Raw genomic sequence first — 68,246 nt, forward strand, 5'->3', positions numbered from 1 at the left:
TGACCTGCAAAACGGAGGGGATGGAGGTGGAGGCCACCGTCGCGCACCTCCGCGGAGGGGATGGAGGCGGAGGTCGTGCCAAGTGGTGGGTGGCGGCCGGCGGCTCGGAGGCGCGGGGCCATGCGTGGGCACCCGGCGGGTGGCGCCACGGCTCCCCGTGGCCCTCGCCGCGCCGCCGAGACCCGGCCGACGGTGCCCGCGGAGCTCGCGCCCATGGCGGTTTGCCCGCAGCTGTTGCCGAGCTCCAGTTTCTCTAGGATGGTGCAAGAGAGAGCGTGGAGAGGATAGCGTTCGTCTCGGAAGCCTCTGGGTTTGGAGGTGCCATGTAGCAAACGGAGGGGTTGGGGTTGTGATAGAGGTGTGCGGTGCGGGACTTTGGCAAGTAAATTTGCAGTTCAGGTCCAGTTAAAGGTGTGCGTTGCAGATAGCCTTAGGTTGATTGGTTGCCTGCGCTAGCCATTGAGCCTGTCCCCGCGAGATGCAAAAGGACTCCTCGAGTTTGGCTCCCGAGATGAGCCAGGCTCGCACGGTGCAGCGGTGAGTCCTCGGAAGGTGCATATAGATACAAGAAAGGTAGTTGGGCACTGGTTAACCAAGCAACCAATCAAGTTCTTTAGCTAGCCTGGCTCAATAGAGACTTCAACCAATCAGATACCAGTTGCATGGGGAGAGCCTGGCTGCCGGGATCCTGCATCCTGCTTGATATGAGCCAAGCTCCGCCGATATCCTGAAACCAATCAGACCCTTGCAAGCTGAGGGAGTGGGACCGTGGGAGGAAGTTGACACTGCGAACTTTTGAGAGGGTGTTTGGGTGGAGCGTGCTAAACTTTAACCCTGTCACATCGGATATTCAGATACTAATTAGGAGGACTAAACATAAGCTAATTACAAAACTAAATTGCAGAACCCCTAGGCTAAATCACGAGACGAATCTATTAAGCCTAATTAATCCATCATTAGTGAATGGTTACTGTAGCACATATTGTCAAATCATGGACTAATTAATAGATTCATCTTTCAATTTAGCCTAGAGATTGTGTAATTAGTTTTGTAATTAGTCTAGGTTTAATACTTCTAATTAGTATCCAAACATTCGATGTGACGAGGGCTAAATCTCCCAAACACCGCCTCGGAGTTTTGGGAGGTGATTGGTTGGCTGCAGCAGCCTCGGGCCAGGCTCTTGAGATGCAGCCTGCCGCTGATTGGTTGTCTGAGGGTCACCTGAGCCTAGGTCGGCGCATGCAAAAAGCAACCACGAGCCTGGCTCTCGGGAAATGCAAATGAAGTCCTGTTTTCCGCGGGCTAGGCTTGCCGGATGCAGGTGCGCGCTAGCTAATGACGGTATTAAGTAGGTGATTGGCGTGTATTAAGTGATATTAGCGTTTTCTAAAGATGATTAGTATATTTATGCAACATAAACATCACAAGGGTACTCAATTATAATATTTTATCTCATGAGATGTATCCTTATACAAGCAACCAAACAACTTCTATTCATAATTTGACTGGATAAATACACGCCACCGATCAAACTGGGCCCTTGTTTACTTCCCTCCAAACTCCCAACTTTGACACTATGCAAAAAGAAGATTCCCCATCACATCAAACTTGCGGTACATGCATGGAGTACTAAATGTAGACGAAATTAAAAACTAATTGTACAGTTTTGTTGTACTTTGCGAGACGCATCTTTTGAGCCTAATTAGTCAATATTTGGACAATAATTCACAAATACAAACGAAACGCTACAGTGTCGCATTTATGACAAAATACCAATTTGGCACCTCCCAACTTGGGAAGTAAAAAGGGTTGGTATTGCATCCGCTGAGCTTGGCCTCTGCGAGAGCTAGATTCCCAGATACGAGCCTGGCTAGGCTCGTCGGGAAACCAATCACCCCTTTGGTGGTTGGGCACACGTTGCACGAACGGCATTGCCAAAGAGCTACTGTACTTGCGCTGGCCCGTTGATGACTGCCCGCCTGCCCATGCGTCCAGCTGCTCTCTTCAACTACTCCCACGATTCCAGCGGAGCACACAACTCAGGGCAGCAAAAACACGATGGGCGGCAGGCAAACACCACGAGATACTGAAGAAGATCCGGCAAATCCATCCCCCTCAAAAAGAAAGAAGAAGAAGATCCGGCAGAGAAGCCCTCACTAACCCAACAAGTAGCCAGCCCATCGGGCCCAAACCACTGAGCACTCGTCGTCCTTCTGGCTTCATAGGCCCACTTCAAACGCTAGCACACAACGACGATTAGCCCAGGACCGCAAGGTCCCCATCGAACTCCCGAAAAAACAGGGCGCCCCGAAAAAACAGGTCAGGTCAGCTCCGGATGGATAGACGCTACCAGAGATCAGTCCACCCATCAGTTGGAATCCCGTTGGCGAGGGGAGCGGATACCGGAACGGAACGGCACTCGTGGTTGGCCGCCCTAGCACCAGCGCCCACGCGAGGCCGTATGATTGGCGAGCCGGACGCCAATAATACCCCCCCTCCCTCCCTCCTATCTCGCCTCGCCTCATCGCCGCAGCTGGCTCGCTCGCTCGCTCCCTCGCTCGCGGTCGCGGCGTCCTCCCCTCCCCGTCAGGCCGTCACCCCGCCCCATCCACGCCGCGTCGCCCTCCGCCTCCAAATAAAGTAAACGCGGGGGGTGACAGGGAGGCCACCACCGAATCCTCCTCCTCCGCCGCGCCCGCTCGCTCTTAACCCGTCGCCGCCCCCCGCTCGATCCCCTCCGCCTTCTTCGCCGCCACCGGGCCTGCCTCCCTCCCTCCTCTCTTGTTCGCGGGGGGTCAGGGAGAGGAGAAGGGGAGCCGGGCGCCATGGGGTTCTGGGAGGCCTTCCTCAACTGGCTCCGCAGGTATATAATACGCTCTTGGGCTGCTCCGTCGTGCCTCGTGTCTCGCGGGTTTGATCTGCTGCGCATTGCGGCTGCCGGGGTGCGGGGATCGGTGTCTAGGAGATCTGGGAGTTCTTCTGGTTTGGTCATGATTGGTTGGGATAGTTACGGAGGCTACGATACGAAGTTGTAGGTTGCTGGTGGAGAGCTTCTGATATGTAGCGAATGTGATTGGTGCAGCGTGATCCTATTAGGGAAGGAATTGGGTTCTTATGGTTGGTTTCTGCTTCAGATTTTGGAGCTTTGCGGGTAACTGCCGTATGACCATCAAGCTAGCATACCAATCAAGTTTAATTAAGCTATCCTCTCAACAGAATATGTTTTAATTGAACATGCTTGCCAATCAACCATTATCGGTGGGATTGCAAGACATAAAACTTGTGAAGATCACTCTTTCCAAAACGAAAACGGGAGGATTTATTCAGTGTTGATTGTCGTGTTCCGCAATGTCTTGTTATTCTGCAATTCGCGTTTTTTTTTTGTTATAGTTCGCTATCATGGATTCTATTACACAGAAGTATCAATATCAGTTACGCTAGTAAAAGTTCTTTGGATGTCACTCCATACTTGAACTGAAGCTGGTAGTTATTTGCTGTACTTCAATCATTGGCATATAGTATAGCTGCCAGTAGACTATAATTTATTTCTTCTCTACCTACCAGACAGGTAGGCTTTGAACTGGATACATAAAAATACAAAAGAGCTTCAATTCTAAGAATGTCTTGCACATGCACTTGTTGGGTGGTGGAGCATTACTTTGACATATTTGATTATATGATCCAGTTTCCAAGTAAAAGGATGAACTGATGTAATCTGCCATTCGTTTTGCTCGATGGGCTTGGCTGCTTGAATAACGGTTTTCTGCTTTCTTACATCTGCAGCCTCTTCTTCAAGCAAGAGATGGAGCTTTCCTTGATAGGGCTTCAAAATGCCGGAAAAACATCACTTGTCAATGTTATTGCTGTAAGTATCAGTCACACTTTTGGTACCACTCATATACTGGATGCCTGATGAAATATATTTATCATGGGTAAACTTTTTTTTTTTCAGACCGGAGGCTTTAGTGAGGATATGATTCCTACTGTAGGATTCAATATGAGAAAGGTAACCAAAGGAAATGTCACAATAAAATTGTGGGATCTTGGAGGCCAGCCAAGATTCCGGAGCATGTGGGAGAGATACTGCCGTGCAGTTTCTGCAATTGTGTATGTCTTTCATGTCTAATCTGACACTTACAGTAAGAATAGCACTAATGCTCACTAGCTGTCATGATTTAGTTGTGGCTTGTTGCGCATGTCTATTATTTTGGAAGACCGTGTTCATATCATTTTGATAGTTTGGTTTATGTACAAAGTCTTTCTCAACTATCCTACTGTTCTTTTGGCTTATATTTTATTTTCCTTTTTGTGATCAGGACAAGTGTTAGCTTGCTTATACCAGTTTATGTCTTAGTTGTCCTGGTGATGCCTTGCTTATATGTTTGTATTTATGTTATTTTGATTTTTTAATAATGATGATATTCTTTATCCTGTTACCTGTTTTCCCCCAAATTTGCTTTGTTGTGTATGATGGTGGTGGGTGCATTGTTTATTTCTATCTTTTTGCTCGTTTTCTTGATATTGATGAAGCACTTTTTTTTTTCTGACTTTCTGTTATCTTTGCTTAAATAATGAGCTGGAACTTGCACCAGCTGTATGGTTTTTTATTCTGATTTACTTCCACAGGTTTTATATTTAATAACTAGCTGCATTGAAACTGGTGCATGATTTTTTTTCTGGATGTCATAGTTGAATCAATAGGGAATGAGCTTCTAGTGTTGGATGTTTATATTGTTTTGGTTGTGCAGTTATGTTGTTGACGCAGCAGATAGAGAAAACATGGCCATTGCAAAAGGTGAGCTCCATGACCTCCTGAGCAAGCCATCTTTGACTGGAATCCCATTACTAGTCATTGGCAATAAAATTGACAAGCCTGAAGCTTTCCCTAAGCAAAGCTTCACAGAAGTCATGTAAGTGCATGCTAAGCTACTGCGGTCCGTTACAATTCCCCACCATAATATCTGTTTGATACATTTTACTCATCTGCTGTGTTACTAATGGTATTGCAGGGGCCTAAAGACAATCACTGACCGAGAAGTGGCATGCTTCATGATATCGTGCAAGAACTCGACCAACATTGATTCTGTCATCGACTGGCTGGTGAAGCACTCGAAAAAGAAGAATTGATCTAAATCTGTAACTCTTGAAGCGTGCTCCAGTTTCTCTCTTTTTGCATGTCGCGTAGCATTGGGGCTGTAAATTATGCAAGAGGTATTAATTAGGGATGCTGTGTTCATAATTTTGTTAACCTGGTTTGGCAATATGTTGGTAGGCCGCGTCTGGTATTGTGCACGCGCGTGCTCTGTTACAACTTACAGGAGGCTGCTCTCTGTGTTCCATACTTGCTTGGTCAATTTGAGCTGTGTGATTTGTTTCACTTTGTTTGATCAAACAAAAATGAAATAAGTGTCACTGCGTGCAAATGAACGTTGCTGGAAAAACAAATGCGGTTAAGTAAATAAATGATCCACCAGACGAATCTGTGCAAGGGATCTGCTAGTTGTTTTGAAATGTGAAATACATATATCACGAGATATGGGATGGGAAATTGATTAGGTAGCTTTTGAAATAGAGAAAAAGGTACTTTTTAGAGGTTCCAAATCTTAGGGGGTGTTTGGATCTTTAGTCCGGACTAAAATTTATGTCACGTCAAATATTCGGAGGCTAATTAGAAGGACTAAACATGAGTTAATTATAAAACTAATTACACAGATGGAGGCTAATTCCCAAGACGAATCTATTAAGCCTAATCCATCATTTGCACATATTTACTGTAGCACCACATTGTCAAATCATGGACTAATTAGGTTTAATAGATTCGTCTCGCAAATTAGCCTCCATCTGTGCAATTGGTTTTGTAATTAGTCTATGTTTAATACTTCTAATTAGTATCTAAACATTCGATGCGATAGAAATTTTAGGAGTGGCTAAAGAAACAAACGGGTCAAAGGCTTCGTGGCACTCTCTTCAGAGTTATCTCCTTGAAGTTTTTATTTTTTGTTATCTCCTTGAAGTTTTTATTTTATTTTATTTTTGTTTTTCCGAGCGCTCTATGTAAAGTTGTAAACAGCCAATATGCAACATTCTGTTCCAGCCTTTTGTAGCTCTCTCTTTTGTGCTTGGATTCACAAACTTATAATAAGTAAAATCATATGCTACCCTTTGTTTGATCGAGTTCAAACTACTTTTGTCAATCCAAATCTTGGTTTGGAATTAAGGCCCAAACAAACATATGGCACATATACGAACAAATGAAAAAGATCGTAATAATGTTCATCAACAGTAAACATTTACATTTTCGAATTCCAACCCAAGAAAATGCAAACTTGCCCAGTTGGCCTATGCGCTGATGCTGCCCTCTCTGAGTCGACCTGTCCTGAAGTCCAAACTCCAAACCCCTGACCCTCTCTGACCTCGGAGATGGCGGCGTCGCTCTCCAAGCACCTCCTCTTCCGCCTGCGCGGAGGCGGCGGCGAGCAACGCCTCCTCCTCTCTCGCGCCTCCACTTCACACGCCTCATCACCCGCGCCTCCTCCGCCCCCTCCTCCTCCAGGCGCGGCCGCGCCGCCGCCCCCAGGTATCCATCTATCCTAACCGTCATCATCTTGCGAAATGCCTTGCGAATCATCCGCAAATCTGTTCGTGTTCCACGCGCAGGGGCAGGGAAGGAGGCCAGCGCGTGGTCCAAGCTCTTCCTCTTCGCTCCCGGCGCCATCACCTTCGGCCTCGGCACATGGCAGCTCTTCCGGAGGCAGGAGAAGGTCACACTCGCACACGCGCTCGTTACTCTATGCTTGGTTTTGTTGGCCGACGAGACCTCACCGTTTGGTGTTTCCTGCTCGACCTCAGATAGAGATGCTGGATTACAGGACGCGGAGGCTGGAGATGGAACCCGTGGCGTGGAACGAGGTGGCCTCGACCGGCGCCCTGCGTGATCCAGACGCGCTGGAGTTCCGGAAGATCGTATGCGAGGGCGATTTCGACGAGGAGAAGTCGGTGTTCGTCGGACCTCGCTCCCGGAGCATCTCTGGTGTGACGGAGAATGGGTATTATGTGATCACTCCGTTGATTCCTAGGTCGACTGAGCCTGGCAGGTAAGTTACTTCGAAATGCTGAATCGCAATTCCTATTTTCCAGATTACCTTGAGAACCATCCTTGCAGTCTTGCAAGGAAATTATCACTACAATTGAGCTTGATACCCTTTATTTTAGCTGGGAAGTTCTTGTGGAAAGCTACTACAATGAAAATGGCTGATATTTGTAATTGTAAACTATGAAAGCCTGTCTGTGCTCAAATTGGAAAATGATGATTTAGTCTAGTAAGAATTAAGTTAAGAATTTTTTTCAAAAGGCCAAAAGGGACGAAGGAAAAGATGATCCAATGTCAGATCAGATGTGAAACAGCTAGGAATACACGTCTTATGTTAGGGCAAAACCAAAACAATTAAGTTAGTGGAAGATGCTTAAGCTGGCAGTGATTTCAATTCCTTTCATTTTAAACTGGCTTGTGTATATGCCCCTTCATTGCCTTTCCATGGAAACTGAAATCTTCAGCTGGATATGAATGAATTGAAAAGTAATGTAATTATCTTCATTGAAAATTTGAAAAGCTTGCCTGCATTCGAGTACTCCTGTGTTATCTTTTCATGTATTGGTAACTGAACTAAAATTTGAGAGATATAGCGGATTGTAAAACGTGTTTGGCATCGATCCTGCAGATTTGCAGTTTTGTTGCAACGATAGGTGATGTATGTGTGCTATGGGGGTGGGGTGCACTCTTCAGATTTAATTTGTATTTGTCCACAGAGAAGATCCCTACCCAAGTAATAATCTCAAAAGACATAATTTGTTAAATTATGCATGAAGCCCATAATTGAGTGATCATACCTCGTGCTGTCTGATAGCTCATCGTTCTTGGCCAGCACAAATTTATGGGTGACCAGGATGCAAGTTGTTGCTATGCCTGTTTTGACTTTATCTCCCACATATTCCTGTGCTAGAAAGCTGATGGCTCCACGTCTCCACCTGTCAACTAGAAATTTAAAACCAACCATAGTATTTTACAGGTTCTCTTTATCTAGTCATTTATCTTTCTAAGAAATGGTTTGTCAGTTTGCAGTCACCTATCCTTGTGAATAGAGGATGGGTTCCTCGTGGATGGCGCTATAAAAATGTTAAGGATCACCAAATCCTGCATGAAGCTTCAGAACCAAAAGCTGTTAAACAGCCAGATGGAAAAAGTTCGTGGTGGAAGTTCTGGTCTAATGAGCCTAAATCGTCTCCTGAGGTGACGTTTGTTCCCAGTCTTTTGCTTAGCTTCCAATCTGTTGCCTAAAATTCTAAATGCATGAGATCGTGAATTTGCTCATCGAATTAGATTAGCATGTCTTTTGTGAGTGTTTCTATAATGTTATATTTTGTGTGCCATGATATGTCAACTCCTTGTACTGTTGTACATGCTAATGCTGTGGCAGCAATTTACCAAATAAGTTATATTCTAGTTATTGTTTTTACTAGATCTGCTTTAGATCATTTGTGGCTTCTAGAGTGATAAATGGTATGGAATGTAGGCTGGTTGTTGGGGGTCTGTGGCAATTGAATCAAGATCATGTTGCCATAAGTACTATACCTGCTTTAGATCAAAGTATCCATATCCCTTGAGTTGTATTTGTATTGCTTCAGTTAGGCACAAAATTTATGCAAAGTACCTTTTGCAGATTGAAAAACCTAGAGAACCTCCTGTAAGAGTTATTGGAGTAATCCGAGGAAGTGAGAAGCCAAGCATATTTGTTCCAGCAAATGAGCCCAGTAGTGGCCAGTGGTTTTATGTGGATGTTCCCATGATTGCTCGTGCTTGTGGGCTTCCTGAAAATACTGTTTATATAGAAGATATAAACGAAGACGTCTTGCCAACAAACCCTTATCCTGTTCCAAAAGATGTCAACACCTTGATTCGTCACTCAGTGATGCCAGAAGACCATCTTAAATACACTTTTACATGGTAAGCACTTAACCCTTTGCAGTTGGATTATTTCATTCTGTGTTAGTTTTATTTTTTGACTGTTGGTACCAGTAGTTTCACTCATCATGATAGAAACTAGTCTATTGCTGCTATTATCTGGATGTTTTGGACAGTAATATCTGACTTTATCTGATATCTGCTACAAATCCACACTATCATGGTTTGACAGTTCATCACTGACGAACCATGATAGTTGGCATCTTCTCAGTCAGAAATATTTGTGCTGAACATAGAAAAATCCTTTTTGTTGTATATTATGCGGAGCTCAAATACTGGGATGATTAACATAACATAGAAAAACCCTTTTCTGCTGCACGTTATGTGCAGATCAAATACTGGAATGATTAATGTATTCAAAAAACAGCTTTACTTAGGTGGGCTTACTTTGTATGATTGGACAATAGCCTTTTTCCCATTGAAACATTGCTTGTTGTACATCACTCTGCATTTATAGTAGTATAATTTTTTCTGGATTACACTTTACACATTCTGTTATGTTTGTGCATCACATAATTGAAGCAATGGGATCTAGGATAAGCCCATGAAATGCAACTGTGGGTATCATAAATTGAGGTGTGAAAATCTGTGAATAAGGAAGGGAATAAGGATCTGGGGAGACACTGCATCTGCATGCTCACATGCGATGAGCTTGGAGGTAGCATATGTTGGTGCATGGTGTTAATTGAATTCAGAATTAGATGACATCAAAATGTGATGCTAACTCTGTAAATGTGATAATCTCTTCCTTGTGGACACCTTATTGCCACTTTATATGTTTTGTTTGTTGTTTTAGGTACACTCTTTCTGCTGCTGTGACTTACATGGCTTCCAAGCGGATAAAGGCTAAGAAGGTTAGGTTGTAACAGGATTGGAGTCCACCATATACTTCGCACATTGAAACCTATCGCAGATGCCCAAGCTTATGCCTCTTTCATCTCAAGCAATAAGTATAACATTGCCCTCTTTTGTTTTAGTATGTTGTACATTGACTAGCAGTTTCTCCTGGTGGAGCTCAGAGGATACAGGAATTTTGTTAGCTTGATTCCTGCCTCCTTGTAAAATTTTTGTCAGGGAGCTTTCATACAGGGTAGCCTTATCTTCTTTTAGCATTTTTGTATGATGATTGCTTCACCCGAGAAATTGTTGAACTGGGTTGTCTGACATTGCATTTTCCTTAGCTAGACTGGGCCGTTGCCGCCTTGCTGGCTTGCGTCGAGGTCACTAGCACCAAAAGGCTTTGTGCCCCTATACTAGGAACATCTGCTGATGGGCTTCATGGTGCTTTCACTAGCAGCTGATTCTAATGGCCACAATCATATGGAGACCTAAAACGAGTTCGTATCATGTATTTTCTTTTTCGATTCAGTTTATGTGTTCGTGCCTTAGCATGTTTTCCCACCATCTTAGTACTCCATCATTTGAAATTGTCAGGCAAGCAATGCACTTGTCCGGCAACAATTTTTTGTTACGGCACGTTTGTAGAGGCTTGTGATTTGTGAAAGCCAGTGTATTGGAAAATACATTGGAGACAAATTTATATGCTCAGTCAGTTTACTTTGTATTATTTCGTACTAGAGAGTAACTGTGTTTATCCTTTTAGACAAAATGCCAGAGGGAATAACTGTAGGCATGCGATGCTCGTGAGCTGTGAATCTGTGATGCTGTTTCCACTTCCACTTGTCCTCTTCTGACATCGGTTTCTCCTCAGCCTGCTCTGGCTTGTTTTCACACAAGCAAGGCCGCCAGGGCAGTAGACTCCTCTCCAGTAGACATACAGTGAGTTCCCCTTGTTTACTTCACTCCCAACTCCCAACTTTGGCACTATGCAAAAAGAAGATTCCTCATCACATCAAACTTGCGGTACATGTATGGAGTACTAAATGTAGATGAAATTAAAAACTAATTGCACAGTTTTGTTGTACTTTGTGAGACGAATCTTTTGAGCCTAATTAGTCAATGTTTGGACAATAATTCACAAATACAAACGAAATGCTACAGTGTTGCTACAGTAATTTGTCACCTCCCAATTTGGCCAAGTAAACAAGGGTATGTCTCGGTAGGACTGATCCATCCACGTTCCAACGAGTCAGGCGCGAGTAAATTCCCCTCAAGAGAAAGGCGTGAGTGTGAATGGGGGAAAAGGGTTTGGATTGCTCGTACAGTACCCTAACAGTGCGGCCTCTGACGAGAGCACGTCAGCAATGCGTCGCATGTGACGGTACCTTCCCCGGTTTGATTGCCGGCCTTACACGGGCTCAGTACACGCCGTGCGGCTTAAATACCACTCATGGAGCCTGCTCGTACCGCCGTGCATCGAACTGAACCGACGCCTTTGTTGCAGCGACACTGATGGTGATACGCTGTGCCTAGCGTTCTACCCACTTCGTTTTAGTTTTTTTATTCATAGATATTATTATATATAATGTATGTCATGTCATGTCACTGCTGCCAAAACGGACAAATGGACACACCGGGAGTTATATTCAGCCGCTAATCATGATTAACCTAACCTTAACCACTCGCAGCCGGCATCAAACCCCAGACCCCAAACAGCATGCGCACATGTCATGGACCTGGAGTCGCCAATCGCCGCACATTGGATTCTTCTCTTCTTTTGGATCATACCCCCAACACGCTTCGGGAGGTGCGATGTGTCCATGCCATGAGGCATGAGCAGTAGCTTTCAGGGGGGAAGAAAGAACAAGAGGTCGCCCGCAGGCTCGCTCGCAGGAAAGCGATTTACGTACCCCCAAGGCCCCAAGAACATGCCAAGATTGCAGCTGCAGCTCGGTGCTCGGTGATTGGGAAATCACTGCGCCCCCGTCGTCTGGCAGCGTGAGCCACCGTACCCACCCACCAGATCGCTCGGTTTGGTTGTCCTACCGGCGGGAATGCGATGCGATGAGCAGGGATAGGATGGCAGTCGGACCCATGGGTGCGGGTGCCCACGGCTTTGAGGGTGCGGGTGTAAAATTTCACCCATGGGTTCGGATCTGACCCAACCCGCCAGTGTATTGAGATGGGTCACATGTGGGTGCAAGATTTTACCCATGTGTGCTTAATGGGTGATCATATTTTAGTTCAATTGTCGATATATCATGGGCTATGATGTGAAATTTTAGACTGCTGCTTTACTATAGTTGAATTGTTGATGTATCATGTAATGTTTGATAAAAGTTTGGCTTCCTGCCATTGCTAGACTAACTTTTTTTTGTTGAGATCAAACATGAATGTTTCCCTAATTCGGTGTGTTGCTCAAATTGTATTTTGTGTGCCAAGTTCATATTATATCGCTTGATATCGTATGCTCCTGCGTATATTTTGTAAATTTCTACTTCTTTGAACAGACCCAGTGGGTACCCATCACCCAGCAGGTGCCCAGCGGGTGCAGGTGTGGGTGCAAAAATTCACCTATTAAGTATTATGTGTGTGGGTGTAGATAGATACGACGGGTTATGGGTGGGTTTTACCCCACCGGACCCATTGCCATCCCTAAGCAGGGATGACCGGATGACAGGAGCAGGGGACAGCCGGCCTGCAGGGGTTCCGAAATGTCAAAGGCTAGCCGTGGCCAGCTACCCTCCTTTTTTCCTTTGCCCACAAAGCTGGCCACCGCTTCAATGGTCTTTCGCTCCTTCGTGGCGAGAGGGGGGGGGGTTGAGTGAATGCGCTTTGTCCTGTCGAGATAGTGAGTTTTGTAGAGTGGTTAAAGGCCGCCGACTTTGGTGTATTTGTATCTGACTCTGAAACATCTCCAAATTCAGAGCAGGACGTTTGTTGAGAAAAAGAAAAATTGGCTCGCATCGCTCCCCCCGCGGGCGACACAGGAGCTGCCCTAGCCGCCATCACCAACACCTCCCGCCTCTCGTGCCCGCCTCGTTGTTGCCACAGGGGGTCTCCGGAAGCCCGTGGACAACGGTGGCGGGTAAAATCGGCCGGTGTGGGTCTCGTGCGCCGGGCCAAGATGGTGCAAGGAGGCCATGGCCAGGCGGCGCGCCGAAGCGGCGACGGCCTAGATCCAGCCGTGCCGTGGGTGGATCCGGCTTTCCTACCCTCGGATCCGCCGCCCCCGACCCATTTCGGCGCGCGACAAGCGGCACGGAGAGAGGATGCGCGACGGTGGCGGCGGTCCGGGTGGAGGACGGCGGGCGCGATGGCGGCGAGGCCACGCGGCGGGGCCCCGCGTGGGGCGACGAGGCTGCACGTGCGGAGGGCCAGCGCATCGTGGAGCCGGCTGCGTGGGCGCGCGGCGGTGGTTGCAGGCCGCGCGCGACGGCCCTGCAACCTGGGAGGCAGCATGCTGCAAGCCGTGCGGCTGCAAGCTGACGCGCGGCGTCGGCAGGGAGAAATGCCGCGGGTGCAGGCGGCGGAGGAGAAGACCTGCATCCGGCTCGAGATGTGTCAGGCTGCGGCGGGCGGTGACGACCGTGCGCGGTAGCAGCCGCGTGCGCATCGACGATGCGGTGAGGCGTCGTGGTGGCGCAGCCGAGGGGGTCTACGCATTGTGCGAGGAGGCATGGCGCCGCCGCCGCCCCGGGAGGGCTTCCAAGGCAGTGGTCTTAGGAATGCCGAGCTGGGGACGTGCAATGGTGGGGATAGGATGTTCCGGGTGAAAGCCTTTGCCAGCGATCTTGCTGGTGGCGATGGCGACACGTCCTAGGGCGTCATTCTCCCCGTTGGGGGCATCATCTTGGAACTTCATCCCAGCTATACGGGGTTCTCTGGGTGAAAACCCTGTCCAGATTCTGGACGAGCAACGGCGGCGCCACCGGCATCAACCCCTCCTTGGAGGCGTCATCTCTAGAGATCCAACTCGGCTTGTGGCATTGCTAGTGACGACGATCAAGGGAGGTTGCAGTCGGTGGTGGCGCAAGGCGGCATGGTGCAGGATGGCGAGCTTGATGGGGATTGCTGAGTTCACGTGGAGGCGATCACAATTCTGGTGGCGGTCAGGGGTTATCGCATTGTTGTCGGTTGGCTGCTTGCAGTGGACCGCGGCGGATGGTGTTGCTTGGCAACTAGCAGTGCGGCGTGGGACTGCGTTGGAGGACCGCGCTTGCAGCAACGGCACCGTGGATGACTAGGTTTGCTGCGGACTACGGAGTGTGGCTCAGCATTGCTGGGCTACTCCGGTGTGGTACCTCGTCGGAAGACGACGTAAGCAACTTCTTCGGCTACTACCTCGGTGGCGAAGGCTATGTGCGCGGGTGGAGCAACGAAGCGAAGTTGGCCTGCGGCAGTATTTTGGCTGTTCGATGGGAGCTTGGGAAGCGGGGCAAGATTGCCCTCCATTCTGATGGCGACAATAGACGGATCCATGACATGGAGTACTGTGGTGGACGTGGCGAGACCCCCGCGCGTGGCGAGGGGTCCGGATCTTGTGGTATCACTCTGTCAGATGGAGTGTGGTGTTGCAGCGGCACTACGGCGAAGGGTCCCGCATGGCAGTGGTCTTCTTGGTGCGATGCGATCTATTTTTTCTTGGGTCCCTGTCAACGCGGAGTCCCGTCAGGAGGTCTCGGCGACTATATGAGATTGAGATTATTGGTGGGCGCTGCAATAGGACTTTTGGTACGACTACCGTTGTCGAGTGGAGTTGGCGGTTTGAGTTGTGTGCTACCCGCGTTGATGTCACAATCAAACCGGACGATTACATGCTGTTTTTTCTTTTCTTTTTCATTTTCCTACCTATGACCTGCCATTATCGTAGGCCATGTTTAGTTCCTCCAAAACTCCCAACTTTGACACTGTGCAAAAAGAAGATTCCCCATCACATCAAACTTGCGGTACATGCATGGAGTACTAAATGTAGACGAAATCAAAAACTAATTGCACAATTTTGTTGTACTTTGCGAGACGAATCTTTTGAGCCTAATTAGTCAATATTTGGACAATAATTCACAAATACAAACGAAACGCTACAGTGTGCTACAGTGCTACAACAGTAATTTTGCACCTCCAAACTTTGAGCAACTAAACAAGGTCGTAGTCTTGTATTCTTCTGCTATATCAACAGAAACTCGCCCTATCTCGTCGGGTTCGTTAAAAAAAATTGAAATGTCTGACGAGCAGGCGTATAATGGTGCAAGCACATGTAGGGATCACATTTGTGACATTTTGGCAAGGTTCTCGGGGCAGATCATTTTCACCAACGGATAACCGCACCGACATGTAGGGTTTGACGGGGCCCAAATCAGGCCCAGCCCAGTACAGGCCCTCAAAAGCATCGCCCACACACCCACACCCTTGTCGTGTCTGTGAGTCTGTCTCATCCCCTTCAGGCAATCAGAGGCTTCACGGCTCCACCTCCTCACCAAGTCACCGTCAGCACTCAGCACCCGCCAACCGCCCCCGCTGCCGAACCCGCTACCCGCCCCCCCCCCCCCCTCTCTCTCTCTCCAGCCTGATTCCACCGAGGCACACGCCAGCCACACCGCCCCGCACACCCACCCAACAAACTCTTCCCTTGCAAGCGTCTTGTTCCCTCGTCTCGCCGCCGCCTCTGCTCGTGTTGTTGGATTGGCGGGGCGGGGAACTCGCGTGGACTGGAGCGGCCGGAGATCCATGCGGCATTGGGATCGATTCCTCTCGTTGGTAAGAGACCAGCCCTACCTTGCCTAGATGGAAGCTCTCCACGAGTGTTTCTCGCGATCTTCCTCGGGGGTGAATTTTGGTCTGGGAGATGTTTCAACTGCATTGGGCAATCGTCATCGTTCAGTTGCGGATTTCTTTGCTGCAACATGGGGGGAGCATCGACGACGTAGTACTTCCATCCGTTTCTGCGTGCTTGATGCTTGTTGGGTTCGAGTAGGCTCGTAGTCTTCTTCTTCAGCGACTTCAGTTTCACGCCGTGGGAGTGTGGGACTTGGGATCTCAGGTAGGGGGTGCAGCTAATTTTCTGAGTAAAGATCGGGGTTCATGCCCCACGCTGAGTCCGTCCCCTGGCGTTTTTCGGGGGAAAACGTTGCTGCATTTCTTGGGAGGTTGTACGGTGTGCCAGAATTCTGCTCTGCTCTGCTGTTTCCTGAGGTGTAAATGGTGGATATCTGGTTGCCATGCAATTATTCATGGGGATTTGTCCAATTCCGCGTTTGTTCATCAGGATTTATCCGATCCTTTTTCCTTGCTCTTTTAATGAAATGGTTGGTTGGGATATATGGAGGATGGAACCGATCTCTCTACTGTCTGCTGCATAGTGGGCCATTGCTGCAGTTGACAGTACACAGTAGGACTGGATGTTAATGTTCTTGGCCTCTTGCTGTGATCTTGATATGTGTTAGGTCTGTAGGAGATGATGGTGTTTGTAACTTTCCTGGGAGTTAGTACGAGCCTGAGTGCAAATAATTGTTACCATTTTATTGCTTTTGTGGGCATTTGCCTCCTTAGCCACTTGATTGGTAAATCCAATTCTGTTCTACAGTTCCGTTCTAGAAACTCCGGACCTTCCTTGCTGTTGCTATTCATGGAGCTGTATTTTTTTTTAATCTGAGACGCCACTCTAACTAAATAGGAACTGCTAAATCTGCCATGTATATAGTCTTTTATGTGTTTGCCCATGAGTTTCTTGCTTAGTATCTTACTGAAATATGCACTGAGACTTCTTATTTGTCATTGCTAGGCCCTGTAGTCTTACTGATTGAATGGTGGCCTGACGAAAGATCCCCGGAGATACAGCTGTTTTGTCTAAATTAAGTTAAATTATCTGCACGCCAAATATGTCCGCGATCATGTTATGTACTTGCAGCGGGGACCACTCCAAGTTTGAAGATCTTCCTCGATCGCCAGAATCTCTTGCGACACGTGATTTCTCAGCAAATGGCTCTTCTTCAAAGATGGCAAGTCGTGAAACAACTCCTGATGATAGCCAAGTAAATGAAGTAGAATCAGACCTAAGAGAGACCCTTTCACTAAATTATGAGGTTTGGCTGAACCTCCAACTCCTGCTCTTTAAAGAAGATATGCTGTCTTGCAAAGATTTGCTCACTGTCAGATTTATTTGATAATGTAACAGGAGGCCCGGGCATTGTTAGGTAGACTGGAACATCAGAGAGGGAACTTTGATGCAGCATTGCAAGTTCTTCAGGGAATTGATATAAGAAGCCTGAGACCACGAATGACCGCTGCTATTGCTGAAAGTATCAAGCCTAGAGTGCCACCACGCTCTTCAAGAAGGAAATCCTCACAAGTGAATGGAATGCTAATGCATATGTCAATGCACTCTGTAAGCTTGCTTCTAGAGGCCATATTGCTTAAAGCAAAATCTTTGGACGCCCTTGGTAGAGTAACAGGTATTAACTGCACTTTTTGTTCAGTGTGCTTTCTTGTATTCTACTTAAGCATCTTCATCTGAAATATGTACACTAGCTCCAGAAGCATTGCGAATTCGCTGTTGTCCTATGTATGTGGGGCCTAGTTATTTTGTTTAATAAAATTAATGCAAACTGAAACATGTGCATTTCACAAACTGAAATGAAGTCTGTTATGCTTCGTATTGACATCTTCTGCATCTGAAAGAACTTTGTTGCATAAATCTGAATTTCACTTCATGCTACCTTATCATCGCAGATGCTGCAGAAGAATGCAGAATTATCATAGACATCATAGAGTCTGCATGGCCATATGGTGTTCCAGATGGTATTGCTGAAGAGTGTAAGCTAATAGACATATTCCATTCAGCTCTAGAATATCTTCCTAAACTGTGGATGAGGAGTGGTTGTTTTGACAAAGCCATCATTGCATATCGGAGAGCTCTTGCAAAGCCATGGAATCTAGATTCTCAAAGGTCCGCCAACTTACAAAAAGATTTGGCAGTGACTCTGCTGTATTGTGGTGTTGATGTGAAGTTCCCTCAAGAATTTGCTCAGGAAAGGAATCTGGTAAGCCCTGGGAACAATATAGAGGAAGCAATTTTGTTGTTACTCATACTAACAAGAAAGCTATCCCTCCAAGAAATAAAATGGGATCCTGACCTTGTGAACCATTTGATGTATGCACTGTCATTATCTGGGCACACTGAAGTTTTGGCCAGCCATCTAGAAATGTTGTTGCCTGGAACCTATACCAGATCGGAGAGATGGTATATCCTTGCACTTTGCTATAGTGCAGCTGGCATGGATGATAGTGCATTAAACATCATAAGGAATGGTTATTGTGTACTGGAGAGAAAGGGAAAGCCTCATATTCCATCTCTTCTTTTGGGAGCAAAACTATGCTGTAAGAACCCAAAGCATGCTTCTGAAGGGATAAAATTTGCAAATAAAGCCATGAAGTCATTCAGAAGTTGTGATATGCATTTCATCAGCATTGTGAACCATTTTCTCGGTGTTTGTTATGGACCTTTTTCTAGGTCCTCCACCTCACACTTGGACAAATCGAGATTACAAGACGATGCACTGAGGCTGCTGCAGGATGCTGCTGCAATGGCAGAGTATAATCCTGAAATATTGTACAGCCTTGCTTGGGAAAATGCAATGCAACGGAAACTCAATGCAGCTGTTGAAAGTGCAACAGAATGTCTTGAGATGGTGATGGGAGGTTCCGTTAGTGCCTGGAAGTTATTAATTCTTGTATTATCTGCACAGCAAAATTTACAAGAAGCCGAAGCAGTAGCAGATTTTGCAATGGATGAAGCTGAGAAAGATGATCAGTTGGATATTTTGAGGCTGAAAGCACAAATTCAGGCTTCCCGTGGACAGTTCAAGTCTGCAGTGGAATCTTTTCAGGTTTTGCTTTCAACTATTCAAGCAAAGAAGGAAGTTTGGAAATCGACCACTTGTAAGGAGGTACAGTGCCCTCATCTTTATTGATCTTTAATAAAAGTATCATGTTTCTTCTTTGCTCATGATCCATTTGATCTTGACAGGTTAAATCCCTACAGAAGTTGGAGATGGACGCATGGTTAGATTTGGCGTCAATATACTCAAAGCTCGAAGCATGGCATGACTCGAACGTCTGCCTGGACAAAGCCATATCCATTGATTTGTTTTATCCCAAGTGTTGGCACATCAGAGGTAACTATTACTGTTTTTTTTTAATAATCAGCAGGAGCACTGTCTTGTCAGATAAGAAGACAAGGCATGCAAGTCTTACAACAATGCGATTACATAAATAACTAGCACTATTCTTACTCTAGGTTTACAATTCATGAAATTTAAATTGACTCTGGGATCCCATGAGCCTTTCTCCGCAGCACGAACTCTTCCTTGATCAGTCTGACCACTTGGATTGATTGCTCTCATTTCCCTTCAAAGATCCTGTGGTTCCTTCCTTTCCAGATATTCCATGCCATGTACATCATAAGGGCAGCTTTCACTCTTCTTGTATTTTTTTGGCAATGCCTTTAAGGAGTTACACCACCAATTCTCTAGACTATCTCCTATCTGTGACACTGCAATCAGGGCCTGGTACCTTGTCATCCTCTATGTCCTTCACTACTGACAGGACCTCTTTCTTCTGTAAAAGACTCTTCCAAGTGTTCTAAGTTGTGGCTTTGCAAGCCAATGGCCCCCCAGTCCAGAGTATGTGATCTGCTTGGCTGTTCTCCAAACTGCTTGCTAAAGTGCTGATAGATGGCTTCTGCTTTATCTCCATGTGTATATGCAAAACCCTCATTGGTATGTAGTTGCTGAATAAAGTTCTTCCTTCTTCCAGTTACCCTGAGATAGAAGAGTTTGTCTGACGCTTCAGTGGCTCTGACCATTGTTAGCCTTGACTGCTGTTTCAGCCTTGATTTCTCAACCTCAATCGTACCCAAGTTTCTTGCTTTGAGATCTCTTTTGAATTGCACCTCCCCCTGACTAAGGTCCCTATAATCTTGCACCACGTCAAAGATCCAAATGAGCTGTTTTGCTGACAGCAGCAGAAGCTTGTGATGCCCAATTTTTTATTTGGCCCAATGCCGCAGTTTCCTCGCTGTTCTTTGCCATTTAGTGTGCAGGCGAAGGAATGGATTGGTAACTGACAATGTCCCTATTAATACACTGGTACGCAGCTCTCCTGTGTGTTCGAGAGAAAAAAACTGACAATGGCTGAGTCCAAGCTGCAGATACTGCCTCATGATACCCTTCGATCTTTGGCCAGAAACTTTCAAAGCGAAACCCCATGTAAGTAGGCACTGTAAGCCTGTCAGACAAGCAAGAGCGGACAGTGGTCTGACAAACTAACGATGACATGGCCTGAAGGATAGAGTTTGGCTGCAGGATTTCACCCCTCAGATGTGCAAAAAGCTCTATTGATCCGTGTCTCTGACTTTGCTGGACCATGTAAATTTTCTTCCTTTCAGGCAGATTTCTGGTAGTTCAAGATCTTGCACAGGATTTCTGAATTCTTCCATGATTCTACGATTCAGATTCGAGTTACTCTTGTCCGTGGCTTGCAGAATCATATTGAAATCGACATCCATTAGCCATTTATCCGAGACAGCCTGCCTAACATATCTCAGCTCTTGTAAGAATAAGATCTTTCCATTGTCTTCTTGTGGGCCATACATCGCTGTCAACCACCATACTGCCACTGTTGACCTTGATTCTATCTTGGCCGTGACTGAATTATTTCTGTGCTCAGCCAGACTAACTCTGTAGTGATCCTCATCAGCCGTGAGCAAAGCAACCCCCTCTAGGACCTTGTGCCGGTAGCACTTCAAAATTGTTCTCGAACTTCTCCCCAAGGGTTTCTCTAACCATCTGAGCATGTGTTCCATTTTTCTTTCCTGCAAACTGACCAAATGCATCAGGTTTCATTTGCCAGATCTTTGGCCACCTTCCTCCTGGATGGATTGTTTAGCCCACGTGTATTCCAATTGAGCAAAAGGCCTTGTTGGTCACCCATTATTCAAACTAAAACAACTCTGGAACTCTTAACAACTTGCAAACTAAAACTGACAGATTCTTGCTACTAGCAGCTGCAATGGTTATCACAGCTACAAGTCGATGTGGAAAATGATTGAAGACACACACACACATGATGGGGAAAACAAGTGCACACACGCACACACAACGACATGGCAACATCCGCCATCTAAGCCTCTGCATTTATAGGTGATAGCAATAGCGCTGAGACTGTCAGTGCCTCCTTGTGCCTCGAGGACAACTTCCTCCTTTAGTGGCTCAACGAATTGGGCTCTGACTGTGCATGAGCCTCTGAATCCAGTACCTTGTTCGTGTCCAGGAAACAACACCTCTTCATGATCAATGCTGTAGCCTGCTCTTCCAGGAAGAGATCAGTATGCGGCCTGTTTGCCAGCCGTTCGCCCTTCCTTTGCAATTCGTGCTTCTTTGTTTGGGACTGGGTGTTTGCTTTCTTGATTGTTTTCTTGCAACTTATGTGTGGAGTTGAGGAGGGATCTGCTTACTTTCTTCAAAAAATTTGGGTTGCTGTGATCCCACTGAAAAGTTGACTCTGCTACTGTTTGTACAATAGTGAGCTTTTGAGCAATGGATTTGCAAATGCTACGATTAAACTACTATGATCATTGCTTCATTGAACCTTAAGAAAATTTAAATAAATTCTTGTAACTTAACCAATTTCTTCTTGATGCTTTTGTGTGCTCTGGGCATTACGAAAGTTGGGATAGTCCCTGAAACATGATAATACTTTGCTTCTGTATTAATATTAAGTTACATCATATTAAAGCAAAAATCATGTCCGTAAAAGTTAAACGTGTATCTGGAACTGTTATATATAACTACTATAGTTCGTTTGACGGATCTAGGTGTATGAAAGTGCTCATGTGATCCTTTGCAGGTCTTCTATTGGAGGCGCAATCCTTGCACCAGGAAGCCCTGATGGCGTTCTCATTTGCCCTCTCAATCGATCCAGATTATGTACCAGGCATGGTTTGTATGGCAGGAATTCTCCGAAATATTGGAGGGAAATCGTTATCAATTGCAAGAACTTTCTTGCGCAATGCCCTCCGTTTAGAGCCTACAAACCACCGAGCCTGGTTGAGCCTTGGGCTTGTCCTGAAAGCTGAAGGATCGCTGGTGGAGGCCGCGGACTGCTTCCAGGCAGCATACGAGCTCAGAGAATTGTCGCCGATTCAGGATTTCTCCGAGCAACTCCCCATCATGCTGCATTAGGAACCTGTAGCAAAGGTTCACAGTTTTTCATGTAGAAATTTTCTTCATTTCTCAGTTATTAACTTATCAGTTATCACTTGCAAAAGGTAGGAAGCATATAATTTTGTGAATGTAAATTAATTCACTTCTGTTCGTGAACAATTTTGCCGGCTGTTATGCGCTTCCCCAGCAACATCAGGCTGAACTTTCTTGCAACAATGTCCTACCTGTAGGCTGCACTGCAGGCTCCGGACTGCTTAACTTGCACTCTTGTTCTCAATCCAAATCCATGGGTGATTGCATTGGTATCCATTTCCTGATCTTATTGTTTGGTAGTCACATGAATTGTAACTTGGAAAACAAACCTGAAACCTCTGACTCAAGGCCGACGGCGGTGTGAGACATCCTCTTTGCAACAGAAACCTGTCCAGTACTTGCTGCCTCTTGGGGCTCTCGACAGCGGATGCCAAACGACGCGCGTTCTCTTGACTAGAACGGACTCGGTGGATGGCGCTCAATGCCTTCTAGCCTCGGAACGAGCATGCAAGGCCAGTGAAGACAGCGGGATGGAAACGAGGTCCGTCGGAGATGACCCTGGTTGAGCTCTTGTAGAGGGCCTGCATGGTCGAGGGTCTGGCTCAGGGAGTCAGGGTCGATGAGTCGAGCCATTCTGGTCGATTGGTTGGCCTCGAGCTTTTCACAAATGAAGGCTCTAATTGTCACAACAAATCAGCCGTTTCAGCTTTTCAGCCGGCTTATAAGCTGAAGCGAACAGGCCCGAATTGTCGACGACCAATCATACAATGGGCGAGCCAACTATCAATCTATCACCGATAGAATTGTAAACGGATCAGTATCAGCCAGTCTCCTTTTGCATTGAAATAACAAATTGAAACCTTTTGCATTAGTATAACAAATTGAAAAACAGGCAGCATCGAGCATCTCCGCTCAGAAAGAACAATCCACCTACGCGAATCACCAAGCAGAACCTATCATGGACAAAATTCACCAAACAAAACCTCAGGCAACAAATTGAACACCACGAAGATGACACCAAAACTTAGGATCCAGATAACCACAAACGAATAAACTTAAACACTTGTTTTCAGACAAGAACTACCACATAGCCAAAATAAGCCGCCCACCGGTTCTCAGACAAATTGTTCCGAAAGGCACATAAACACCTCAACAGGTGACAGTACATATATCTTCCAAATATAGCAAAATACGATGATTAACTATCCTACTCAGCTGCAGCAGCCTCCTGGCCAACCACGGCCTCCTCAGCCTCAGCAGGCCTCTCAAGCTTGACACCAACATCCTCCTTGGTATAGTCACCATGGACCTGCGAAGCAATATTAAGTGTTAGAATGACAGGCCACAGAAAGGCTGGAAAAAACATGATAGCTCTGTCACTAGGAATTACCTCCATTAGCTTCCCGAGGTCAAACTTGGGGGCCTTGAGGATCTTGACCTTCCGGATAAAAACATTCTGCAGTGGGAAGATGCTTGAGGTAGCCTTTTCAATTTCCTTACCAATGACCTCAGGAATAAACTTAGACACCAACTCCTTCAGGTCACAGGTAGAGGCCTGGTTGGCCATGATCTCAACCATCTTCCGGCGGATCTGCACATAGAGCGCAAGTATAGTGAGACAAACAGGATAACATAGTTTCAGGCTGATTTGAAAGATACATGGACATTGCTAGCTTTAGAACTCTTCTACATAAGCAACAACAGATGTTACCTGACGGATCTGGGAGGCCTGTGCATAGCAGGTACGCTTCACTTGGTTGGGTCTCCTCTTTGTGAATCCGATGCAAAACAACCGCAACATGTAGTTGTCAGTGGTCTTCACATCAACATGGGCCTCAATCAGTGTCTGCCATTTCCTGACCAGGGACCGAAGCTTGTCGGTCGTAAAATCCATACCCTAAGAAACAAAGAGGACAAGTTAACAACACAAACACAATGAAAGGGGCAACAAGTATGTGCTGCTGATCATTACCCAGAAGTTGGTAAGGACATTACGACCCTGGATATCTTCAGCCCGGAGACGGATCTTCCTGTAGGCCTGATCTTCATCACTCTGAAGATCGGCAAGGGAAACCTCAAACACACGGTGCTTGAGACCCTCTGAAGCAATCTAAAACCACAGAAAACATGCATGAATCAGCATATTATGCCAACAAGTATTGTATCTACATTCAGAAGATTGCAAATAGTAGCAGCCAATAAAACAGAATCTGAAGGTTTCAAAGCTTCAATTTCATAGCCTCTTGATCCACAGTTCAGGTCCCAAAATCACAATAGCAATTCAGAATGACCCTTACTAGTATATTGATATAGAACCAAAAACACATAACTAGCAGAATCATTCCCACAGAGAGCGGTTCCCAATAGTAGGTGCCAACTAACATGAATGCACTACATATAGTATCAGATGAGATATCAGACACCAAGGTGTGTGCACAATCAGTACGAGAATTCTATCAACTCTAGTAAATTCAGCAATATCCCTCTAGAAAAAGAGGTGTCAACACTCTAGCATCAGTGGAGTAGATGAACTACACTTACTAAGGAGAAGCATGATACACGATTCGTTTGTTAATACGAGTTCGTAAGTCGCAAATATACAGTCCTAAAATACAACTTGAGTAAGCGCACATAAGGCACGAGCACATTTAAGCTACTGCATGAATTGTCTGTCAAGCTAGCACTACCGCGGCCACACAGGAAAAACAGATTCGCACAATTTTTACCAGAGAGCGTAGCAGCAGTACAAATCGAGACGATCTAGAGAGCAAGATGATCACGAACCTTGGTACCCTGAGTCCTGGAGACGAGAGTCTTCCCGATGTTGCGCACGGAGAACACAGAGGGGGCCTTGATGTCATACCAGTCCTTCTTGGCGAAGGGATCGACGCTGCAAGACAGAGAGCCAAAGCGCAATCAGGACAGCACCAGCACTGAGCTGAAGGAACGAAGAAATGAACAGCGACGGATCCAATCTCAAGAACGAAACGGGGAGGGCTAGCAAACTTACGTCTTCTTCTTTCCACCCTTCTTCCCTTTGCTGATCCTCTTGTTCTTCCCGACCGCCATCTTGCCGCCGCCGCCGCCGCTGCGCTGCTGCCGGGGGAAAGGGAGGTGGAGAGGCTGGCGGCGCGGCTTCGTCTAGGGTTTTTATGCGTCGGGGTGGAGCGGCCTATATAGCTGAGGATGAGGGTTCCAGGGTTCGATCGTGCGGTCGGGAGGCTCTCAAGTGTTGATGGACGCGCACGATGCGCTGCTCTGCGGCGTGCTTGGGTTGGGCCGTCAGAGGCCTGTTTGGCCCAGTTGACTGTCGAGAAAAACCGATGACAACAAAAAATAGCTGACTTGGGCCGATCATGGTCCTTGGCCCCACACAACTCCAGCCTTCTTTTTGAACAAAAAATAGTTGTTGACTTGTTGTTCGTCGACTCGTGTCGAATAAATGCTGTGCCAGTGAAAAATTAGGCCAGAGCCTGCTGAATGAGGAAGCCTGGAACCTTCTGCCGAGATTAGGTCGATCTCTGCATGTCAGGGAGTGTTTGGATCCTGGCCCTTGTTCACTTCCCACCAAACTCCCAACTTTTGCACTATGCAAAAAGAAGATTCCCCATCACATCAAACTTGCGGTACATGTATGGAGTACTAAATGTAGACGAAATCAAAAACTAATTGCACAGTTTTGTTGTACTTTGCGAGACGAATCTTTTGAGCCTAATTAGTCAATATTTGGACAATAATTCACAAATACAAACGAAACGCTACAGTGTTGCTACAGTAATTTGGCACCTCCCAAATTCCCCAAGTGAACAAGGGCCTGGAGCTAAAGTTTAGTTCGTGTCACATCGGATATTCGGATGCTAATTAGGAGGACTGAACATGAGCTAATTACAAAACTAATTGCAGAACCCCTAGGCTAAATCGCGAGACGAATCTATTAAGCCTAATTAATCCATCATTAGCGAATGTTTACTGTAGCACCATATTGTCAAATCATGGACTAATTAGGCTTAATAGATTCGTCTCGCGATTTAGCCTAGGGGTTGTGAAATTGGTTTTGTAATTAGCCTATGTTTAATACTCTAATTAGTGTCCAAACATTTGATGTGACAGGGGCTAAAATTTAGCCCGGGGATCCAAACACCCTCTCAAGTGTAGAATTGAACAGATCCCATCATACACGGGCATCACTGCTGCAGTGTTTATATGAAAATAATAATCGCGAATAATAATCGCGATCCAAATCAGGAGTCTATATGAAAATATATAGGGGTAAATTGAAAAAAAGTCGGATCGCGATTATTAATCACGATCCAAATCAGAGGGCTATATGCAATAATAAGGGGTGTTTCGTAAAACATCTAATCGCGATTAATAATCGCGATCCAAACCAGGGGCATTTTGCAAACCTATTGTGCGCCGGCGAGGTCGCGCCGCCGCCCCCTTCTCGTCCTCCGCTGCTTCACAGCCAGCGCTCCCACCGTCGAGCACACGCGCTTCCTCCGCCCCCGCGGGCGCCAGCGACGATGAGCAACCACGCCCCCTCCTGCTCCGCGAGGAAGGCCGGCGCGGGGTGGAGCGGCGGCCACCCAATCTCCGTTGCTCCCTCTTGATGTTGCTTCAGCCGCGGCAACGCGTGATGCGGGAGCACGGCACGCGGCCGTTGGCGGCGAGGAGGAAGGCTAGCAGGGACTGGCAGCAGACATGGCGACGGGCGGGTGGCGGTGGTGTTCGACGAAATGCTGATGGCGAACCGGGATCACAGTACAGGCAGCAGCAACCAGCAAAGCTAGCTCAACGGTACCATCATACACGGGCATCACTGCTGTAGTGTTTTATTCACAAATTCCTATGTACAAGAAAATCTACAACGCATCAGGGCATCGTTGCCAGCTTCAGGATGAGAGCTCGATCGTCGTCGCATCCGCCGGCAGCCTTGCGTGCACCTCGAGATTCCCGGCGTAGAAATGCAAACGGAATTTGCAGAGGATGGAACAGTTCAGGGATCAAGTGAACAGCTAGTCTGCTCGAGGCGATGGTCCTCCTTCTGATCCCCTCGCTGACGGGCACCCCAGGGAGGAAGACGGCATGCAATGGCTTGAGCTTCAGGTCAGAAGCATGCGTCCATGAGGCAGCAGCAACAGATTGCTGCAAAACCTGCGCAACTGGCAACAGAAAAGAATTAAAAAAACGCAGATGTTAAGCCACACCGGTATTAAACACAGCATGCAGTTGCAGGCTTGCAGCTGATTACTGAATCATCAAAAACGTCATTACCATGATAGCATCATAGCATACCCCTATTGCCGTTCACAAATGACTATCACAAATTAAGTTTAAATTTTGGTTCTCTGTAGGAGTGACAGGCATGAAAAACGTGTTTGGCTGATCATGGCGTATTGCTAGTGAGTAGTGACAGAAATCTGGTAGACATTGCTATCTTTATTTGATTATTTCGTTCTGCATCTGCATGGGCCTATCCAATGGACAGTCCGGGGGTGTGTCATTGTCGATGGCTCAAACAGCACACGATCACCGTTCACCATGACTGTTCCTCCAAATTTCAAGTTTTGGCACGTACCATCCTTCCACGAACGAAGGGCCGTGGCTCCTGTGGGGAGGCGGAGGCGGCGGCTGCTGCGCGTACGGCGGCGGGTACATCGGCGGCGGCGGCTGCCCGTACGGCTGCTGGTACATCGGCGGCGGCGTCCCGTACGGCGGCGGGTACATCGGCGGCGGCTGCTGCCCGTAGGGCGGCGGGTACATGGGCTGCGACGGAGGCGTCCCGTGCTGGTGATGGTATTGGTGGTGGTGGTGGTGGTGCTCGTCGACCCCGCGCTCCCCGTACACCGGTTGCTGCGGCGGCGTCCCGTGCTGCTGCTGCTGCTGCTGCTGCTGGATGTGCTCGTCCGTCCCGCGCTCGCCGTAGGGATCCATCGGGTACCCTGGCAGGTCACAAGACACGGCAACATTTCCGAACGAACACGGCGATCAGCGACGTCTTCCGATCAACTTGTTAGGATTTGAAATGATTCCGCTCGCATGGCGGTCACGAGCGAGCATGGAGATGGATAGCAATAATCCAACGAGGATCTGAAATGCGTTGGGAGGAATCGGCTAGTCACCTGGGGGCGGGGGCGGCGACGGGGGCGCGCCGCCGGCATGGCCCCCGTGGGGATTGCAGTAGCTCATCTCCCCGGCCTAGAGCAACGGCACGATCGGGATTGGAGATGGGATGCAATGGCGTGGTGGTCGCGTTTGATCTCGAGAGGAACAAAGGGGAAAACAGGAGAGGGTGCCGAGGGATTAGCAGGAGAAGATTATGCTAATTTGGTAGAGGCCATCTTTTTTCCTCTCACTCTCCCGAAAAGCTATAGCTATTTTTGGGGGGAAAATTAGGTGCGGACGGTCTCAAAGCACTCACCGTGCGGACCATACTCCAGAATCGTGCCGCGTGGCGACTCAGTCCATCCAACGACTGCTCAAGGGCACGTACCTCCGCCTGGGAAAGGCTCAGCCCAGCTCCCACCAAAAGACCAACGTGCGGCTCAGCTCCCAGTCCCGGAGAGGTCAACACCGGAACTCGGCTCCCAACGTAGAAACGCCCCCTTATCATCGCCGGCTCGCCACACCCCCATCCACCAAACTGCCGCCGATGCTGCCTTCGTTGTCCACCACCATGCTTCCTTCGTTGTCCGCCACCGTCCTACCACCCCCTCATCTGCTAGTGCAGTTGCTTCGTTCTGCGCCCCGTATGCCTCAACTGGTGTCGGCGCAGTCGCCTTGTCCGTCCCTCCCATACGCCCTGATTTTCTTCAAATAGCTTTCCTCCCTTTAGACCGTAAACGATCCATGTATGCTACGTGATTTGGACCTGAAGCCTGTGAATCTGTGATGGATGTATATGAGTATATCTATATAATTTAGTTTGCAGGAGCTGTCCTGACGATAATCCGAGAAAAAATGACTAGTGCCTGATGAAAATCCGAGAAAAAATGACTAGTGATAGAAAATAAGTAGCTTTTGTATTGGAGTGTACTACTGATAACTTATTTTTCAGTATATAGTGCAGTCATAGAGGATTGATTGGTGTTTCTTCTCTACATGGCTGCAAAGGAGGAAACAATTTTATCAGCAAGGCTGCAGAGCAGGAAATCATCGGAGAAAAGGAGCGAGAGTAAACCATGTGCATTTTTCAAATAAAAAAAATATATTGTACAGTAGAGGTTACAACCAAAGAAAACAATCATCAAACTACTACAAATACTGTACAATCCTTTCCACCAATTAAGCCAGTGCAACTGCGTTGATTGTCCATTCTCAATTGCATCACTCACGGTAGTCATCAGCAAATGGAAATATGGAATGCATCTTTATTATCTCTATTGGCGTCAGTTCTTCTCTTTCTTCTCATCATATCTTCTGAAATTTTCTTGTGAACCATTTGGTTTGTGGATGTCTGCATAAATGATAAAAGTGTCCACGTGGATTGCTGCTTGCCATGCAAATTAGTTCTGTCTTTCAGGTCAACATTGTCTGCAATCAGAATCAGCGTACATCTTAGATGTACGGGTGCCTTTGGTTGGACTTTTCAACCTGCTTTTGCTTTTGCAAAAGCCAAAAGCCAACCAAAGAGACTAAAAGCCACAGATGCTTTTGCCTAAAAGCTACTTTTGTTCTAGTACAAAATTAAAAGCACATTTCCTCCTGCTTTCAAGTGCTTTTGGAAAAAAAATTACCCGCCTGCCGCTTGTTATGAACGTACCGGTTCGTTTTATTTTTCTCCCGCACACACACGCGCAATCCCTTCGCCTCCTCCCGCCGCCCCCGGCAACCGGCCCCCCGCCCGCCGCCCCTGGACGTCCCCAGCCGCCGGCCCGCCGCCCACCGCTCGCCATGACCGCGCACCGTGCTCCTCCTCCTCCTCTCCGCCGGGCGAGGGCTCTGCCGCCGCCGGGCGCGGGCACGTCTTTTGTCTGGATCCTTAGGAGCACGTCGAGCAGGTCCTCCTTGCCGTCGCCGTCGTCAACTGCTCTGCTCTCCTGACCGCTCCGGCTTCCTCTTCACAGGGCGACTCAAGTGAGCTCACGGTCGCGGACGAGCTGGCGCCCGCGCCCGTACCCGCGGCACGATTCGCGCCACCGACCTTGTCCTTGCGCGCGGACGACACCAGGCGGGAGGAGCTCGAGCCTGAGGTGGAGGACGGCGCGTGCTCGACGCGCAACAGCGAGGGCGGCCTGACGCCTCGCCGGCGCGCGAAGTACACAGCGGCGGCCACCGCGGCGAGGACGACGAGCACGGCCAGGGCAGCAGCGACGCCCGCCGCGATGGGAACCGGCATGCTGAGGAGGGCGTTCCTGTCGCCACCCACGAGCTCCAGCGAGCTCGTTTTTGTAATCAGCTTGAGCGGAGAGGGCCGGGAAGGGGTGCTCACCTTGGTGTGTTAATGGCGGCCGGCGAAAACAGGGCAAGGTCGGAGGCGGCGTTATGGCTGATGGTGTTGGGCAAGGAGTGTCTGGGGTTGTTTGGGCGGGTGTCACGGCACGGTGTGCGGAAGAAATCGGCCGGAGACGGCTCGATGGTGACGGAATCGACGGCGAGCTCAAGTGGGCGGCACTGAGCGGAGAGAAGAACAGAGAGCGGATGACGATGGTGCTGCGATATATATATGAAGCTTCGTCTCTATCCTTCACGACTGCTCTGTCTGCTTGTTGCTCTGGCTTCGCCGCTCCATGGCGCATGGCGGCTTGCAGAGAATTACCGCGGCGGCCCGATGGCGAGCAGTGGCGCTGCTGTGGTTTTACTGCTGTATGTATTGGCTTCGGTACACAGAAACATTCCTTCTTTCTTGAGCAAAATTTGTCCAAACCAAACACAATCTCTTCAAGCACCAATAAACAAAAGTGTAGATGTAACATAGGTCTACAAATGATAGATGTGAACTTTGTTCAAATGATCCATGGTTTGAAATATTAAGAGCTCTGAAAGATCGTTCATGAACTGACACTTCGAGTTTCAGTTTCAGACGAACTGTGATTCTGGCTTAGTCTCAAAATAATTTAAACTTCAAACTTTGAGCTTCAAATAAAATACGCAAACATCATATCATGTGTACCTAGTTCAAAGTTTCTGTACACATTATACTCAAATTCTCAATAAAACATTTTTGATTTTATGCGAATTTCCTTTCTAAAATGATTATTTACATGCGAATTAACGAAGATATTATTTTGTTACTAGCAATTTGCATATAAAGAAACCCTCATGCCTTTAAGGATATTACAGATATTTCTTATACAAACTACACTTTCACAGCTGCTCTAACCAAACGGTCTTCTGCTTTTCCCACAGCTGCTTTCTCTCAGCTGCTTTTCCACAACCCACAGCTCACAGCAGCTTTTCCAAAAACCACAGCCCAACCAAACACACCTATATCTACCCTGTAGCAATTGGTAAGGTTCTACATATAATACAGAAGTGGCAAAAGCTCGTATTCCAGTCACGAGAAGTCCATAGCCTGAAGCATCAAAATAAGAGAAGCTAGCAATTGATAAGAGCGAACCGGATTGGTGTGTAACTTAGATCTGAAGCAAAGAATAGAACCAATCGTGACCACATATACACAAGCTTGGAGGCAATTTGGTCGACGGATTTGAGAAGATGTTGTGCACGCTCTAACTGCGCGGTAGCGTAAAGGGGGTCAGATGACGAAAGCGGCGACGGACGACTGGACGAGGAAGGAGGTGGTGGCGGATGACGGACGCTCAGTTGTCGCCCTGGGAGTCAAGCCAAGCTGAGGAAGCCGATCGATTAGATGGGAGCTGAGGAAGCCGATCGATTAGATGGGCGCAGCGTCCAAATCCAGGCAAGCCTCGGATGTCTGGAATTGCCACGTGGCATGCATGTGGGACGGGTCCTAGGACTTTACGGACCGTTTCTACAGAATTTTTTTTTTCCATTCTGGGGAGCCAGGCAATTCGCGAGCTCGGAGTTGTAGCCTGTAGGATTCGTAACTGACGAACCTAACCTACACAGAGCAATGCAAGAAGAAAACGGAAGCATTCACAGCGGCAGCAATGGAACCTTTTTTTTTTTAACGAACGGGCACGAGACGGTGCCTATTTCATTGATATAGTAGAAAAAAACAGATGGAATCCCGACAGTTCGGGATAGAAAAGCAAAAGGGAAGGAAAAAGGAAGAAAACAACTAGAGGCCGAAACGGGATTACTCGCGAGATAGTAATGTCGCTAGGTCTTTGGCCCCCGCCAAGAGCCAAGCGGAGGCCTCGTCTTTGATCTTCGTCATTAGAGTTGACGGTGATGTTTCATGCCGATTGAAAGTACGTGCGTTCCGTTCCTTCCAAATTTCCCACATGATTAAAAGGGTGAGGCTGCGTAGAGCTTTACGTGGCGAGTCCGGTGTTGTGGTGATAGCCGTCCACCACTCCATAGCGTTGGCTGAAGGTCTCCATTCATTTGGTCGTAGTGCAGGCTGCGCTAGCCATGTCGCCGTTTGGTTCCAGATTCTCCGTGTGTATCGGCACTCGGCTAAAAGGTGGTGTCCAGTCTCCATAGCAGAACGACATAGGACGCAGGAAGTGTTGTGCGGCCAGCCTCGCTTGGCTAGGCGATCAGCGGACCAGATTCGGTTCTGCGTAATTAACCACGCGAAGAATTTGCATTTTGGTGGTGCCCAAGATTTCCATATGGAGGAAACGTGTGGTGTTTCGGTGCAACCCAGGAATTGTGCTTTATATGCCGAGGCCGTAGTATATAGTCCTGAGTTTGTCAGCTTCCAGGTGATAGTGTCGTCCTCCCCTGATCTGAGTTTCGTAGCACTGACCATTTGCCACAACTGTGCAATCGACGCTAGGTGAGAAACGGTGATGTTATGGTCGATCACAAGGTCGCGTAACCAGTTATTTCGACTGAGAGCATCATGGACGCTCCTATTCTTTCGGTGCGAAATGGCGTAAAGGAGCGGGGCGATGTCCTTAGGGCGTTGGCCCTGCAACCATCCGGATGACCAGAAGCTAGTTTTCTTGCCGTCTCCCAGAGTGATGGAGGTGCATGCCGCGAACAACTTCCTGTCAGCTTCGTCGCAAGGGGTTCCCGTCTTGTTCCAGGGTTTTTCCGGGGATACCCATTCATGCCAGAGCCACCTGAGACGGAGGGCTCGTGCGAATGTCTCAAGGTCTAGGATACCCAGGCCCCCTTGTTGTTTTGGGAGGCAGGTTTTCGTCCAGTTAACTTTGCATTTGCCTCCAGTAAGTTGCTGGTCCCTGCCCATAGGAATTTTTTCCGGATTTTGTCGATATCCTGGAGCACCTCTTTACTCGGTTTGATAGCTGTGAGTAAATATACCGGTTGTGCCGAGAGGACCGATTTTGTGAGGGTTATTCTGCCAGCTTGGGTTAGCTGACGACCCGTCCATGCTGATAGCTTGCCGGCCAGTTTATCAACGAGGGGTTGGAAGTCAATTTTCCTTAGGCGCCTTGTCGTGAGTGGGATACCCAGATAGCGTATTGGGAAGGTTGTTCTTGTTGCCGGCATATCGCGAAGTAAGTGATCCAAATCGACGGTATTACAACTGATGGGTGCAATCTGTGTTTTGTGCAGATTTGTACGTAGGCCTGTGGCTTCGCCGAATTGCTGCAGGATGTTCGTCAAGTTGGTTATGTCTTTTCGTGTTGGCTTAATGAAAATCGCCGCATCGTCAGCGTACAGGGATGTTGTGAACCGTGCTGCGCGTCCTCCTAGCTTAGTAAGGAGACCCCTCTGGGTGGCTTGAGAGATGATATGTTGTAGTGGGTCGATAGCTAGAACAAAGAGGAGGGGAGAAAGAGGGTCGCCCTGTCGAAGACCTCGTCCGTGATGAATCGGTGGTAAAGGCGCCCCATTCAGTAGTACTTTTGATGTCGAGGTGGCAAGAAGGGCCGTGATCCATTGGTTCCAGCGAATAGGGAAGCCTTTATGTTGAAGTAGTTCAAGGAGGTAGTCCCATCGCACTGAATCGAAGGCTTTTGAGATGTCGAGTTTCATGAATAGGGCCGGTGCTGCTTTTTGGTGTAAACGTCGGGCAGTGTTTCGGACATAGAGGAAGTTGTCGTGGATACTACGGCCCTTGATGAATGCGCTCTGGCAGGGTGAGATGATGGCGTTCATATGAGGTCGTAGACGGAGTGCCAGGACTTTAGTGATAATTTTTGCGACCGCATGGATAAGGCTAATTGGTCGAAAATCTTGGATGGCCTCCGCACCTTCCTTTTTGGGTATAAGGACGATGTTAGCCTTATTAAGCAGGTTAAGGTCGTTGCATCGGATGTTGTAGAAAGCGTCGATCGCTGCCATCATGTCACCTTTAATGATGTTCCAGCATGTCTTGAAAAATAGACCAGTGAAGCCGTCAGGGCCAGGTGCCCGATCATGCGGAAGTTGTTTGATGGCGTGGAAGATTTCTAGTTCGTCAAATGGCCGGTCGAGGTCCGAAAGGTCTTCCTGGGAGTTGGGCAAAATTTCCCACCGTAGATCCCGCAAACGTTGCTGCGGTGCTGCCATGAAATTGCAGAAGTGGTCGTGGATGACTTTTTGTTTGTCTTGATGCGTAAGTGCCCAGCCAGAATCGGATCGCAGTCTTTGGATGTAATTTTTTCGTCGTCGCCCGTTGGCCTTTAGGTGGAAGTAGCGCGTGTTGGCATCGCCCTCTCGGAGGTTTTTAACGCGCGATGCCTGTCGCCTTCTAGCACGTTCAATCACGGCCCATCCTAGGACACGTTTTTTGAGTTTAGCTCATAGATCAAATTCCGCCTCCGAAAGCGGTCGAACGTCTTGCGCCGAATCGAGGTGGAGGATCACCACTTGGGCCATCTGTAGCTTCAGTCTCGCGTCCGAGATTATGGAGTTGCTCCATTTCCGGAGCGCCCGTGCCGTTAGATGTAATTTGTGCCCTAGGCGGTGGAAAGGCTCAGTATGATGTGTTGGTGAACACCAAGCTCGCTTTACAATGTCTTGAAAGTGGGGCAGCTTTGTCCAGAAGTTCTCAAATTTAAACGGCCGCGGCTGGCGTGGGCCGGATAAACGTGCTAGTAACAGAGGGCAGTGGTCGGAGTGGAAGGAGGACAAGGCGTGGAGGGTCAGGTCATCGAAAGCGAGATCCCAAGCTTCATTACAGAAGAAGCGGTCTAGACGTGACATCGTAGGCTGGCGGCGTTCATTGCTCCACGTGTATTTGCGGTTCTGTAGGTGAATTTCCTTGAGACCACAAGAAGCGAGGGTGTTGCGGAAACGGCGCATTTGGCTGAGGTTCAAGCGTCTATTGTTTTTGTCTTGTGTCTTGTATATGAGGTTGAAGTCGCCAAGAATAAGCCATTTGGTATCGTTGTCAGGCTTCATGCTGCGCATATGCTGCATGAAAGCCGGCTTTAGGTTCGTCCTGGAAGGGCCGTAGACTGTCGTAAGGCGGAAGTCGGTGTCGTAGTTTTTCGGTGAAACTGTTGCCGAAAGCGAGTAGCTCCCAATTTGGATATCCGTCAGATCGATGAAGTTAGAATCCCAAAGGATTAGTATTCCTCCCTTAGTGCCTTGCGCCGGTTTGAAAGCGAAGCTTGACAGTCGATAACCCCCTAAAAAGGCAGCCAGAGAAGTGTCGATCTGGTTTAATTTGGTTTCCTGAAGGCACGCAATTTGACAAGGCGTGTCTTTTAGTGTGTCGTGAACAAGCATGCATCTCGCAGGGGCATTGAGGCCGCGGACATTCCAACTAAGGGTGTCGAAGTTGGATGTGGGCATTTGGAAGATCTATCGCACAGGGAATGGTAGCACACTGTCCGTAGTGCTGGTGTGTGAAGGTGGTCCCGATCAGGGTATATGCGAGCACGTCGACGCACTTAAGATGACGATTCTTGGTGGAACAGGCGCTATCAACAGATGTGCTGGAGAGTCGCTGATCGTGCAGATCGTGCATATGGATTGCCCGAAGGTCGAAGCCAGCAGGGTGAAGTCGCGCGCGAGAAGACCAGGAGGTCGAGTCGTGAAGTTTAGTGCAGCTCCTAGCCCGAAGGTCACAGCCAGCAGGGCTAGGATAGCTAAAAGAAAAAGTGTATGGTAGGGAGTACTGATACATGGAGATAACAAGTCTCCAACAACAAGTGGAGTCCTGATGACTCATTCCTGACGGGTGGCGAGCTCGTTCTGGATGTCCTGGACCGCCTGTCCTGCATGCTGGATCAAAGCTTCAGTTACCTGCTCCGCTCCCTCATCGTCCAGGTCAAATAGTGCCGTCATCGCAGCGATGACATGATCTGGGAGTGGCCACTGGTGAGAGTTGACGTAGTCCTGTAGGATATCTTCTATTGGGCGTAGCTCGTCGTTGGAGACCCCTAGCTTGCGCCAGAGGTTGTGCTGGGCACGCTGCAGCGCGGGAACCGACGGCTTGAGGGCGAGTCTTGCACTCCTTCGGACCGCGGTCATATCAAAGCGTCGACGTTGGCGACGTGGCGGGGGCTGGCGTAGAATCGGCGAAGCCGGGGCCGCGAAGAGATCATCAACGGCCCCACTTGCAGTCACAGTGTGTGTTTCCTCCACAGTAACTTGAGTAGTCGGCTGGGCCTCCATGGCTTCAACAGTGGCAACCTGCATTTCATGAGTTTGGGAAACGGAAAGGTGAGACTCAGTGCTGCGGCCCATGTTGTTTGCAGCTGGCCCAGGTGAGCTTGTCTGCGCGCCGGCCCCCGGGCTCCCCACTGGCGTCTCCGGCCCAGTGGTGAGGACTGGCGCGGCACGCACAAAAGGTGGCCCAGGTGGTCCGGCGGGAGCCCCGTTGCTGGGCCAGACAGGAGCAGGCCCCAGGGAAACGGCCCATGGGGCCGCCCTCACCCGAGGCCCCCCGTGAACGCCCGGCGTGGTCGCCGCCGCAGGAGGTCCCAGGGCCCAGCTGGTCCGTGGGGCCTGGCAGTTGGCCCATTGAGCAGTCTTCTCTGGAGCACCCTGCCTCCGGTCCAGCAGCTCCGTTGGGGCAGATTCGGCGGCCGGAGAAGACTTGGACGCGGCGGCGCGAAGATCATCAGAAGCCGGAGGGTTGGCGGGAAGCTGCAGCTGGTTCAGGGCGAGCTCGACCTCCCGCACCGAGGGACGCCCTTGGAGAGCCGACCCTATCCTGTCAAAGACCCGATGCAGAGGCACCAAGCGCACCGGGTTGTCGGACCAGGCTTGATTCCCCGCCGGGCACGGCGGAGCATCCAGTCCGTCCAGCAGAGAGCAGGACCTGGTGAAAAACTCGTCGACGCCGCAAGCTCCAAGATCCTTGCGGGGCGAAGGTTGCACAGAGGAATCCGGGCTAAGCAAATGGGTTGAGCGTACCTGAGAATCAGCCATGGCCTGGAATGTGTGCTGAAGCGCCATGGCCTGAGCATTGAAGAGGGCTTCGACCTGTGCGCGCACCATCGTTCTTAGCTCGTCGAAGCGTGGTGGCGTAGGGGCGAAGGCAGCGAAGCTTGACTTGTTTGGCGCAGTGGTCGGCGCAGGGGTGACAGGGGGTATGGCGGCGGCGGCGACCCTGCGCTGTCCTCCCCTGAACTCAGTCTCCCACCTTCGCGGGGATCTCGTGCGGTCGCGGCGCACGATATCCCGTCCACGGCTGCCGTGGGTCTTACTGCCCCGGTCGCGCCCCCTGCCCGGGTGGTCGTAGCCGGAGTCGTCGTTGTCATCGTCGTCCAGCCGACGCGGCCAGGAGAAGGAGTCGCGGCAGGAGTTCCTGTTGTTGCCGCCCCTCCTGCTGTTGCGGTCGTTGCGGCGGGAGGTGTCGTCATTGCGGCGGGAGATGTCGTCGATGCCGAAGTTCTTGTCCTGATTCTGGCGCCCGTGGACCCCATTGTCGCGACGGCGCTCACGGTCTTCGTCGGCCCGCGGCTCCGTGTCGCGCGGCGGGCGTGGGAGCCTGGCGGGGAATTTGGAGCGCGCGTCGGAGGGGGCCCCGTCCGGGAGGCCGTAGCGCCACGCGTAGCCCCGACGAATGGGGGCGAAGGCGGATGGGTTGTTGATGGCGCCGTCAAGGTCGCGAGCCGCCGCCGTGTAGTCTTCCAGCACACCGAGGTGCAGGAAAACCTCATAGCGGACGCCCTGCTGCCAGCGGTCCGGCTGCGACGTCGTGATGGACACCGTGGAGGATCGGTCCGCCGACCGGTGGGTGAACAACAACCAGACGCGCTTGGGGATGGCGCTTGGATTAGCCGTCCAAGCCCAAAGATCAACATGTCTGGTGTCGGTCTGCTGGACAAGGTCAGTGTTAATGTATTGGAGGGCGCAGTGCGTACCTATGATCCTCTCGACGATGTCTGGCGTGCAAGCATGAACTGGAATGCCGTCGAGGTAGAGCCTCACTCGGTAGAAGATGCGCAGCCCCAGCGCGTGGCTTAGGCTGCGCCATGGCCGGAGGCAAATGTCGATGCCGCGCCCCCGGAAGCGCCCAACATTGCGAGCTGTCACGCACTGGTCGGCTGTGGTGAAGCGGATGAGGAAGGGCTCTGGTTGATGAACTGCGACGACGACGTCGCCTTGCTGGAGCCGCAGTTGTTCCCGGAGCAGGTCCTCAATGTCCTTGGCGCCCGCCCCGCGCGGCATGTGGAGGGCCCAGGGGACAAGAGCCGTGCCCTCCCAGTCCCTGGCGTCGCGCTCCAGGTCGAAGGAGTTGGGCACGATGACGGTTTCCTCGTCAGGTCGGGTGTTGGGGTCGCCGATGGCCATCGGGCGAGGTGACGACGCCGGTGGTAGTGGTGGTGGCGGCGGCAGAGGATTTGGGGGGACATGTGGGATGTTGCGAGGAGTCAAGGGCAGGAGTTGGGAACTTGCGGCAGGTGGGGTTGTGCTGTGGTCGGGGGGCAGCTACAGCAGGTGGTCGTCGGTGAGGAAGACGCGGCTCACGGCAAAGCTTTTGCCGGTGTCCCGAACGGCGACACCTAAAGCATCGCACCGGGTCCCTGCACTCTGCCGCCCGGTGGTCTTGGGCCAGGCATATGAAGCATCTTCCCGCAGTAACTCGCTGGAAGGAGAGCAGAGCAGCGGTAGAGGCGCGTCTTGAATGTTCGCCGTTCGGCCGGTCATGCTCCCTGTCGTGTCGAGCTGCGCCGGGCGGCGTGCGAGGAGGTGGGCGGCGCCTGCGCTTCGTAGCTGTAGTCCACCCCTCGTTCGGCGAGGGGACGGGCGGAGGGGATGGCAGGCAGTGACGACGGCCTGGTTGCGGCTCCTCCGTGGCGTAAATGCGACGCGGTTGGGTATCGGCATTGTAGTAAAAGCTTTGTACTGCGGGGTTGGATGATGTCACCGCCCGTCGTGTTGGGGGGGAGCCCCGGCGGACGGCATCGGCGTAGCTCCTTTCTTGGACAGCGTGAGCGGGCCGAGGGCGGGGCGGCGCAGGCGGATCCGCGGCAAAGGTCGCCGGATCCGGTGGCAGGCGGGGCAGATCTGGTGAGGTGGGCGGAGATCTGGTGGGAGTCGCCGGTGGGGAGGAGAAGCTGAAGAAGCTTGCCCAGGTGAGGGGAGGGAGAGGGTGACAGGCGGGAGGTGAGGGGGAGGCGCGAGTGTGGGGTGGTGGCGGCCGGCGATAGGGGCGATGCGGCGGCGGCGGCGGCGGTGAGCGGGCGGCAGGCGCGGGGGGCATGGCTATCCTAGTGTCTATGCAGAAAACCGCAGCAATGGAACCTAATTCTGAAGCTGAGGCCGACTCCTATCGTGGCCGGAATCTGATCTGGGCCTAATTTGTCTCAGGCCCTAGGAGGTGACCTCGTTGATCCGATTTCTGCTATGACCTTTCTCAAGGAGTAACCACTATCAGGAACCCAAAGGATACTTTCATTGAAAAGCAAACTACCTCGAAACACTTTACAGCAGAACACATTTCCATATCATATATATCATGTACATGGTAATCTATCAACGAAAGAGAGTGTAATGTGCAATAAATAATCAAGCTACGCAACTGTATCCTAACAAATTACTAATGTAATGAATCTTATCGGCAGATGTATATGAACCACAAAGGCCTGGTCATAAACCTGGTTGCACCACCACTTGGTACAAGTCCCTCCCTGCCAACATCCCCTTCACACCATTCTGTGGTGCACAAAGACAAAGAACAAAAAATTGCATCCCTCATTGGATCATAATGTAATTCTACTCCTAAGTTCCTCCAAACTTCATTGTACTGGACGTGGAGCTTTTACCTGCGCTGCAACGTGGCCTGCTCGGTTTTTTATGGCACAGGATCTCTGAACAAAGGATGCAGTCACCTCATAGTCCCAGTGCCTGTTTCTCTCCTTCGGTTCCACAGTGACCTGAACATCACCCTTCATGCAGAGGACAGGTTTAGGATCCTGCAAGCTGAAAACCAGCTTGCTTGGTTCACCATAGTTGGTCAGATATCCTCTCCACCAGTTGTTAACACTCAATGCTTGAACAACGCCTCCCTGTGAGATCAAGTTTGATCAGTTTTTCAGCAACTTGAAATAGCTGAAGAGTTTTTGCACTAGAAAAGGAAGCATTCCAGAAAGTTTTCGAACACTCGGAAAAGAAAACAGAAACATTCAGATTAGCTCTTGATTTTCTTTCCACCTTCTTGTGAATGAAGAGGATGGCATTGCCATCACCATCCCTGACAATCAGCTGCCCACTAGTACCTATGATCCCACAGTCATCAACACTGAAAACGGCCCTCTGATCCTGGTCCATGACAATGCAAAGTGAGAGCTGTGATGAGAGCTTGGTAGTTGGGGAGGATTGTTGTCAAGGATGCTGTATTGCCTTGTGATGGACAGGTTCAGCAGATTCAACCAAGCTTATCCATCCCTCCCATAAGTGGTATCTAATCACGCCACAGAATATACAGCATTAATTCTTTCTTCCCTCAAGAATAGGACATTGGTCTCTTCTACACTAAGCAAACTCTTGTTCATATGGGTAACACTAAACAAGCCAGATATTGTTTCAGCAAGCCACAATGTTCCAAACAACTATTACCGCTGTATTTATTTCACAAGACGCAAGCTGCAAACAAAAAGCGTAGGCCACATTCGAATCTAAGCAATTTCAGCCACACCAATGACCATTGACCAAACCAACTTGGCCAAACTGAATGCAAAATGTGCGGTGTTTACCTCAGCTTCTGAAGGATCTCCACGGCCTCGTACAGACTGCCGCCCTCGAGGGCAGCGTGGGCGTCGACCCTGAGCGTCGAGCACGGGTCACACCTCACACGACGATGAGCAGCACGACGATGGTGCGGCGGAGCAGCACGACGACCATCGTGGCGTTCCAGAGCTCACCCACTAAACTGCAGATCCAGCTGTACGGCCTATACCTGGAGGATCACTCGCCCTCGATCTCCGTAGAGACCCCTTAACGCATCGCCTGGCCGCCGCCGCCGCCCCGGGCGGAGAAAGGGAGGAGAGGACTAGGTGGAGAAGAAAGGTTGGGAGGAGCATGAGTACGGCCACGACGACGAGAAGGTGCGACGGGGCACTCCGAATGTGTCACCAGGCGCAGCTTTCCAGCCAGTGTATCTCGCCGGCGGCGGACGGGAAAGAGAACGCTGCGTCGCCGTGGTAGGGAGAAGAGAACAGAACTACAGAAGGGACTAGTCTGTAAGATTAGGGCCACATTTAGGGAGGTTTATGAAAATCAACGGATCGCGTAGAATAATCTCGATCCAAATGAGGGTCTAATTTGCAAATTACGCAAAGGAAGCAAATTACCTCCCGTCCCGTTCGTCGTTGACAGAAGGAAGGAAGCAACCGACCAAATCCAATCCAATCCCAGCAGAGGGGATGATGGGGAAGGGAGAGGCCCCGGCTCCGCGTGAGCCCGAGGAGGAGGAGGAGGACACCGGAGGCGTCGTCAAGCTCATCAGCGCCGAGGGTTTCGAGTTCGTCGTCGATAAGAAGGCGGCCATGGTCTCCAACACCCTGCGCAACATGCTCACATCGCCAGGTACCTTTAGGTGCTTTAGCTTTCCAATTCGTTTCGATTTGATTCGATTCATCCCCCAACACATCATGGCTACCCCTCATCTGCCTCTGATTTCGTCCATCCCTTGATGCCGTGATCCAGGCGGATTCTCCGAGACACGCCAGGGCGAGGTCCGCTTCCCGGAGATCTCTACCCACGTCCTCGAGAAGATCTGCCAGTACTTCTACTGGTCGCTCCATTACTCCAGGTTACACCCAGATTCGCTTGCTACTTGCTTGTGCTCGATTGCTTCACTTGCTTGCTTGTGCGCGTCCCTGCAATTCACCACGTGTATGATTGATTGATGGCCTGCTGCTGCTGCTGCTGCGCGTTGTTCATCTCCATACCATTAAGGCATTAATGATGATTGATCACGTAGCTAACTTGTCCCCTTTGGCCACTTTTGGCCAACCCCTCTATTATTCATCGTTTATGCTCTGCATATGTCGTTAACTTCTAGTAAATTCTTAATCTCTGTACACACAGATCTAAAGGGTCTGCTGTGTAGTCACTTATTGGTTCCTCCCATAGTCAATCTACACTTAAGAACAAGCAACTTGTGTCTAATCTATTGAAAACCAGCAACTACGGCAGATATCGGAATTTGAGTCTGAGCCAATCAGGACAATGACAAGTCCTAACCAAGTCTTGCAACATGCATTACCCTTGTGTCTTTCATGTTATTGTTCACTAGTCCTGTAGTCCAGGACACACAAAGCATGGTATTTTGGAAATGTTATCTTCTAGCTAAAACACATAATTCGATCTGCTTTGAGAATGTTGTTTCCATCAGGCTAATGGTGCACGAGGTGCTTAGTGTGTACATCTAATCTGCATTACTTAGCTTGCTCAATACACAGTACGTACAGCTACCATATTTTATTTGCCTTTTCCTTCTTCTGCACTGGTGGGTTTCTCGCGAATTTCTCTTATTTTACTGGCGGTATCATTGACCTGGGATAAGCCTGTAAGTATTGAACCTGAGCCTGGATGTATAGTTTAGTGCTGGCAATGTAAAGCTTGAGCCTCATATAAAATTAGTTGCCTAATTAGTTGGCTGGTTCGACTTGTCCATCCACTTGCCTAGTAAAGATTTAAGATTTAACACCCATCTAGGAGAGTATCAATTGAATGCGCGGGGTGCCTTCTTAATGGAGAGGTGATGTTGTTGACCTGCATAATTGCTGAGAATATAGGGCCAGTAGGGGACTCCCCTGCTGTTCAGGTCAAAAAAATGCTGAGGGCCTGTTTGGTTCTTGCCGTCATCACGCCACAGGCTGTCACACACAAGTCTGGCATGCGGTAGCTCCGTTTGCTTTACGCCGCAGCTTAGGCTTGCCAAAGAAATCACGCCGCATCTATGCTGTTTTTTTGCGCCGCAGTTCGCCAAAAGCGTGGCGGACGTTTTGTCCGCTGCAGCTTTGGCGTGGCCAGAACTGCGGCCTGGCGAGCTCTGGCAGCTACCAAACAGGACCATAATCTTGTTGTGTTTTCTGCCTTATGAACCCCATCACTCAGAACTTGACATCTCCAACTATAAAGGCAGTTAGTTATTGTGTTATCATCAAGGAGTTGTCTGGTTCAGTATTGAGATGCAGTGAATTTCGGTGTGGGAAACTTGATTACTGGTCACCGAAACAAACTAGGAAATGCATGCTTAGACACCAAACAAACTGGGAAGTGATGCTTAAAACAACTTGAAGATGGCACATGTTTGTTGGTTGAAGACATGGGTGGCTAAGTATAGATGAAGCGCAATTTATTTTTTCTGTTGAAATTTGATGGGCATGCAGGTGTGGTACTAGTGTTCAAGGCTTGAAGCACATAAATTGCTTCCATGTTGAGATTGTGGTGGTCCTTCCACCTAGCAGAGCAGACTTTAGTTCCGCTGTGCATTACCTTGTAGTAGAAACTGTGATGGGACCAGTAGACGCTCATCTCATGACTCTTGGTGCTTGCTATTGAAATGAAATATATGTAAGGTAGAAGTTGTCACATACTGCGGCAGAGCCAGGAATTGTACCAAGGGGGAGCCAAGAATCACAAAGACTGATTATATTGTCATCAACTTTGAACTATGCATGCATGCATTAAGTATTCATAGCATAAAGAACAATTTTTGTGTGATGTACAAAAGGAAAAAAAATATTAAAGATGATATGATAAAGTAACCTTTTCCAATTCTTTGTGAGGATGTTTCAATTTTCATTTGGGACACTTCAAATAAATATCGTTGAAATTGCATAATTCATGAATTAATATTGCAACCTCTTGCCTAAACAAGTAGATCGATACATTTTGGGACAAGATTCAGCATATCTATGCCAAGTGCTGGTGCACTACTTTCCACGGCCATGTAGGTTGCACAGTGCACTTTTAGCTCTTGAAGAGTTTCAGTCTGATGCTGCTGACTGCCGTGCTGCATACTGATTGCTGTGCTGGTTGCATGCTCTGAACCGCTATTACTGAATGCTACTGGGTACTGAATGATTGTCACAGAGCAAGGGAGGGCCATGGCCCAGATTGGCGGACACTTGGCTCCGCCACTGGTCATATCGTCGCCACGGAAGTTTGATGATAGCGTGCTTTGCAGTTGCATGCCCTTTCGTTTGCTCTTACTGCAGACTGAATGATTTGTTTTGCTTTGGTCTTGATTGTGCAGTGGGAAGGAGACGACGGAGTTTCCAATTGAGCCCGAGATAACCCTGGAGCTGATGATGGCTGCAAACTACCTTGACACTTGAGGAGGATGAAGTTGAAGGGCCAACTGTTGTGGCAACTCAGGTGTATTATGAATGGATGAAACAAGTAGTGAACTATCCCCACCTTGTTTACATCCAGCAACCATACGACCTGATGTGATCTAACCTGGTGTAGTGTAATGAAGGAATGTAAGCATGGAATGAGACATGTAACTTTTGTGCAAGTATTTTTCTAATCCGCTAGCAGTGTGTTACAGCCTGTGATTGTTGGTGCCTAAGACAAACGAAAAAGAAATAATCTGTAGCACCTTCCTTTTTGCTGTGGGACTAGTTGAATCCTCCCTTCACTGCAGTTGGCCTCTGGATGTGGAATTGCATTTCAATTCAGTTGTCGTAGCGGAAATCTCAAGTGCGTAAGTGCCTGAGAAGCCGTATGCTGAGAATTCTATCTCTATCTAAGAGGAAAAGATTCAGACATTCAGTTCATTCGTAGGAAAGAAAAGAAAAGGCATTCGTAGGAAAGGAAAGAAAAGAAAGGGAAATGATTCTCCTCGCAGGATCTGGACTGATGCACGACAACACAACCACAGCTAGCTGAATGGAAGCCCAGCACCCAAAGGGACTCTTGTGGCCTTGGCTCACGGTCAGTTTATGGGCTGTGGCCTCCGAGGGCGTTTTCTGCGGCTTCCTAGGAATCACAAAGCAATGTTTTGCAGTTTTAATCCACCACACGGTTCCTATCACAAAATAAGCCAACGGGAACATTCGCAAACTTGCAGCAAAAAGAAATTTGGATAGAGCCACGAAGGCGCGATCGATGTCGCAAAGCTAAAACTACATTCGCGCGTTGTTTTAAGGTGTGTTTGAACAACGTAATCTAAACGAGCTGGCTCGGTTCACGCCGGCTCGTGAACGTAACGAGCAGCAAAGCCAGCTCGGCTCGGCTCGGTCTAGCTCGCGAGCTCGTGTAGTAATAAATCATCACAGAAAGTCAATAGATGAAATTAGAGATTCAGGAAATAACAAATATTTATCTCCTCCGGAATCCAATATAGTTTCGCAAATTAAAGCCAAATCAATTGGGCAACCTCTGGAATTCCATATAGTTTCTCGAAATTAAAGTCAAATTTTCAAACACTAATCTACACCAATAACTAGCAAGCAGAAAGAACATAAGGGGGAAGATCCGAGATACACCATCTAGCATCCATGTGTTCACAAAATCCATTCGGCAAGAAGAAATAGAAAAGAAATCAAGAAAATCAAATCACGGAGAAACAAAGGAACAGACTATTGAATGAAGACGGAAAGCTAAGAACTGAGCTATCTTCCTGGACGAGATGTTGACGCCCGTCAGGCCATCTTGCTCGTGCTGTCGAATAGCATCTCCCTTTGCCACCGTCACAGGATAGAGCCTGCATCGCAGCACCGGCCTCGAACTCCGCCTCACGCCCTCACCGAAGCCTCCAGCCGTGGGCTTGATGGGATGGTCGCTGACAAGCTCCGCAGCTCCACCTGAGAGCTGGGCGGGGGTTGCTAATCAGCGCGCGCCGCGAGCGGAAGTAGCCATCGATTCCCGACAGCGGAAGTGTCTTCAACAGCAGCGGCGTCATGCCGCGGCTGGGGTGGCCTATGCAAGGCGTGCCAGCGGCGTCACGAAGGCGCGGCAGGGATGCGTGGCGCAGGGGCGCGCTGGCACACCGAGGTGGTGCTGCGGGTAGCGTCGGGCTACCTTTCCTCGGCTGAGGAGTTACGGAGGCGGCAACGGGGGAGGGAGGCGGCTGGGCGTTGGTGGGGGCTCGCGTGGCGTGGAGGAGGTTGCGCACGGAGAGGCACGTGTGTAAAGTAGTGACGCCCGGAGGAGATGCCCGATGACGCGTGATGGTGAGGCGGTGCGACGGTGGCCGCATGCGAGGAGTGGGAGTATGGCGGTGGGGAGCGAGCGGAGGTGGAGGTACGGCGGCGTGGTGCGTGGAGGCACGGTGGCGACACCACCCCGGATGGGCTGCCGTGACTGTGGACCAGAAGTGCGGAGCCGTGAGCGTGCGGCGAGGGGTTGGGATGCTTCGGGCGAAAGCTCTCACCGGCGTTCTTGCTGGTGGAGATGACGGCAGCGCCCTAGGGTGTCGTTCTCCTCGTCAGGGGCATCATGTCTGAGCTAAACCCTGCTGCACGGGATCCTCTGGGTGAAAACCTTATCCAAATCCTGGATGAGCGACGGCAGTGCCATTGGCGTTGTGCCCTCCTTGGAGGCGTCGTCTCTAGAGACCCATCTCGATTTATGGCATTGCCGATCCATTGGTCATGGGCGGCCGCAGCGGGTGGCGGCAACTCTGCCGTGTGGCAAGCTGGACGGATGTTGCCGAGGCCACGTGGAGGCAATCGCAGTTATGGTGGTGGTCAGGGGTTGTCGCATGGTTGTCAGTCTTGGCTACTTGCAGCGGACCGCGGCAGCTGGCGTTGCTTGGCAACGATCAGTGCGGCGTGGGACTGCGTCAAAGGACGACGCTTCCGGCAACAGGATCATGGGACAACTAGGCTTGCAGCGGACCTCGACGGGTTGCTTAGCTTGGTTGGGCTACCCGGTGCGGTACATCGTCGGAAGACGGTGCAAACGACTTCTCTGGCTTGCTGACATGACGGTGGAGGCTTTTGCGCAGGTGAAGCAATGAGGCGAAGTCGACCTGCGGCGGCGGCTTGGCTGATCAATGAAGATCTTGTGGAGCGGAGCAACATTGCTCACCACTGTGACGGCAACAAAAGAAACGGATCTGTGACGTGGAGTACCGTGGTGGGCGTGGCGAGGCCCCCGCGTGCGGTGTTTCTTCGAGGCCACAAGAGCGAGGTGGAGTCCAACGACGGATGTGGCCAGGCCCTCGCGCGTTGTGTTATCATGGTGGCGACTGCGAGGCAGCCTGCGAGAGATCTGCATTCAGTGGTATCATTCTATCAGGTGGAGTGTGAAGCTGCAGCGGCACTGCAGCGGAGGATCCTGCATGGCGTTGGCATGCTCGGTGCGATGCAGACTGTTTCTATCGGTTCCTGTCGACGTAGGACCACGCCTAGAGGTTTCGGCAAATACATGAGCATGAATGATGGTGGGTGCCGCCGTGGTGAGTGGAGTGGTAAGGCCGCATTTACGTCCCCTTCCAACCGGTCAGGTGTGGCGGGTTTTGTTTACCCGCGTTGATGTCCCAATCCAATCAAGCGAGTCTGTTTTGTTTTGTTTTGTTTCTTTACCTTTTCCTGCCTATAGCCTTCCAGGACTATAGTCTTATATTTTTTGCTATATCAATGAAACACGTACTATCTTGTGCGGTTCGTTCAAAAAGAAAAAAAAAACTATATAAAGGATGTACACGGTTGGAGTATGACAAGCATAGGGGGCGCTGGCCCCCTCCGCCTCCAGCAACGTCCCCCGAATATCAGCCGCCGACGGTGCCCACAGCGCCCTAAGATCCCGTTTGCTTCCACTGACTTATTTTTAGCACCCGTCACATCGAATGTTTAGATACTAATTAGGAGTATTAAACGTAGATTATTTACAAAACCCATTACATAATTTGACAATGTGTTGCTACATAAACATTTGCTAATGATGGATTAATTAGGCTTGATTCGTCTCGCCGTTTAGCCTCTACTTATGTAATGGGTTTTCTAAATAGTCTACGTTTAATACTCCTAATTAGTATCTAAACATTCGATGTGACACGTGCTAAAAATAAGTCAGGCCTTGTTTACTTCCCAAGTTGGGAGTTGCAAAATTGGCAATTTGCCATAAATGCGACACTGTAGCATTTCGTTTGTATTTGTGAATTATTGTCCAAATATTGACTAATTAGACTCAAAAGATTCGTCTCGCAAAGTACAACAAAACTGTGCAATTAGTTTTTGATTTCGTCTACATTTAGTACTCCATGCATATACCGCAAGTTTGATGTGATGGGAAATCTTCTTTTTGCATAGTGTCAAAATTGGGAGTTTGGAGGGAAGTAAATAAGGGCTCAGTGGAAGAGAACACCACCTAAGCACCATCTCCATCCATCCTATCGTGGGAATGGTAGCGAGCTGAGCAGCCAATGTCGCTTCTGCATCAAGCACTCGAGTCGCGGAACCAGCTCCAACTAAGACACGGTGGTCGGTGGCTGCCAGCACCTGCAAAGATGAGATCGGTGATGCATGAGAAATATCTTATCCGTGTAACTGCATTTCATGGTGTCACTATGACTGCCTAGTGGTAACCACGCGGGAATGGAGGTTGCGACTCGCGAGTTATATGCTTGCGTAGAAAAACAGTGCCATGAGGTGTAATGTAGCCCCAAACTCACCGTTAGATATTACAATATGAGTTTGTTACGTGCATCTAAAACTTCCTATCATTTGTTTTCATGCAGCGCAAGTTAGCACTATCAATTTACACGAAAATTTGCAACGTAAAAAGAAAATTGAAAAAACAAAATGAAAAGGTGTGATGATATGCGCTAGTATTAAAGTGTATCGAGACGGTTTGATGGTAAATTCTTAAAACTTGTATCTTTGTTATCGCTGATCCAATGTTTAAACTTTAGCAGGTCATTACGGACTTGACTTGACGACCTACTTGCACGAACAAATGAATTCCCTCCATTCTAAATTACTACTTCCTCCATTTTAAATTGTAGATTTTTTAGTTTTTTTAGGTTCATAGATATTATTATGCATCTAGACATAGAATATATCAAGGTACATAGTAAAAAATATGCTATAGAAAAGTTAAAACGACCTACAATTTAAGACGGAGGGAGTATTTGTTTTGACTTTTCTATAAATATATTTTTATATACGCTTAAATATATACTATGTCTAAAAGAAAATTAAAATGATAACGAGGAAGGAGTCGATCTCGCCGCCGCAGGTAACCTGACTATCTTGACACTAAAGCCGGTGAGGCGCCCACGAGGCCACGACACACCTACACAGCTACCGGCTGTGCAGGTCGCAAGCACCGAACAGCCACGGTTGAGCTTCGCATGAAATCCAACAAACGAACAAGAGATACGAACTGGGCTCGACACTTATCTTGGCCATGGTGTCAGCATGCAAGAATCGAAGTACAACTCCTGATTAGTGTCCGTCCTTCAAGTTCAGTAGTTCACTCAAAAGTACGTCGGCAGTGGCAGCTGCCCGTAGGGCGGCGGCGGGTACATGGGCGGGGGGCGGAGCATGCCCGTGCTGGTGGTGTTCGTCCATCCTGCCCTGCCCGTGCGCGAACAATCCGTCGGTCGGTTGACTTGTTAGGATTTTGAAAATGGTTCCGGTCTGAGAAACAGAGCCAGCGAGATTCCGCTCGGGGGGGAAAGAAAAATAATCGATCGGGGAAGCATGGCGACCACGAGCGAACGTGGAAATGGATGATAATAACAATAATCTAACAAGGATCTGAAATGCGTTGGGAAGAAACAGCGCGTAACGTTGGGACGGGGGATGGCAGTGTTGGAATCAGAGGTATTTTACGGTTCATTTTAATCCAAAATATAGAATAAAATATGATAATTAAGATAGTGTAAACAAGAACATGATCCATCATTGTATTTGCAATGAACATAAAGCATATACAGTTGGTGCTATAAAATATAAGATTTGAACGATAAAGTTCAAAAGGAAATACCCAGAGGCTGGGCCAGTTCCGGAGGAATCGAATGTGGCGTTACCTGACATTGATACTCGAGCCTGTTCGATGTAGTCGTTCAAGAGTTGAGGCGGTGTAGAGTTGAGGCAGTGCAGATGCATCACCGGGAAGTAGTCATAGATGAACAGTGAGCAGTCGCGCTCCCTAAAAACTTGATCGCCCTTCTACTCCTCGGATGCAGAGTCTCTAGCGAAGAGCGCAGCTTCGGAGGCATGCTCTTCCAGCAAAGTCCGTGCACACAGATAGGCGGAACGGAGATGACAAAAGCGCAGCGCAGCGCAGCAGTGGACAAAAGCTCTTGTGGTTAGTGTTTTCGCACGTGAAAGAATGAGAGGCAACCTCTCTCTTATAGGCAGCACAAGACCTTTGGACGCTCAAGTTAATGCAGCAAATAAAAATGGCAGTTTCTGGTAACTGCCAGCCATTAGCAGTCGTCAGTTACTGGTAATTTGAATCGTCAGTTACTAGTCACCGAATGAGTCTTCAATTACTAGTCATCAATATAGATGTATATTCGGGCCGCTCGGCCCGGTACGGCATGGGCCCAACAAGGCCCGTTAAATTTCGTGCCGAGCCTAGCCCGTCACGACCGTTGTGCCGTGCCGTGCCGACCCACATGCCTCCCCGGCGGCCCCAGCACGTGTTCACAAGGCCTTTTTCGTGTCGGGCCACCCGTCGAGCACAATAGGCTTCGGGCCCAGCGAGGCACGGCAAGGCCCCACGCCACCGTCGGACCCCTCGCCGCTGCCGGCCCCCGCGCCGCCGCCGCGGCTCTCGCTATGCCGGCGGCGGTGGAGGAGGCCGCGAGGGAGGGAGGCGGCGCCGATGGAGTGGAGGTCGTGAGGGCGGTGGTGGTGGAGGGCGTGATGGAGGGCGATGGCAGCGCCGGCGGAGGCCGCGAGGGAGGAAGGCGGCGCCACCCGCCGAAGGGGAGGCTGCAGGCGGAGCCGCGGAGGGAAGGTCGGAGCCTTGGAGGGAGGCGGCGGCGGCGGCGCCGAAGGAGGCCGCGAGCCTGCGAGGAGGGAGGCGGCAGGCGGAGGGGAGGTTGGAGCCTCGGAGGGGAGGCGATGGGGTCACGGAGTCGGAGCTCGAAGTCTCGGAAGGGTGGCGGGAGGGTAAATGAGAAGAGATAGGGTTAGAGTTTGTCGGATGATTTTTCTCTGGTTGGTATTATACGGGCCTTAACGGGCCATCTCCTTGCCATCGTGCCGGGCCGTGCCGCCCATCAGGCTGAGGCGTACTGTCGGGCAGAAGAGATAGGGTTAGAGTTTGTCGGATGATTTTTCTCTGGTTGGTATTATACGGGCCTTAACGAGCCGTCTCCTTGCCACCGTGCCGGGCCGTGCCGCCCATCAGGCTGAGGCGTACTGTCGAGCTGCGGGCTGCATGTACATCTATAGTCATCAACTGTGACAAAAAAACTGCAAAACCTGACAAATCCCAACCCACACATCACGTCGTCGCATCGCGCCACGGCTCGGCTAGCGAGAGCACGCGTGTGGCATCCTGCTATCCTTCTATCAACTTCTCAACAGGTGCAGCACAGCTTCACCATATAATTTGGTTAGAGACCCTCTCAACTTTAAGTTGGTTTTATTCTTTTTTAACTACCACCACTAATGAACTTTGAGATTTATTTGATTAATTAAGTAATTGGGCCTGCCCAATTATTCTAACAGGTAGTACTCACTACTCCGTAGCTCATCTTCCTGGCCTGCAGCAACGACACGAATACAGTTGGAAACGGAATGCAACGGCTTGGTGCTTTGCGTCTGATTTCGAGAAGAACAAAGAGGAAAACAGGAGAGGGAGGCTCGGAGCGCTGGGAGGGTGCCCAGGGATTAACAGACGAAGATTATGGTTTGGTTGGGGCCATTTTGTTTTTCTCCCCGAAACGCTATAGCTATTTTTGTCAGCAAGGCAAATAGGCAGGCAATTCGCCAGCTCGCTGCACGCTGCTGTAGGATTCGTACCTGGCCCAGTGCCCAGAAGAGAACGAAGCGTTCCCATCCGGCCATCCCAGCTGCATCGCGGCCCAGTCCGGACTCCGGACGAGCGATTCGTCAAGTCGCCGCACGAATCTTTTGCTCGTGCATGCGCGCCAGGAATTTCGCCGGCCGGCAGCGCATCTAGCCGGCGACGAACCGGCGATGCCACACGCGCGCCACGGCGCCAGGTTGCAAGGCTGCCTGCCTGCCTGTGCCTGCAACCCGTCCCCCGCACGCATCAACCCGTCCACGTCGACGGGCGTCTGCTCGGAGATTGACGAAACACTGCATGCACCACGCCTCTTTTCAGAAGCGACCGGAGCGATCCCGTCACCGCTGGACATCTCCGTGCACATCTGCTGCGGTGCTGCGCAGGTGACCAGGTGTTGAGTGCTCGCTGCATCCAGCGTCCAGGGCCCCGGGCTCGCTCGTGTTGCAGGCTTGCATTGCAGCAGTGCACATGCTTATTCGTCGTCGACCACGCGACCTGTTCGTCCAGGCAAATCATGCCCCAGTGGTGCACGTGTGCGCTCAGAGCTCCAGATGCCAGCAGAGCAGTCCAACACGACTCGGCGAGTAATCCCAGCGTCCTGGTTCGTGAAATCGATCTACCGTGCAAGCAAGCATGTCTCCGTCTCCCTTGCCATCTGCCCCAGTACAAAATCCCAATGGCTCTCCCATGGCTTCATCATGCACGAAATGAAAAGGGCAGTTCGTTGAAAGTGTCCGGAGTCTCGAATCAGGACCAGTTTCGGATGCCGGACGGCCCAACCGACAGAGACAATCCGTGGTGTTCCGAACGCCAAAACGGAAGCTCCCGTCAATCAGGCACGTTAACATCGTGTGCAGCTGCATCATCTCATGCATGCATGTGCTTCGTTAATGACGAAAGGTCTGCTAATGCCGGCATCAAATCAAATCGAAGCCATAAACGTCGTCCGCTGTCCGTGGTGACGATGATGGAGAGAGCTCGCAAAATAGACAAAGGATTTTATGCGATACTGTCTTGTATACCGATCCGCCACCTTACAAGCAACTACCACTACCCAACTGCTACACACTACTAGACATCTGGAGCTGGTGGTATCCACACAGGGCGCTATAACAATTACTCCTCGCTTATTTTACAATACGCTGTCAGCCTCGCAAGTGGCGTGCGACCGACCTGCACTGAGCTCGGCCGCTCACCGACCGGCCGGGTCGCCGGGACCGAACTACCGAAGGGGCCTGGTCACCCTTCGGCGATGCTCTGCAGCGCGGGCCTCCATTGCCGGGCGGCGCGGCGGCCGAGCAGCGCCTCGTGCGGCAGCAGCGCGTCCAGCTCGGCGTCGAGGTCGGCCGCCGCGTCGGTGTGGCCGTGTTTGGTGACGCTGGGGTCGGACGACGACGGGTCTTGCTCCGGCTCTGGCTCCACCTCCTCCGTCTGGCGCATGACCTGTGTTGATGGGAACGGGAGTGAATGCATGCGGCGTAACTGCACGAGCGGCTTGTCAAACGCCGAGACGTGGTCGACGTGCGATGGAGACCGAGCGAGCGGATCGAGTGGTTGGAGATTATTGGAAAGCGGAATAGTATCATGGAGGCCAACGCGGCGTGCGTACCTTGGCCAGTGACCGGTCGGATTCCTTGCGCTCGCCGGCCCCGGCGCCGCGGCTGTCGACTCTGGCACGGCGGCGGCGGCGGCGATTGGCCGCTGGCTTCGCTTCCTCGTCCTCGTCCTTGGCCCTGATCGTGACGCGGCTCAGCTTGACGTGCCGCTTCGACGCGAACTCCCTCAGCACCTCTGTTCACACACCCACGGTTCATGCATCCATTCATTCATTAGTTGGACCGGCAGGCAGCAAAAGCCAAAAAGCGACATGAGAAAAGCAAGCCAGAAACGGTGAAATAAACCGGTCAGAAACGACGATAAAATCGTCACCGTCGAGTCCAATTACGGACGCCAGGAAAAAGGTTCAGAAAGGGGCTCGCTAACCTACAGGTACCTTCGTCATCTTAGTCAACAATGGCATTCAAACCGAACAAGAACACGCAAGGATCTCATGCGCACCAACCGGCCGGCCTAACACGGCCGGCAGCGCAGCACTGGCCGCAAGCAAAACGTTGGGCGTGCAATGCAGGATCCGACGGAGCGCGAGGGGTGGGGTACGTACCTTCGAAGCTGACGAGGCGGTAGACGCGGCCGAGCAGGAGCGTGTCGTCGGGGCGGAGCAGCTTTAGGTGCTTGACGGGCGCGGACCCCGAGGCGTCCCCGGCCGCGGCCGGCTGCGTGGTGGCGATGACGGCGGCGACGTAGTGACCCGGGTTGGCCGCCATGACGGCGCCGGCCGAGAGCGCCCAGTAGGCGCGCTCCGTGCGGCCGCCGCCCGGGTGCTGGATCAGCACCGTCGCCACCTCCGCCGCCTGGCAGTTGCCCATCGACGCGTGCCTGGCTTGGCTGGTTGCCGCTGCCCCGCACGCGCGTTTCTTGCGTGGTTTGCTCGCGTGGTTTCTTTCTCTGCGGCAGGGGAGGAGGACCGGACAGAGGAGGTGGGGTGGGCGAGTGAACCGCGGGCGGTAGAGGCGCCGAACGTTTTATAGGGGTTTTGGCGCGCGGCGCGGCCTCAGCTCGAGATCAGCGCGATGGTATACGGCTGTACGCCGCCGATGGGCCCGTCGTCTGATTATATAGCGGGCGCACGTGATACGTGGCGGATACGCACTATTTTGGGGTCTCGGCAAATCGGGGTTCCGGGGTTTGAATCTGGAGCTAAAGTTTAGTCCGTGTCATATCAAATATTCGGAGGCTAATTAGAATGACTAAATATAAGTTAATTATAAAACTAATTACAGATGGAGGCTAAGTGGCGAGACGAATCTATTAAGCCTAATTTATCCATCATTAGCAAATAGTTGTACCAGCATATTGTCAAATCATAGACTAATTAGACTTAATAGATTCGTCTCGCCGTTTAACCCCATCTATGCAATGAGTTTTGTAAATAGTCTATGTTTAATACTCCTAATTAGTATCTAAACATTCGATGTAAGGGACTAAACTTTAGCTCGAATCCAAACATCCCTTTAATCGAGACCGTGCGTGACAAGTGACAACTGACACGATAGTACAGTAGTAGAAAGTAAAAGATGCAAAATTATAATGCTGGAAACATTTTCCTTAAAATACTTCTACGTGTGATTCGGTGTAAGTTCTTTTTCCAACTTAACTATACTTGTGTATTACGAAATTTCTTAGGGTACAGTTCGTTTTTTAATTCGACTTACTTTGGTTAGACTAAAGTTTAGAAGTGTGTGGAGTTCACGTAGTTATGTATAGAAGGGGGAAAAGGTTATTTAGTTTTTCTTTTTCAACATATCAAAATACAACACTTGCGTATCGCACATGCATTATTACTAGTCTAATTTAAGGTTTGAAAAATTATTATCGCGATGATTTTTTTTAAACGATCGGATAGGAGGAGTGAGTATGGGGAAAAATAAGGGACAAAAATATTAAGGAGCCGTTTGGGAGCACTTCACTTCAGCAAAAATCACTCCACTCCACTGATTCCAAGAAAATCGCAGCCAAATACGTCCAGCTCTAGCAACTCCGGCTTCAGGAAAATGGTGGAGCAGGGGTAGATCTACTTTTTTTGCGGAGTACCTCAAGAGGTGCTCCAAAAACCTTCTTTCAAACCTTCTCGTGGAGTTGGTGGGTATTTATCCACCATTACCACTGGTTACACGTGCCGATTCATTAAAAAACACATATCGTTCTTTCTCCCGTCGCCTCGCCCCTTTCTTTCTGCCACCGTTCCTGTTGTTCCGCCGCACCAAAACCTAGCCGCCCCTTCTTCCCCAGCCGCCGCCAGCGGTCTTTCCCGGCAAGATGGACATGGCCGACGACCTCACGTACTCGGAGAAGGCGGCGCTGAAATCCTCCATCTCCTCCCTCGCCCACCGGAGTAGCTGAGGGGTGTGGGGGGATGGGTGCCCGTGCAGCGCCACGAAGCTCCTCGACGCCTGGACAATGGAGGAGAACACCATGCGCGCGAGCTCCTTGATGTAGCAATCATGGGATCCCTGGACGACGCTCGCGCGGTGCCATCTGAAGAGCAGGTGGTTGGCCCGCTCCGCTTCGCCGAGCTTGCACAGGCCGAAGAGCGCCCTGAGGAGCTCCGGCCGTAGCGTCCTCGGGTTGCCGGCCACGGAAGCCAAGCGCTCGACGCCCCTGGCCTTCCCCTGCTGCGGCACCATCGTCCTCTCCCGTAGGACGAGCTCCAAGGCCTCCTCCACCTGCTGCTCCGACAGAAGCACCTCCAGTTCCAGCTCACCGTCGTCGTCCATGTCTGGCTCCTCGTTGACCTTGGTACCAGAACCGGCACCATCCTCATCATCCAGGCCGCCGCAGCAGTTGATGCTGCTCAGATGCTAGATGAGCCGCCTGTGTGCCATGGCCTGAAACGTCAGGCGGTGAACGTGCTTGTCCAGATCACCGGCTTCGTGGAACATCCTAGCAAAGGAGAGGTAGCTGAGGTAGACATTAGCGCGCAAGTCTTCCTCCGAGGCTTTCTTGATCTCCAGGAGCTGAGAGCACAGGTGTTGTATGCCCTGGAATGAAGGAATAGCTTCAAACACGTCAGGAATCCATCGATCATCCATGCATCATGTACTGTAGCGCCTTGTTAGAATAGAGATTACTGTAGCACGGCAAAATAAAAAAAACTCTTCCCGATGCTAAAAACAGAACCAGCTATTCACCACAGGCAAAATAGAACTTTCCCACCAAATCCTTATGTTTCTGGAGCTGGAGCGCTACAAACAGCCAAACACGTACAACTGCTCCATAATTTTCTATAGTTGGTGGAGTGGAGCAGGGAATATGTGGAGCTGGTGGAGTGGAGCTAGTTTTTGGAAAGTGGAGTGCTCCCAAACATACCCTAAGTAGAACTAACAAAACACGTAGTCATAGATGCTACTAGGTGAGGGGGCGCATGACCCTATACGAACAAGTTATCCCCAATAGTATAGAAAAGGGGGAGAATAGACCTAAACTATGCGATACAATAATGATATGCACAATACATTATCGGACAAGACAAACATAGAGAGAAGTCATAAGACAATCAGGAAGTTAGCATGCTGCAGTAGCTCTTGGTGATGCTTCAATTGGACTGACACATCTATGTAGAGTCAGGTGCTTCGAACTAGTGTAAATAAAATTTCTAGAATACGAATACGACCAAAGTTTAAATATGTGTTTATTTATGTTCAAATTATGATCTAAGTACTTTATTTCAACTTCGCATTGGAAGTACTGCTCTTCAGAAGATGTTTCGTAACGTGTCTTATCCTTTCTCTCAAGCATTTTCGCTAAGAGCCCATGAATTGTCCATGCCATAACCCCAAGAGGTTGAGCAACAAAAGACAGCATGAAGGCGAGTATAGCCACAAGCTACCAACAAGAGATCTGAATATATGGAAATTATTTCTGAATGATTGGCACTGCAACTATTTCTGAATGATTGGCACTGCAACTATTTCTAGATTTAGCACACCGTGCAACTTCCACCATAGCTGACAGGAACGAGACGTGAAAGAGACAAAAATCAACGTCCTGTGACGATTCAAACAGTCCTCTCTCTATCTTCAATTCCAAGTACAACACCTCACAAGGACAGAGTAAACAACCACGGTCGCCTACTTTATTTCGGCGGCCAAGTCAAACCCGACCGTGAGTCCGTGGCCAATCATACTTACAGAGCTGCTTATATTTCAGCAGCTCAGCGTCCGCCGATCCGACAGAGGCTGTCGACACGGCACTTGCCACTTGGTGCATCGGTGTGGGTCCACATCAGGCTCCGGTCAGGGACCGGTGCAACCGTACAGTTCGCGCACCGAACCCTGCACTAACTGGAGCCTGCAGCAAGCAACAACCAACCCCGGCGATCCCGGGCCTTGTTTAGTTGGGGAATTTGGGAGGTGCCAAATTACTGTTACAGCACTGTAGCACACTGTAGCGTTTCGTTTGTATTTGTGAATTATTGTCCAAATATTGACTAATTAGGCTCAAAAGATTCGTCTCGCAAAGTACAACAAAACTGTGCAATTAGTTTTTAATTTCATCTACATTTAGTACTCCATGCATGTACCGCAAGTTTGATGTGATGGGGAATCTTCTTTTTGCATAGTGTCAAAGTTGGAAGTTGGGAGTAACTAAACATGGCCCCGATCCGATCCCCTCTTCCTCCCCGTCCCCGGCGCACGCACATTTCCCAGCGGCGGTTACCTGATTGCTTTCGCCTTGAGGAGGCCCGTATCAGCCACGCCACGGGTCGCGCCCGTCACATGAGCCTGAAACCTGCAAGACCGTTGGCACATTCTGGAGGACACGGGGGCCCCTGCATACTGAACGTGCGCCGGCGTCCGTCCGCAGAAACCAAACCCGTGGGTTGAGATGGGTGTGTCACCGGGGATCAGGGGATGCCGACGAGCTTGTCCCGTTGCCGGCGAAGATTAGTGTCCAAGCAAGCCGAACCCCCCGTCGCCGTTGGGGCTTTCTAGCAACCCCGGCCGGGGCTGACCGATCCAGCAAAACGCCATGGCGCCCTGAGGTCATGACAGGGGAAAAGCCAAAAAGGGAGGTTCCGTTTCGTCTCCCTGAAGAGTAGGGTGACGCGGTGCAGGGGGGAACACCGAACACATGGCCGCCGGGACAAGAAGGTTGCGAGCCTAAGCAACAACGAGTGTAATCTCGCAACAACAACTGGATGCGTTTTGTGCGCCGATGGATGGATGAATGGTCCCGCGCGGGCCGCAACCGCACAATCCTGTGCGTTATGGCGGACGTATCCGCTTGTTTTCTTGCTTGCTCGGGTTTTCCTGTGTGGATTAATGCGCAAGTTAGAGGCAGGCGGTCGGGCTTGGGGCCTCCCGCAACGTGGCGAGCCCTGTCGTGTCGCTTTGCTGCTTGCTTCAGCTGGGAGCGTGCGTGCATCCGGCAGGCTCAAGGGGCCCTGAGCTGGCGAAGTGGAGAGAGGAGAGGATAGCGCCGAGCAGGGCACGACTAACTACTACTTGGGATGAAAAGCCTGGATCAACAAGAAAAGCACTGGCGAATGACTGATCCAAGAATGCAGTGCTGTGCTTACTTGTTGTTCCGGGGAGATGCCAGGCGAATCGATCGAAAATTTGGTTGAGATGTTGTTACCGTACCAGAGCAGCGACAGTCATACACATACAGCAGCCATCGGCCTTTGGGTTACAAGTGGGCCCTTCGAATTGACGGCTTCTGTGGGCTACTGGGCTGTTATACGGGACGAAGACGAACAGGCCGAATCTGGTAATTTCTCCGGCCTATATGGTGGGCCGCACAAACATCAAGCGTAGTGGGCCGGCATGTCTGGTATCGGGCCATGTCAGCCACGCACAAACTCCTTCCTATTGGAGAGTTTGGAAGAGGTCCATCCGTGTTTGTTCGGTCAATTTCGTTCTAAATTGACCCTACTCGACCCGGAAATTTGACCCTACATCATCTTGCGGCCAACTATATTGATCAAAATATATTTTCTTTCGAAACTAAAGTGCGGCAAATTTTCCGGATCGGAGCAGTGGCGACCGGCACGCCTGCACTTCGTAAACTTGCTGCAGGGCACCCAGTAACAGGAACGTGCCTCAGTGGAAGTAAACATCACATCACCCACGCCTTTCTACACGTAAGCAGTTGCAGCCCTTCAGATTCACAAGCGACAAAATTCCCAGCCGTTCTGACGGAACTTTTCCATGTCAGTATTTTCCTCACAATAATATAAATTCACCAGTGCCTCAAAATTGACTCCTCGACTCCTGGCCTGGTCCGGGTCCCCAGATCTTTGACGTCCGTTTCCGACGGCGCCAAACCCAGCCGCCCCTGGCCGACCCGGTTCGCGATCGCCCCCGCGCCGCACGCCTCGACCCCTCGTCGCGAGCCGAGGGGCGCTCACAGTCGTCTGACCTGTCCTGTATCGTTCGCTCAAGTCCGCCCCCACGGCATAGATTAGTCCGCCTGCCACAACTCCACGAGGCGATTTGTCATCTTTGCACGCTCGAAAATTAGACGCGTGCTATAACCCAAGATGGTCTAGTAGCCAAGCATTTCGCTACCGGAGTTCCCTGTAATGTCCGAGCCGCCCGAATTATGACGCAGGTGTACAACGTTTCTCTTGCTTTTATTATTCAAGTTAATTGATTTGGTTACATTCCTCTTGTATTGGTACAAGTATGTTCACTTTTTGTAAAACAAAAACACAGCAACAACTAAGAAAGAAAATCAATCAACGACGAGTCAACCAAGCGAGTAAATCCGGTCAAATCTCTACAGCTTGCGCGCGTCGCCCTCAGGCCTCCTCAGCACCCTTCCATGTCCCTCCAGCTGAGGTATACCAGGCCGGCGAGGTAGTGCGCGTAGGCGCCGGCGATGACGAGCACGTGGAACAGCTGGTGGCTGTGTCCGGCGAGGTCGAACCGCCCGGGCATCCAGCGCTCGGGGACCCTGGTGGCGTACACCACCACGCCGGCCAGGTACGCGGCGCCCATGGCCATCTCGTACCCCGTCGTGAGCACGGCCTCCGGCCGGTCCCCGAACACGAGCATCTTGTGCACGATGGGTACCAGGCCCGACATGCCCATGCACGCGAACAGCCCCGCGCGCGCCCACCGCAGCTCGGGCCTCTCGAACACGGGGAGCAGGGACACCACCACGGCGGCGGCGCCGGAGGCGGTGATGAAGCCGAGGTAGAGCGCCTGGAAGAGAGGGTCGCAGAGGAAGGTGTAGTAGACGAGCGGGTAGAAGGAGGTGACGATGAGCCCCGTGATGCCGGCGTAGTCGAGGCGGAGGAGCACGTAGCTGGCGTGCTCCGAGTGGCAGGCCAGGAGGTGGCACGCGCTGCTCATCAGCAGGCAGAACATGGCGCCGCACAGGTACGCGTAGAACGGCCACCGCGCGACGCGGAGCCCCGCGGGAGGCGACAGCGCGGCGGCGAGCCCGGTTTCGACGGACACGTTGCTCCGCAGCGCCTTCATTGCCACGACGGCCGCTCCGTCGGCGCTGTAGCTCCTCAGCACCATCGCGTTGCCGGTGATGTTGTCTAGTCCCGTGGACGCCACCAGGGGAGTGTGAGAGACCTCGTACTCCATCGGGACCATCGTGGCGGCGCACACGGTGAGCGCGAGGAAGACGAAGAAGCCGATCAGATGCCTGAAAGGAAATTGCGAAGAAAACGTCAGGTCACACGCTACTCGATCCTCGGCAGCTAATTACTTGATCGTGCTCAGCTCGCGACATGAACGATCGAGCTCTTACGTCCAGACGTTGATGGTCTCGTTGTGGATGGAGAAGGCGCTGAGGAGCGCCTCCTTCACCGGCCACTCGCTGCGGTAGTAGTCGACGATGAACTCGTTGTGCTTGAGGAACTCCGGGAGCTTGTCGTAGCTGATGAGCTCGCACCTGTGCCCGCAGCAGTTGTCCGTGGCGTCCTCGCCGCCGCCGTCGCCGACCTTCCGCCCCTTCATGAGGAGAGGAGACCTCAACACGGTCTTGGGCGACCCAACACCCGTGTCACCACTCTGGACGGTGGTCGTCTTCTCCAGCGTCACCGTGGAAGCCATTCCGGCCAGCCGCTTGTTGACTTGTTGTTGGAAGTCCTCGTGCACCACGGCTTCTCGTGCCACTTGATGAAGAGCCGAGGAGGTGTGTTTTGCATGGTTGCGCTAGCTTGTTGGGATATAAATAGGCGGCGCGGCAGCCGGTTGTGTGTGAGCGCGAGGTCGCTTGTTTCGTGTACGGGGATTCTGTGACCGCGAACCGGTCCGATTAGTGGGACGGCGGCCGGGCGGCCGGGACGTGGAGAAATTGTATGCGTGGTCACGGTCCAGTTTTTGGCGCGGGTTTTAGCGGACCAGCCGAGCCGGGTGCATTCGCTTGTTCTGTTTCGGTGTAGTACTAGTCAGTGTGCTGGTGGATTTTCCTTGGATTTCCATTTCCTCTGTCAAATGGGCTGGCAGTTGCAGTCTTGTAGGGTTGCTGCTGCTCAATTTTTGCTCGTGGGAAATGAGAATTGTTTGGTCAGACATCAAGGGACTGATGCGGTACGGCAAGCACGACGGGAGTTCACCTTTGGCGGCTTATCATAAGAAGAAATCATCAGGGCGCAGAGCTAAAACGGTCACCGGATGATAAAAACTATGTAAACCCAGGGCAGGTGCAGATCAGCAAGCAGAGCCTCGTCAGAGAAACGATGCTGCCACTGTGTGTTCAAGTCGGAACTCCGTTGCTTGACATTTGAAAGCAGCAACAAAGGCCAGCGGTCCGGCACGCCAACGATCTGCGAGAAGCCTAGTCAACGGTCAATACAGTGACACACTAAAATGGTACGCTAGTGGTGAATTGGAACCATATTTTTCCGGATGCCTCTCGTGACCTAGGCAAAGTAGTGTCACCCTCGTTGGACAAAGAAAAATGTAGTATCCGCCGCGGGTGGAGCCCGCTAGCATGCCGAAGTATCGGACATGGCTCCTTGCTTCTTGGAGAAAGGCCCCTCCAGGCCCTGTGTTTCTCCGTTGCCGATACATCCTATGCGAGCTCGACCGATCCAGTTACACGCTCCAAGTAGCAGCGCTTGTTGTTGCCGATGATGCGCGCGCTGGTTGGATGTTCGCTCACACGCCATATTTCGCATCGACGCTTCGCGTTGTTCCATAAGAAGTTGTATACTACTCTTCTCCGTTTCGCACTGGACAAAACGTTGTCGTAGCGAGTGGCGACGGGCGATCACAATTCAATCACACATGTCCCTATATCCCCTTTGTGCTGACGATGATATACTCCTCGGCGTCGGCAAAGCGAGGGGCAGCCGGCAGCAATCTGCCAACAATTTTTTTTTGTGTGTGTGAAGGCGCCGGTTATCGGGCATCGGGTGGTAGCTCGTTGCGTTGTCCCTGTCTCGGCTGCCGCCTTGGGAGCAAAATCTGGTGGATCGGAGCGGCATGAGCACCACGACACCGTCCCGGCGACCGTTGGTACGGTAGCTCTGTCGCTTCTCAGCTTCAAGTGCGGGATCTCCTATTCGTCTCTCGCGGGCGGCGCGCACTGCCGCCGGTGGGGTGCCGTCCGACGGTCCGAGGTCCGGCGCTGCGACTTTTCAGCGTTTCTTCTGCTGTTCGGTGCGCGACGCCGACGCGCGTGGACAACGGGGCTCCTATGCATATTCGAGAAGGTGGACAAGAGCTATCTTACTGTTACTAATTGGAGGCTTCAATTATGAGGTTCCTTTTGAGGCCTTCAGGTAAAGGCACCTAGGATTTTTCTAGGTGGACAGTCCAAAAAAAGAGAGAAATTCTAAAAATTCTCATAAAAAAGTAAAACATCCGACCATCAATCCATAGATTGAAATCATCATAGCCTTTGGATCTATTATGTTTTTTGCCATTATGTAAATAGCCTAAAATAACACCTAAATCTACATATAAATTACCCACCTCTACTATTATGTAAAATAAACTAAAGTGACCCCTAATTTTCATCCAATTATCCACTTATGCCATTATAAACAATATTTAAAATAACCCCTAATTTGCAATTGAATTGCCTACCACTATTACTTAAAAAACTTAAAGGAACCCCTTAAATTTGCATCTATATTACCCACGCATGCATTATTAAAAATAACATTGGGTAACCCTACATTTGAATCAAATAACCTTAATTAAAAATATACATCAATATATGATTCTAAATCGTCTATATGTTTCACTATTGGTATACGATATAATATTTAAGGTCTATACGCATGATGTGTGTCACCATTTATAAAGATATAAAGTGATGAGAATATAGATTTCTATGCTAAAATTGTATCTCAAACTTAGGATTCATTAAACAAATTCAAGCGCATATCTGCGATGCAAAGTGAAAAGTTAAAGATTATAAATATGGTTGAAAATATTATAGAGTAATTACTAACTAAAATCTATCACAATTGGATTAAGATATTAAGTATATATCTACATAAGTATTATATTCGAATATTTCACAAACGAGAGGTAGCTTATGATAATAGTTTTGTAGCAATGTAGTCTCATTTTTTTTCATTGAAGACTCCGCATTAGTTCCCATGAGACAAGCTAGAAAAAAGAGATAAATTCTCATAAAAATTAAAAACATCAAACACCAATCCTGTAAACTCTAATAATCATAGCCATTGATCTATTATATTTTCTAAAAAGTTACCCTCCATTGTCATTGTGAAAATATTCAAAAATAAGCTCTAAACCTATATCTAAATTTCCGAGCTCAGCTATAATAAAAAATAATCTAAAGTAACCCCATAATCTTCATCCAATTTACTAATACACATCATTATAAAGCATAACTTAAAATGTCATTCTAAAATTTTATCTATGTTACCCACGTGTGTCGTTATTAAAAATAATCTAAAGTAAGTACCTAAATATTAATCTAATTATCTTCATGTGCATCATACAGAAATGTCAAAAGGTAAACTAATATATGATTCTAAATTACCTATTTATGTCATTGTTAGTATAAAAATACTAAGTTAAAGTATATACACATGATGAGTGCCACCATTTAGACCATTTATACATGAGGAATCGATGAAAAATATTGATTTGTATGCTAAACATAATGTATGGAGGATTGGAGGTGTGATACAAAATGGAATAAGTACAAATATGGATGAAACGTGCATAGAGTAATTATTAATTAAAAATCAATCACAACTGGACAAAGATAGGTACATATCTATATAAATATTATATTGAAGTATTAAAAAATAAGAGAGTAGTAGGTAAACAATTTTGATTATTAGTTAGGAGTTTAATTTTTAAATAATTTTCAAATATAATAGCTTCTAAAAACATTAGCCCGTGTGGGAGCATGGGTTGATGGAGCCCAATTAAATCCATTAGCTATAGCTATTGCCTGGTGCTAGCTAGCTAATTATCCCGTTTTATTTGTACCTTAGGTGAACCAGCATGGGGATGAAAAAAATGTTGGATGAAAATTGTTGAATCGATATTTTTTAGAAAAATGTTGAATCAACATTTTTTCAAAAAAAAGATAGAACTCACATTTTTCCGACAAAAGTTGAACTAACATTTTTTCGACAAAATTCAGCTAACATTTTTTATGAACCCAATATTTTTCGGAAGCTTTCTTCTTCGGCGCTGGCAAGCGGCGCGGTGGAGGCGAGGGAGGAGGGCGGGGAGGGGGAAGGGACCGGGCTTCATGGTGGCGTGCTGGCGTGGGGGGCGACGCAGCAACGTGGCCGGGCTAAGGGGGTGGCAGCGGGAATGAAGGAGTGAGGGGTGGGGTGTGGTGTGTTGTTAGGGTTGTGGGATTCAACGATGTCAATTATTTTACATGAACCTCAAATATTGAAAAGTGAGGGAGAAAAAAATCTTCCTCCTCGGAGGATGGATAGGATTTCCGGTGGACAATAGACGGGATGGGACGGGGATGTCAACGGCCCGTGGACACGAAGCACTGGGGAAGGATAGCGGGCCCTGGGCCTGTTTATTGCACTGTTGGGCTTAGGCCTGGTCTTTTCTGTTTCCATGAAGAACGACGGAACGCCGGCTGAGTTGGACTGAATCCCAAATTCAGAGTTCAACCTGGAAGTCTGTAGCGCCTATTCCAGACGTTCGACAACCACTCATGAGAACTGCACGCATCTCTCCGCAATGGATGTGCTGTGGATTCAAATCCTTGTGAAATTCGTTCAGGTTCCGAAAATTTCAAATCCTTATGTCTTCCCAGTAGCGTCGCGCGCGTCATCGTATAAGGACCAGTTTGGTAGGACTTCGGCTCTAGCTCCTCTAAGGAGTGGCTTCTCCAGTTCTTGCTCCTCCTTTTGAAATTTTTTTTGGCAAAATGGCTCTTCCAGTGGGCCCTCCCCAAGGAAGAGGAGGAGGAGCTACTATTTTTGGCTCCTCCCCGACAGTAAAAAAGGACTCCGGTTCCGTGGGTGCTCCACTTGTGGAGCCGTTTGCAACGCTACCTTTTGGTAGGGCTCCAGCAGAAGCCACAATTGGAGCCGGAGCTGGAGCCAAAAAACGAGCCCTAAATCTCGCTGTCTGTCTTCAATTCTCCATATGCGGCGTAGTGTCACCTGTACGTACGCGGGCCAGCAGGTGCTACGTGAGTCCACCGTACACGACAAGCCATATATACGGCCACACACATTTGGTCTCGCCGTATTGTTCCTGGAGCCCCACCGTCGATCTGCATACGATTCAGCACCGCAACTGTCTCGTCGTCGTCTTCTTTTTTCCTCGCACGCATACCCCTGTGTAAGAAGACGACGGCACGTACCGGATGTAGCTGTGTAGCGAGGGTGTTTGATAGCAGGTGCTAAATTTTAGCACATGTTACATCACACCCCTAAGTTAGCAAAGCGTACGTACGATATACGACGAACTCTCCGGTACGTACCTTACGTTTACGTCAGCCAGGGCTCCGGATCGACACGCGACAAAGTGGGCGGTGGTGGCACCACCTGCATATTTCGCATCGCATCGCATCACCGAATAAATCACGGGTGCACATGGAAGCCGTTAGCGTCGATCGGTCGCGGTATGACACGGCTGGGAGAGGCGCGCGATCCATCAGGTCAGGTCGCGAGCACTCATGCCGATCCCAACAAGTTGTCTGTCGATCCATCGCAAGTACCATATACTCCTCCTGTCCTATGCACGCCTAGCCTGGTCACCGGAACCCGTTACGGCCAGCCAGCTAATAAGCTACCCCTGCCTTTTCATCCACGTATATATCCAATATTCTCCTCCGTAAATGCAGCAACAAAAAAATCTCGTTTATTTCTCTGTCCTGGATGTACTTACGGGTAGATACGCAGCAAGCGTAGGCTGCTAGCGAAGTGCCAACCATACGTGAGAAGCGTCCAGAACGTGAGCGGCATGAGAATGTGGCGACAGCGAGAGGCGCATGCAATGTATCTCCCGTCGTCGATCGGGAGCATTATTTGATCGAGACCTATCCAGATATTTTCCCCCGAGAATGTTGGGTAGGCAGGCAGTGCAGCAGACACTTGATACGAGTCGACATGTGAGCCTTGTATATCAGCGCGAAAAGCTCGTGATTGTGCATTGGGTGCTAGTGGCGAAATATCTTCGAGCCCTTTCCGTTTCATTTTTGTTCTTTGGTTGATTTTCTAGCAAAGTCTAAATGTATAGCGTACATTCAGCCGGCGATATGATGGGTAGTATCAGATTTGTCTGCAGAGTCCAGATCATGTACAGCTAGTATGGTGCTGCAGTCTATATTACATCCACGCCACTGTATATAGGCATCGATCGTCGGCTCGTCGCATGTGCCAACTCACACATGCAGAGGCACCAGTGTACAAAGAGGCGTTGATGGATGCATGCCACGCTGCATCTACGGTGTGTATATCCAACACAGCTGCAGTGATATCGACGATTAGCTCCCAGGAGGACCACCAGATCCATTGCAATTTGCAACTTCCACCAATCCCGTCGCCATTTCGCTTGCTAGCTGCCGGTTTGCCGGGTGGTCTGCCGAACGCATGCCCCGTCCGATCGCGATCAAAACTCAGCATGAACGACGACTCGTTCATGTGCGGGTTGAGCGCAGGACGGAGAAAAAATTAGAAAGTACAATACCCCCTACGTGCACCGGTGCGCGCGAATCGGCCAATGCAATAATAAGAATCGCGATCGCATTATTCGCGTGACGGCGACAAGGCGGCCGGGCAACAAGCACCTGAC

General features: G+C 49.8%; 7 protein-coding genes and 1 long non-coding RNA gene across 8 annotated transcripts; 4 read left to right on the top strand and 4 right to left on the bottom strand.

Moving 5' to 3' along the window:
- The first annotated feature begins 2,515 nt into the window (after positions 1-2,515).
- On the top strand, positions 2,516-5,377 carry LOC101784322 (ADP-ribosylation factor-like protein 8a). Its single transcript, XM_004985258.4, has 5 exons — positions 2,516-2,863; positions 3,784-3,865; positions 3,953-4,107; positions 4,749-4,910; positions 5,010-5,377. The coding sequence occupies exons 1-5, from the start codon at positions 2,826-2,828 to the stop codon at positions 5,125-5,127; spliced, it is 555 nt and encodes a 184-aa protein (XP_004985315.1). The 5' UTR covers positions 2,516-2,825; the 3' UTR covers positions 5,128-5,377.
- Positions 5,378-6,353: 976 nt separating this feature from the next.
- LOC101784717 (surfeit locus protein 1) lies at positions 6,354-10,567 on the top strand. Its single transcript, XM_004985259.3, has 6 exons — positions 6,354-6,577; positions 6,658-6,761; positions 6,850-7,094; positions 8,113-8,287; positions 8,718-9,001; positions 9,816-10,567. Exons 1-6 carry the CDS (start codon positions 6,421-6,423, stop codon positions 9,883-9,885), a joined length of 1,035 nt encoding a protein of 344 aa, XP_004985316.1. The 5' UTR covers positions 6,354-6,420; the 3' UTR covers positions 9,886-10,567.
- A 4,846-nt stretch (positions 10,568-15,413) lies between these two features.
- Positions 15,414-22,387, top strand: LOC101785108 (protein NPGR1). The gene is made up of 6 exons (XM_004985260.2): positions 15,414-15,616; positions 16,641-16,941; positions 17,034-17,310; positions 17,588-18,804; positions 18,885-19,032; positions 21,764-22,387. The coding sequence occupies exons 2-6, from the start codon at positions 16,738-16,740 to the stop codon at positions 22,096-22,098; spliced, it is 2,181 nt and encodes a 726-aa protein (XP_004985317.1). The 5' UTR covers positions 15,414-15,616; positions 16,641-16,737; the 3' UTR covers positions 22,099-22,387.
- A 722-nt stretch (positions 22,388-23,109) lies between these two features.
- On the bottom strand, positions 23,110-25,283 carry LOC101785511 (40S ribosomal protein S3a). The gene is made up of 6 exons (XM_004985262.2): positions 25,124-25,283; positions 24,898-25,003; positions 24,086-24,223; positions 23,825-24,010; positions 23,504-23,704; positions 23,110-23,422 (listed from the first exon to the last, which is right to left on the bottom strand). The coding sequence occupies exons 1-6, from the start codon at positions 25,180-25,182 to the stop codon at positions 23,321-23,323; spliced, it is 792 nt and encodes a 263-aa protein (XP_004985319.1). The 5' UTR covers positions 25,183-25,283; the 3' UTR covers positions 23,110-23,320.
- A 14,700-nt stretch (positions 25,284-39,983) lies between these two features.
- LOC101759081 lies at positions 39,984-41,717 on the bottom strand. Its single transcript, XR_002676023.1, has 2 exons — positions 41,256-41,717; positions 39,984-40,568 (listed from the first exon to the last, which is right to left on the bottom strand). It is a non-coding gene; the product is annotated as an uncharacterized LOC101759081 (long non-coding RNA).
- A 146-nt stretch (positions 41,718-41,863) lies between these two features.
- LOC101786194 (elongin-C) lies at positions 41,864-45,154 on the top strand. Its single transcript, XM_004985263.3, has 3 exons — positions 41,864-42,087; positions 42,208-42,313; positions 44,768-45,154. Exons 1-3 carry the CDS (start codon positions 41,925-41,927, stop codon positions 44,847-44,849), a joined length of 351 nt encoding a protein of 116 aa, XP_004985320.1. The 5' UTR covers positions 41,864-41,924; the 3' UTR covers positions 44,850-45,154.
- Positions 45,155-53,441: 8,287 nt separating this feature from the next.
- Positions 53,442-55,086, bottom strand: LOC101786591. The gene is made up of 3 exons (XM_004985264.4): positions 54,617-55,086; positions 54,065-54,246; positions 53,442-53,898 (listed from the first exon to the last, which is right to left on the bottom strand). Exons 1-3 carry the CDS (start codon positions 54,879-54,881, stop codon positions 53,695-53,697), a joined length of 651 nt encoding a protein of 216 aa, XP_004985321.1. The 5' UTR covers positions 54,882-55,086; the 3' UTR covers positions 53,442-53,694.
- A 5,552-nt stretch (positions 55,087-60,638) lies between these two features.
- Positions 60,639-62,158, bottom strand: LOC101759487 (heptahelical transmembrane protein 4). The gene is made up of 2 exons (XM_004987066.3): positions 61,783-62,158; positions 60,639-61,677 (listed from the first exon to the last, which is right to left on the bottom strand). Exons 1-2 carry the CDS (start codon positions 62,085-62,087, stop codon positions 60,828-60,830), a joined length of 1,155 nt encoding a protein of 384 aa, XP_004987123.1. The 5' UTR covers positions 62,088-62,158; the 3' UTR covers positions 60,639-60,827.
- Positions 62,159-68,246: the final 6,088 nt, after the last annotated feature.

This window comes from Setaria italica, chromosome IX (genome assembly GCF_000263155.2).
Source record: "Setaria italica strain Yugu1 chromosome IX, Setaria_italica_v2.0, whole genome shotgun sequence".
Lineage (NCBI taxonomy): Eukaryota > Viridiplantae > Streptophyta > Magnoliopsida > Poales > Poaceae > Setaria > Setaria italica.

Coding starts and splice junctions, on each gene's coding strand:
- LOC101784717 (XM_004985259.3), top strand. CDS start 6,421: ATGGCGGCGTCGCTCTCCAAGCACCTCCTCTTCCGCCTGCGCGGAGGC. Junction 6,762..6,849: donor TCTTCCGGAGGCAGGAGAAG/GTCACACTCGCA, acceptor GCTCGACCTCAG/ATAGAGATGCTGGATTACAG. Junction 8,288..8,717: donor AGCCTAAATCGTCTCCTGAG/GTGACGTTTGTT, acceptor TACCTTTTGCAG/ATTGAAAAACCTAGAGAACC.
- LOC101759487 (XM_004987066.3), bottom strand. CDS start 62,087: ATGGCTTCCACGGTGACGCTGGAGAAGACGACCACCGTCCAGAGTGGT. Junction 61,678..61,782: donor GAGACCATCAACGTCTGGAC/GTAAGAGCTCGA, acceptor ATTTCCTTTCAG/GCATCTGATCGGCTTCTTCG.
- LOC101784322 (XM_004985258.4), top strand. CDS start 2,826: ATGGGGTTCTGGGAGGCCTTCCTCAACTGGCTCCGCAG. Junction 4,108..4,748: donor CGTGCAGTTTCTGCAATTGT/GTATGTCTTTCA, acceptor TTGGTTGTGCAG/TTATGTTGTTGACGCAGCAG. Junction 4,911..5,009: donor CAAAGCTTCACAGAAGTCAT/GTAAGTGCATGC, acceptor ATGGTATTGCAG/GGGCCTAAAGACAATCACTG.
- LOC101786591 (XM_004985264.4), bottom strand. CDS start 54,881: ATGGGCAACTGCCAGGCGGCGGAGGTGGCGACGGTGCTGATCCAGCAC. Junction 54,247..54,616: donor CCGCCTCGTCAGCTTCGAAG/GTACGTACCCCA, acceptor GTGTGTGAACAG/AGGTGCTGAGGGAGTTCGCG. Junction 53,899..54,064: donor CCGACCGGTCACTGGCCAAG/GTACGCACGCCG, acceptor CCATCAACACAG/GTCATGCGCCAGACGGAGGA.
- LOC101786194 (XM_004985263.3), top strand. CDS start 41,925: ATGATGGGGAAGGGAGAGGCCCCGGCTCCGCGTGAGCCCGAGGAGGAG. Junction 42,088..42,207: donor CAACATGCTCACATCGCCAG/GTACCTTTAGGT, acceptor GCCGTGATCCAG/GCGGATTCTCCGAGACACGC. Junction 42,314..44,767: donor TGGTCGCTCCATTACTCCAG/GTTACACCCAGA, acceptor TTGATTGTGCAG/TGGGAAGGAGACGACGGAGT.
- LOC101785511 (XM_004985262.2), bottom strand. CDS start 25,182: ATGGCGGTCGGGAAGAACAAGAGGATCAGCAAAGGGAAGAAGGGTGGA. Junction 24,011..24,085: donor ATGTCCTTACCAACTTCTGG/GTAATGATCAGC, acceptor TTTGTTTCTTAG/GGTATGGATTTTACGACCGA. Junction 23,423..23,503: donor ACCTCGGGAAGCTAATGGAG/GTAATTCCTAGT, acceptor ATTGCTTCGCAG/GTCCATGGTGACTATACCAA.
- LOC101785108 (XM_004985260.2), top strand. CDS start 16,738: ATGTCCGCGATCATGTTATGTACTTGCAGCGGGGACCACTCCAAGTTT. Junction 17,311..17,587: donor CGCCCTTGGTAGAGTAACAG/GTATTAACTGCA, acceptor TTATCATCGCAG/ATGCTGCAGAAGAATGCAGA. Junction 19,033..21,763: donor CAAGTGTTGGCACATCAGAG/GTAACTATTACT, acceptor GATCCTTTGCAG/GTCTTCTATTGGAGGCGCAA.